The sequence below is a fragment of the Dendrobates tinctorius genome, unplaced genomic scaffold, assembly GCF_039654945.1.
Source record: "Dendrobates tinctorius isolate UK_male_01 unplaced genomic scaffold, ASM3965494v1 ptg000331l, whole genome shotgun sequence".
NCBI lineage: Eukaryota > Metazoa > Chordata > Amphibia > Anura > Dendrobatidae > Dendrobates > Dendrobates tinctorius.
Window position 1 is genome coordinate 3,200,192 of NW_027361997.1, and position 59,497 is coordinate 3,259,688.

The 59,497-nt window shown below is 44.9% G+C and overlaps 1 protein-coding gene across 6 annotated transcripts; it reads right to left on the minus strand.

The window, feature by feature from the left end:
- Positions 1–4,753: 4,753 nt before the first annotated feature.
- LOC141074243 (uncharacterized) lies at positions 4,754–55,180 on the minus strand. Of its 6 annotated transcripts, none has more exons than XM_073561852.1 (8): positions 54,888–55,180; positions 42,019–42,151; positions 17,098–17,271; positions 16,896–17,019; positions 16,581–16,720; positions 8,194–8,334; positions 6,718–6,838; positions 4,754–6,373 (listed from the first exon to the last, which is right to left on the minus strand). In XM_073561852.1, the coding sequence occupies exons 2-8, from the start codon at positions 42,085–42,087 to the stop codon at positions 5,280–5,282; spliced, it is 1,863 nt and encodes a 620-aa protein (XP_073417953.1). In that variant the 5' UTR covers positions 42,088–42,151; positions 54,888–55,180; the 3' UTR covers positions 4,754–5,279. The 6 variants fall into 6 exon arrangements, with proteins under 6 accessions (XP_073417953.1, XP_073417952.1, XP_073417954.1 ...); XM_073561851.1 differs by having other exon boundaries at positions 54,884–55,179; XM_073561853.1 differs by lacking the exon at positions 42,019–42,151.
- Between the last annotated feature and the right edge of the window lie 4,317 nt (positions 55,181–59,497).

Sequence of the window (59,497 nt, forward strand, 5' to 3'; positions counted from 1 at the left end):
GAGCGGGGGACTTGCTTTTTTGGTGGTTTGAGTAGAAGCTTTTGTAGGGAACATTTTGCATAACATTTGGGATCACATTTATCCGGCGCTCTACGCTGAACACTTACATCGGGGCTTACATCTAAATCTCCAAGTGACGCGATTCAGATGAGACTTAGGACTCCGTCTGGCCTCTGTTCAGCGATGTTCTACTTTTCACAGGTGCACAAAACTGTGGTCGACAGCACTTTTATGCACGCCTAAAAAGAGACACTGAGGGATCATAGGCAGCCATACGGCGTCCAGAGTGCCTCCATTTGCCTCATTAATTTTCTGCCGGGGTTCAGTCTGAATCACGCATTTCAGATACTTACACGGAAACTCCAATGTAAACGCTCAGCGCAGGCTGAAATAATTAACCCCTTATTGACCGAAGCTTTTTCGGTTTTGCGCTTATTGCTCCCCTTCGTCCCAGAGCCATAACTTTTTTTTCCATCAATATGGCCATGTGAGGGCTTGTTTTTTGCGGGACAAGTTGTACTTTTGAACAGTATCATTGGTTTTAGCTTGTTGTGTACCAGGAAACAAATTCCAAGTGCGGTGAAATTGCAAAAAAAGTGCAATCCCACGCTTGTTTTTTTGTTCGGATTTTTTGCATGGTTCACTAAATGCTAAAACTGACCTGCCATTATGTTTCTCCAGGTCATTTCGAGTTCATAGACACTAAACATGTCTAGGTTCTTTTTTATCTAAGTGGTGAGAAAAAACTTCCAAAGTTTTCTAAAAAAAAAATAAAAATATAATTTTGCCCCATTTTCTGATACCTGTAGCGTCTCCATTTTTCGTGATGTGGGGTTGGGTGAGGGCTTACTTTTTGTGCGCCGAGCTGACGTTTTTAAGGATACCATTTATGTGCAGATACAATCTTTTGATTGCCCAGTATTGCCTTTTAATGCAATTTTGTGGCGACCAAAAAAATGTAATACTGGCGTTTCGATTTTTTCCCACCACGCTGTTTAGCGATCGGGTTAATCCTTTTTTTTTCTTGATAGATCGGGCGATTCTAAACGTGGCGATACCAAATACGTGCATGTGTGATTTTTTTTTATTGTTTTATTTTGAATGGGGAGAAAGCGGGGGGTGATTTAAACTTATATTTTTTTCATATTTTTTAAAACTTTTTTTTTTTTTATAATTTTGTCATGCTTCAATAGCCTCAATGGGAGGCTAAAAGCATCCACTACTTGATCGGCTCTGTTAATGAACAGATCGCCTATATGTAGCAGAATTACAGCATTGCTATAAGCGCCGAACACTGCGTAGCGCTCATAGCGATGCCTCATCAACAGCCATAGAGGAGACCTCTGTGTTATGAATGAGTCACCGTAGGAGGCAAAAACAGAAATACTAGCTAAGTCCAGAAAACCAGAGAAGTTGGCAGCTATCGGATTGCAGACCCCTGAACCTATCAACAACAACTAGCAGTAGCCGTGGGGGGTTCCTACGGTGCCCTAGACCCCTCGATCACAGCCGGAGAACTACATAGCCTAAAGACAGAAAGGGAAATCTAAACTGCCCCAGAGCAAACCCCAAAGCAATAGGCAGCCCCCAACATATAATGACGGTGAAGCAAGATGAAAAAACACTCACACAGATAGAAAGATAGGCTGAGCAAATGATGGGGCCCAAGCTAACTAAATAGGACAGGATAGAAAAGCTGCTGTCAGCAATCCGCCCAAAACCCTATCAAAACAAGAGCCAACAGACTGATAGGGAGAAAAGCCTTGAAGACGCTAGGCTTCAAAAAGACTATATCAGTACTCAGGTATTTTCTGAAGACAGAGCAAAAAGGAATTCAGCTCACCCCAACAGGGAATGGCAGAAATCCAGAAAAACAAGGCAAAACAAAACCAAAACACAAATGCAAAAAGCAGAGCAGAAAACTTAGCTTTTGAGGAGCAGGAATCAGACTGGTCTCCTAGAATCCCTCAGAGAAATCACCCGCAAGGCAGAAGGGCGTCGGCTGCCTTATATCCAGTCAGCAATTCCAGTCACCCAGTCATCATCATCCTGCACATGTGCTTGGTAATCAGCCTCACTACCTTCCTTCACCAGAAGAGGGAGTTCATCAGACCTCAATGGTGAAGGGGAAAATGAACTCAACACCTCTGGTTGTGATGGCAATGCATCACTGACCCCCAATCACGTAAAAGGGGGTCGGTGATGCGCGTATTTCTGGCCCGGCGTCTGGAAGCGCTGGTTAAATCCCGCTGTCAGCGTTTGACTGGGAGATTTAACTAGTTAATAGGCGCGGATGGATCGCGATTCCACCTGTGCCTACTGCGGGTACATGTGTCAAAACTAAAGGAACAAGAAAGCGCAATAGGGTCTTATCCGGGTTAATGCTGGAGAAGTAGATTAGATTATACTCACCCTTTTTAGGAGAGGTTAAAGCATGTAGGATTAGTAATCTGCTTGCTGCACGTCCAAAGGTCAGCTCCGCGACCGCTTACACATCAGATTTTGGAATAAATTCTTGGACTTTTGTGCGCTACCAGATAAATTCACCAATCCAATAATTAAGAGAAAGATGAATCCATTTATTTCCCAACGCGTTTCGAAATGTGTACCATTTCTTCTTCAGGGGATGACATACAGATATGTCATCCCCTGAAGAAGAAATGGTACACATTTCGAAACGCGTTGGGAAATAAATGGATTAATCTTTCTCTTAAATATTGGATTGGTGAATTTATCTGGTAGCGCACAAAAGTCCAAGAATTTATTCCAAAATCTACTGCGGGTACATGTCAGCTGTTGAAAACAGCTGGCAAGTCCCGGCTTTGATGCGGGCTCACCGCTGGAGCCCACATCAAAGCAGGGGTTTCTACCATCGGACGTACTACTCTGCCCAATGGCAGTAAGGGGTTAAGCAGCTGGTGAAGAATTGGTTTTATTTTTTTCGCCGTTCCTTGTGCAGTATAAGCAATTAGACGACTATCCTTTTGGTCAGTGCGATTACAGCAATAACATATTTATAGCTTTTTATGTTTGGCTGTTGTCACACTAAAATATGTTTTATAGCAAACACTAGTTTTTGCATCCCCATATTTTGATAGCTATAATTTTTCCACATTTCCGCTGTCATGTGAGGTCTTGTTTTGCGGGACGAGTGGTCATTTTTATTGGTACCATTTTGGGGCACATGACTTTTTTTTTTTTTTTTATCAATTTCTAGTCCGATTTTTGGGAGGCAGAATGAATAAAAACCAGGAATTATTTTATTTTTTTCATGCCATTATGTGTGTGATAAAATTGATAAGGTAGCTTTGGGTCAGTACAATTACAGCGTTACCACATTTATAGTTTTTTTAATGTTTTGGCGCATCTGCACAATAAAAACTATTTTTTCCAAAAAAGAATCATGCCTGCATCACTTTATTCTGAGAGCTACAAACTTTTCATTTTTCCACTGACTGAGCTGTATGGTGGCTTGTATTTTTTGCGGGAAAAATGATGTTTTCAGATGCACTTTTTTTTTTTGTGTTTTTGATCGGGTTTTATTCCACTTTTTGTCTCGCAGTATTATGATAAAACAAAGTTTAAAAATAAAACAAAACTAAGTTTTTTGCCTCGTTTATTTTTTTTTTTTAATGGTGTTCACTGAAGGGGTTAACTAGTGGTATAGTTTTATAGGTCAGGTCATTCAGGACGCGGCGATACCAAATATGTGTATTTTTTAATAAATGTATTTATTGGATTAATACTTTATTCTTTTTTTCCTCTTATTTCCTGTTTTGTTTTTTTTTATATATTTTTTTGCAATTCATTTTTTTTTTTACATTTTTATTATATTGTCCCCGGAAGGGACATGAACTGTATAGTGACAGACATCTGATCTAATACTCTGCAATGGTTCACACTTGCGTTTGGCTGGTCTGCGTACTTCTACACTTAAGCTCCGCATCCACATACAACGCATGTCCCTGCGTACCCAATGTTAAAGATGGGTATACAAAGGACGACGCAGGAGGCATGTGGAAGTAGGCGGAGCTTAAGGGAGAAAGTACGCAGCCATATGCAGACCAGCCAAACGCAGGTGTGAACCCAGCCTTAGAGCAGTGTCTGACATGTAACGATGAGATGTGTCAGCCTGTCCTCGCAGCATGAGCTGACAGGCCACCATCCCTGGGTGATAATGAGATCAGAGAGGGAGCTCCCCCCATCTGCGATGACCCCCGATGTTGCTGTCTCTATTGCTAGCACCAAATTGCATTGGTGAGTCACGTTCGAGATAGGAGGACAATCACGGAATGCTGAAATTTTTTTCTCAGTTCAATCTGAGCTGAGAAAAAAAATTGCAGCTGAGCAGCAAATCATAGAACAACATTAGTCAGAGTGCAATCCAATTTATCGGCTTGCACTAATCCATTTTACTTGCAAATGAGTATGAGCCCTAATACCAAAGATGTGCTGGACCTTGTTCATATTGTGTATTGCATGGGGGAGGATGAGGTGTGTGACTGCACCCTTATCCCTCCAGCTTTCCCTGCCAAGTTTTAATCAGCGTTCAGCCTTGAACCCATCTCTTCCCCAGTTAATTTGAGGCCTGTCTGGGCACATGGATAGGTTCATCACTAAAGTTTGGGACTATGTATATTACATGTTAGCTTATTATTGGATGAGTTTTACACTTTTTGATCAAAATAGTTAACCTGTAGCTCATCATTTTAATGTATCTACTAATAGTGGAATTGACGTATTCACAAATCACAGTGTGCTATAATATCATGTATTTATATATAAACACACAGTCAATGGATAGTAAAAAGGAATCTCTTTCTTCTTTGGTGCTGTATTCTTGGTGCTTAGAGGAAAACCAATAGAATTTTTTTTATTAGGGATGAGCATTATAGTTATTTCTAAGAAAGGGTTCTTTAAAAATACTGAGATTAAGCTCAATACATGACGACATTCTTGCCAGTCCCAGTGTCTAAAATTGACATTGGTAACATTTCATATCCCTTTCTCTTTTGATCCTATACTATATTATACTGTAAAAAAAATGATTCTATTATACAAGCTGTCATCCAACGCCTTCTCAATCAGCTGCCTGTAATAGGAAAGTAACCATGCTCACCATGGGAATAATCTACATACAGAGTTATACATTCATGACCATTCCATACACAATAAAGTGATATTGGTTGTTGAGAGTTTTCACACTATATCAAAGAACATGGGTTATAAAATCTAGTGCAAATTAACAGTGGACATGGTCATGATCGTAGCGCTGCCCACTATTTATGTTTTACTGATTTTGTTTTAAAGTGCGTCTTTTGATGCCTGAGCATGTATTTCGAGGAGATAAACAGTTTCCCACATTCTGGACAGGAGTATGGCTTCTCTCCTGTGTGGATCATCTTATGTTCAGTTAGACTTGCGCTGTGTAAAAAACCTTTTCCACATTCAGTACAATGAAATGGTTTCTCGCCAGCATGAGATTTTTGATGTCGCAAAAGATTATAGAGAAAGCGATAAGACTTGTTACATTCTTCACACTCGAATGTCTCTCCTGTGTGAATCATCACATGCTCTCGGAGTTGGAAACGTCGTTTAAAACATTTTCCACATTCTGGACACCCATACGGTTTCTCCCCTGTGTGAATTCGGAGATGTTTCTCAAAATGTGACTGGTAGACAAAGGATTTTCCACACTCAGGACATAGCAGTGTTTGTCCTGTATGAAATCTTTGATGAGCAACGAGGTGCGATTTATACCTAAAGGTCTTGTCACACTCCGTGCATGGGAAGGGTCTTTCACCAGTGTGAACTCTGTAATGGGCCTGAAGGTTTCCAGTATTAAAAAAGCATTTGCCACATTCTGAACACTGGTAAGGTTTCTCTCCTGTGTGGACTTTCATATGACTCTCTTGTCTGTTCTTGGAAGGGAAAACTTTATCACATTCTGAACATGGGAAGTTTTTTGGAAACGCATGCATCCTGAGATGAGCATCAAGATTTCCCTTTACAGAAAAACTACAACCACACTCAGGCAGTTTCCTTGCACACTTTTTTCTGCCCACACTTCTCTGGTCTAAAAGACATTTTTCACAGAACTTTTTGCTCCCAATAGAATCAGTATCTGTCTCAATCTGCCCAACATCACTTCTCTTAAATTCATTTCCACATTCACTGCACAGTCCTGGGGTCTGCTCCTTATGCTTATTTTTGTGTTTTCCAATATTTGATGGTTTCTGAAAACATTTTATGGATTTAACAGCATGGTGTGGTGGAGGGCCTGTCAGGACACAGGAGCTCTCCAAGGAATCTTTGCCATGTTTGTGAAATTCAAGTGGGCTTTCTTCAGTGGAATCTAGAGAAGATGGTTTATCTATGGGTAGGAAACAAAATAGGTAAGAGTAAGTAAAAAAAGATGCCAATTTACCCCATTATATAAAGTTAAAAATGGCACCAGCCTTTCCTAAACATTAGCCATTATTTTTGTCAGCCTTCCATAATTCATAGCATAAAATGTTTTTCAATGTTTTCTACCATTTGTCCCCGGAAGGTTTTTTATTAACCAGTGGTGGCTCGACTTCATCTATGCATCACGTCACACAGATAACGTTGCACCAGCTGTGACTAATCAAATGCTGAGCAGGGGACGCTATAAAGAAACCAAATCCACATTTATAAAATGATATGATGCATTAATGTACTACAGCATTTACTTACCATAAGACTGAAGTATTTCAGTGTCCATCATGATGTCTTTGTACAGATCCTTGTGTTCTTCTACATACTCCCATTCATCCACGGAGAAGTGTACAGTTATGCCTTCATATCTAATCGAAGCCTGACAAACAATGACAGTCATCATCAAGACACATTATCCCTTATCAGTAGTGTAGCTTCCGGGGGGCAGATGGTTCAGTTGCTCCCCGGGCTCAGAGGGGCACAACACCTAGAGCTACCGGCACTTTAAACTGTATCGGCATGCACAGACATGGTCTTCATGCACTACTGCTCCATGGAGTTGTAAACCGCAGGTCGATTTAAGCCCGAGGTCTACACAAACGCAGGGAGATGCACAAATGAGGCGCAGCAGCAGCATGATGACATGACCGTATTGGTCTGTCCACACCTTCGCCCTGTGATGCCTTGGGATCCATGGTTAGGTAAGATTTATTTTTTGTTGTAATGGTGCTCATGGGGTGACTACTGAGGGCCATCCATACAGTGTGTGTGTGTGTGTGTTTGTTTGTGTGTGTGTGTGTGGGGGGGGGGACTACAGGGGACCATAAAACAGTGTAGAAAAACTACTGGGAGGCCATCATACTACTACTGGGGGCCATAACACAATGGTGGGCTACTGAGGGCATTCATACAGTGGGGGACCATGCTCTGTATAGGGAGCTGTTTGCCCAACATGCTGTGTATTTGGGAGCTGTGAGGGGCATCATGCTGTGTAGAGGGGATCCATATGGGGGCACTTGGGATGTTATTAAATGTTGAGTGGGCACTTAGGAAGCATAATTGTTATGGGGCACTCAAGCTATTGTGATAGTCAAATGGGTACACAGGGGGCATTGTTACTTTCTAGGACCAAAATGTGGGCACTGTTTTCTAGAGCATTTGCATCGGGCATTAATATTTTCTAAGGTGCAATTTTACCACCTAACCGGCACAAAGGAGGCATTTTTCTTTGTAAGAGGCACAGTGATGGGCATTAAGTGGGACACTAAGATGATGAATAATTGTGACACATGACAGCAAATCAGCATTGAGGAGACAGCAGGATGAGGGGTTTGTGCAGGTTGGGAATAGTTGGGGACTATGATGGAAATGTAAGTAATCTCTGCTGACAATGGAAATGCAATGCAGTCATCTTTGTAGATGAGTTATTGCTGGAGAAATCGTGATATCAGCCTGGAAAAAACATCACCAGAAAGTCATCATCAATAACTGTACTGTAACCTCTTATGTGTTCTGCAGCACTGGTATCTACCACTATACAATGGTAGTATCAGTGTTAATCTTTGTAATCTGCTGAGGTTCCCTATATCTAGGAGTAGGCATCGCCACCGTAGTTGTACACACGGTTATCTGGTTACACCCACTCAGATATTTTGCACCCCCTGAGCTGAACCTCTAACTACACTTCTATCTCGTGTTACTATATAATGTCCCAGTATTCCCAGCGGCGCTCACCTCTCCAGTCAGCAGCTCAATGATCTTATTGGTGAGATCTAAGATTTCTCCATCATTCTTCTTCTCATGTATCAATCCTGACACGTTGTCTGTAACATCGAGTGTGGCGACATTTCCATGAGTCCATATAACTATATATTTCTGTACAATGTAATAAGATACTTCGTTTTACTTTGATGCAAAATAAACTGCTATTGGTTCATAATAATCTGTCACATAAAAAACAAAAGAACTAAAAAAAACTTTGTTGCATCCATTATATAACAGGTGTAGGTGTCAGTGCTGCTTGCACTGCTGGTACTACAATTGACAAATGTAAGAGAAACATGGAATAAGATTTACATTACCCCCATAATGACTTCTATTGCACTACCTTGTTATGGAGATACTTCAGAAGAAGACTACAGCTCTGTGTGCAGGAAATCCCGATGCCTCGGTTGTCCATAACAGCCTAAGGCACCAGCCACTGATCGGAGACCAAGAAAGAAGTTCTCTGATCATGGGACCTCGTAGGAGTCAAAACTCATTATATTGTACTGTGTCTACTGCAGGAGAAGATAGAATTAGACTTACCGGTAATTAGGTTTCTAGAAAGCTTCCACAACAGCATAGGTTGTCTCCACGCCCTAATGGTGGACAGGAAGTACGAGAGGTTAAAAGGTCCCTCCCACCTCCCTCTCACCAGTGACTTATAACTGATTACCATAGCACCGGTTACCTTAAGATTCTCAGAATTTGTCCAAGAATGCAGGGAGGGAAAATAGTGGTGTCGTGGAAGGTTTCTAGAAACCGAATTACCGGTAAGTCTAATTCTATTTTCTCTAGCAACCTTCCACGACAGCATAGGAGGCATAACCTATACTGCACTAGGGGGGGGACAACGGCCTGAAGAACTTTTTGGCCAAAGACTAAATCCCTGTTGGACATAAGGTCCAACCTGTAGTGTTTAGTAAAAGTATGTAAGGAGGACCAGGTCGCTGCCTTACAAATCTGCTCTGAAGATGCGCCTGCCCTCTCAGCCCATGAAGTAGAGGTAGATCGTGTTGAATGCGCTTTGATCCCTCTAGGGGGAGTGATGTTTTGCGCCAGGTATGCTTCAGAGATAGCCTTTTTAATCCAATTGGCAATGGTGTTTTTTGCCACCTTCTTTCCTCTGTTTGGACCTGAGGTATGGATGAATAGGTTGTGGTCGATTCTATAAGGCTTGGTACACTCTAAGTAGTGGAAAATTATTCGCCTTACGTCCAGCGTATGAAACACCTCTTCTTTAGGGTTTGCTGGGTTTTGACAAAATGAGGGGAGAATTATATTCTGTGATCTATGAAAGTCCGACACAACCTTTGGTAGAAAAGACGGATCAAGGGAGAGAACTATGGAGTCATCTATGACTGTTAGGTAGGGTTCTCTGATTGAGAGAGCCTGTAGCTCTCCTATTCGCCTTGCTGAGGTTATTGCTATAAGGAAGGCCACCTTACAGGAGAGCAGGTGAGAAGTACAGGATGGCAGGGGCTGAAAGGGTGACTGAGTGAGTCCCGTAAGAACCACGTTCAAGTCCCATGGTGGAACCGCAACTAGCTTTTTTGGATGTAGCCTAGTGGCTGATGTAATGAATCTTCTTATCCACCTGTGGTTGGCCAAGTCACAGTCAAACATGGAGCTTAGTCCTGATATCTGTACTTTGTGTGCTAGGCTTTAGACCTAGCTCAAGCCCCCTCTGTAGGAAATCCATGATACGGGAAATGTTAAGGTTTCCTGGGTCAGGCAAATCTGGCAGACACCATGAGGAAAACTTTTTCCATATTTTGTTATATATAGCAATGGTGACCGGCTTCCGGGATTTCTGGAGGGTGTTTATTACTGCCTCTCATAGACCCCCTTGGGCCTCAAGATCTGGGTCTCAGTAACCAGGCCGCTAACCTCATTCCCCAGAGGTTTGGGTGATGTTGCGGGCCCTGTAAGAGAAGGTCGTTTTCCAGGGGTAGGAGGACTGGCCCCTCTACCTGTAGCTTTGTAATTAGAGAATACCAGCTCCTTTTTGGCCATAGTAGAGCTACTAGGATGGTCTGGGTTCGATCCTCCCGGATCTTCCTCAGGGTTGCGGCAAGGATTGGAACTGGCGGGAAGGCATATGCCAAACGAAACCTCCACTTGTGGGCGAAGGCATCTACCCCCAGGGATCTGTCCCTGGGGTTCAGGGAAAAATAGTTTCTCACCCGAGCATTTTCTCTTGAGGCCAGTAGATCCACCTCCGGGAGGCCCCACCTGTTGATCAGCTTCTGAAAGTTTTTTTCGTTTAGGCTCCACTCGCCAGGCTGGATGCATTTTTGGCTCAGGAAATCTGCCTGAAGATTGGAGGTACCCTTTAGGTGGATTGCTGTTAGAGACTGGAGGTGTCTTTCGGCCCAGCAAAATATTCGGCCCAACAGGCCCTCTAGACTGCTGGATCTTGAACCACCTTGGTGTCTGAGATGGGCCACTGTTGTTACATTGTCTGAGTAGACTCTGATATGATGGCCCTGAACTAGGTGTCTTACCGCCAGGAGAGCTTCCTCCACAGCCTTCAGTTCCCTGAAGTTTGATGACTTTGTACTCACTGTCTGGCTCCACAACCCCTGGAATGGTTGTTGGGACACTACGGCTCCCCAGCCTTTTTTGCTGGCATCCGATGTTACCGTGACCAAGGGGATTTGGGACCAGTTGATTCCCCTGCACAGATTTTTGTGGTCCATCCACCCATATGCTAGCAAAGCTTTCACTCTTCCTGGGGTCTGGACTCTTGTTCAGGCAGGTGTGATCTCTGTTCCAGTTTCCCAAGATATGGGACTGGAGTAATTTGGAGTGAGCCGAGGTCATTGACCCTAATATGGACATAGCTGACCTGAGGGTCGGGGACCTCTGTTTCCTGAAGCTTGAGATTCTTGAAATTATGGACCTCTGATGTTCCTCCGGGAGGAAGGACATTTGTTTCCTTGAATCTAGGAGGATTCCCAAGAATTTTATCTGCTGGGAGGGTTGGATCTGCGACTTTTTTATATTCGGGATCCACCCCAGCGATTGGAGAATACCCAGAGTTTGGGTCACCTGGTTTACCAGAGTCTGGTATGAGGCTCCTATTATCAGCAGGTCGTCCAGGTAGGGTACAATGCATATACCTTGGCTTCTGATGTGGGACACAGCTTCCGCCATAATTTTGGTAAATACTCGAGGGGCAGAGGATATTCCAAAGGGAAGTATGTTGCACTGATAGTGCCGGATGTCTGGACCCTGGCGGATCGCAAACCTTAGGTACTTCCTGTGAGAAGGATGTATAGGAATGTGAATATAGGCATCCTTCAGATCTATGGTTGCCATGAAGTAAGACGGCCCTATCAGAGGAATGGCGGTCTTTACCGACTCCATCTTGAATCTGCGATATGTCGGTTGAGGCCCTTGAGATTTATTATTATTCTTGCCTCTCCTGTGGGTTTCTTCACTAGGAACAGCCTGGAATAATTCCCCCTTCCTTGTTCCTCCACAGGGACCTGAGAAATGGCGTTTGATTGTAGAAGGAGTTGGATGCCGGATTTTAGTGCTGTAGTCTCCCGAGGTTGTAGGGAGGTAACTCTTATACCCTGCGGGGGGAGGATTCGAATTCTAGTAGTAGGCCTTCTTTGATCACACTGAGGACCCAGGGGCTGTTGGAAATCAACTGCCAAGAGTGAAAGAACCTCGAAAGCCTTCCCCCCACCGGGGTCGAGTCATTGCTTTTCTTGTGGCTGTTGCTGCTGCTTCTGGGGGACCAGGATATTCCTGCCTCTCCCCTTAGCATAACTCCATCTTCCCGACTTTCCCTTCCCTCTCGGCTGGGATCACTGATTCTGGAATCCTCTGCTCAGGAAGTACTTTCTTTTTGTCTGTGGCCTTTTCAAGAATTTCATCTAAGGCCGGGCAGAAGACATGTTCACCCTTGAAGGGCAAAGAGCAGAGCTTCAACTTGGAGGTAACATCCCCGCTCCACGTTTTAAGCTAGAGGGCACGTCTGGCAGAATTGGACTGTACCATAGCCCTGGCAGAGATGCGGATCATCTCCATCGATGCATCCACCAAGAAGCCTGTAGCTCTTTGTAGTATAGGAACGGAGTTCAGGAGGTCACCTCTTGAGGTTCCCTGAGAAATATGACTTTCTAGTTCCTCTATCCATTGGAAGAGAGACCTAGACACGCATGTGGATGCAATCCCTGACTTTAAGGAAAAAGCAGAGGTTTCCCAGGCTTTCCTTAGGAGGCTCTCTGCTTTACGGTCCATCAGGTCTCTAAGCTGGGACGCGTCATCAAAAGGAAGGACCGTTTTCTTCACCACCCTCGCCACCTGGATATCAACTTTCGGGATGTCCCATTTAAACTCCTCTCCCTCCAGGGGGAATCTATGCCCGAGTTCCGAAGGGGCTGAGTAGCGCTTCTCTGGGTACTCCCATTCCTGGGAGATCATATCTACTATGCTCCTATGTACTGGGAAACCTGTTCGCTTTGGTCCCTCGAATCCCCCGAACATGCGGTCTTATGCTGACTGAGTAACAGGCTCATCCTCTAGGCCCATGGTGGCCCGTACTGTGCCAACCAGCTCCTCCACATATTCCGTGGAAAGGAGGTATTTCCTCGATTCGGCTAAATTAGAGGTTCCCGGTTGTTCCCAATTTTCGGAGCCTGAATTATATGATTTTTCTGATTCAGACTGAGTCTTCCATCTGAATTTTCTGTTTTTTTGGGGGGTGGTGAGCCCACAATCGGAGGGAGTGGAGGTGGTGGAGGGGGAGACGGTGCAGCCAGGGAAGTCTGAACCTGGTGAGTAACCAGGCTGCGGATTTCGTCAATTAGTGACGGGTGTTCAGCCCTGACCACCCTGTCTATGCAAGCTTGACACAATTTTTTCGCCCAATTTGAGGGGAGTTTTGCACTGCATATGGCACATTTGGCCGACTTGCTGGTGGTATTGGTGCTTTTGTGGGCAGACTTTTCTCCCTATAAGAAAAGGGGGAGAAGTATTTTGAGGACCTCTATCTCAAGATTGCACCACTAGGACCCACCCCAGTTACACTTACTGTGGCTGGGGCAGTGCTGGGCTCTGCAGACGCAGGGCAAGAAGAACCGTCCATACTGACAGGGGATTTGCCTTACCTGTCGGCGTCTTCCGGCGGGTTAATAAAGGGTTAACCCCGCCCTCAGCGCAGTATTTTCATTTTCCCCCTCCTCCTCCCTGGGTCCCGGGGCAGGCACAGCGAGTGCTGGCGAGCTCCGCACGCTGGCAGCTGAATGGGGGCCGCCATGACAGGAAGTTGTCATACATACCCTGAAGTGACCGCGTGTGACGTCACTTCCGGGTCACCGCACGGCGTGCAACAGGAGGAGGAGAGACCGGAGAGCTGCGGGAGGCCTCAGGTCGGGGATCACTGGCCCACTTTACTCCTCATAGGGGAGCGCGAGTGGGCCAGGAAGGTCCCGTGTTCTTATGAAGACGGGAGCAGTACGGAGGAGGGGAGGCAGCGCCGCCGACCACCACTGCCCGGCTTAAGAATTACAGGTACGCTGCAGCAGCCGGCCACACAGCATACCGCACCTCTCCATGCCCCATGGGGGACAGGAAAGACTCTGGTGAGAGGGAGGTGGGAGGGACCTTTTAACCTCTCGTACTTCCTGTCCCCCCCATTAGGGCGTGGAGACAACCTCCTATGCTGTTGTGGAAGGTTGCTAGAGAAAACCCTTTTCTTATTTCCTCTATGTAAAAATTAGAAATCGATATGTATAAAAAATGAACACCACCCGTTCAGGACTTTGTGTTTCTTTTGGTTTTCTGATGGTACAGAGATAAATAACAGTGTATGTATGACAACCTATGTATTGTATTACTGTCAGTGTGATGACTGATTATCCATAGTCTCTCATGTTGTAAAACCTCTTGGTATGTAGTAAAAAAAAAAAAAGACACAAAAACAACCCACACAATAAAAACAGAATAATAATTATCAGTAAATTATTTTACCCCAAAATAATGCCAGTAAAATGTTTAACCTGTTCTGAAAAAAAAAAAAAAAAAAAAAAAAGTAACAGACGGAAAAATAAAGTTATGTCTCTTTTAATGAAACGTGTTTTTACTGTGCAAAAAGTACCAAAATAAAAATAAAAATCTCCACTTATTCAATATCACCATATTCTTACTGATCAGTGGAATAAAAATAACATGTTATTTAAATTAAACCATACACAGCAGAACTAAAAATAGAGTAATTGCTTTTTTTTTTCCATCCTTCCAACGAGGAAAGACTTAAAGCGAACCTGTCATGTTAAAAGACAAAATATATGGGGTTAATCTGCAGGTGAATAGTGTACGGACATCGTGGAGTGGCGGCACTAAAAGCCCCACTGCCAGGGGGAAACATTTTCCCAGGCAGCCTCTGGCTCTGTCATAGGGGTGGGCCAGTGATGCTTTAGTCAACGATCAGTGCATATGGAGCGGCGGTTGTAACCATGCCCTGGCACTGACTGACAGCTGGCTCAGCATTAATGCAATACAGAGCCATGGGTACGGTAACAGCTGTAGATCTCTAGGAACAGAGCAGTGACTGAATTCGCTCCGGTGCCACCACTATGACAAAGTCTGAGGCTGAAGGGGGGAATAAAGAGAATTTCCTCACAACAGTCGTAGCAGGGTTTCCGTCAGTATATTAACCAAATATCTGCAGGTAAATAACTTTTTTTTACATGATGTGTATTTAAAGAAAACCTAAGAATCACTAAAATAATAATAATTTATATAGCGCCAACATGTTCCGCAGCACTTTACAGTTAAACAGTTATAAAACAGTCATAAGTAACAACGTTAACAAGAGTATAATGATTAAAGCAAAATAAAACAACCCTACTCGTGAGAGCTTACAATCTAGAATGAGGTGAGAGATACAAAGTACAGGTGTGTATTTACAATGGTGTATTTACAATGATGGTCCAGACATCTTGAGGGGGTGGGGAGTAGATGGAGATAGTGAATGGGCTACACACGCACACCTTCACATAAAATGACTTGGATTAGGGAACGTGATGGGCTGCTCTGAACAAATGTGTTTTGAGGGAGCACCTAAAACTGTGCAAGTTATCGCTGGTCCTAATTTCTTGGGGTAGAGCATTCTAGAGGATTGGTGCAACTCGGGAGAAGTCTTGGGAGTCGGGAGTGGGAGATACGGATTAGTGCAGAGGTTAGTGAAAAGTCGTTTGCAGAGCACAACGATCGGCTAGGCCGATACACAGAAATGAGGGGGGAGATTTAAGGGGGTGCCGCACTGTGGAGAGCTTTATGGGTGAGAACAAGTACTTTGAATTGGATCCTATAATGAATGGGCAATCAGTGTAACGACTGGCGAAGAGCGGATGCGTCCAAGTACCGATTAGCCAGGTGAATAACCCTGGCTGCTGTATTAAGTATGGACTGCAGAGAGAAAAGTCGAGTAATGGGGAGGCCAATTAATAGAGCATTACTGTAGTCCAGGCGGGAGTGGATCAGGGCAACAGTGAGGGTTTTTGTTGCTTCCATGGTGAGAAAAGGTCAGATTCTATAGATGTTCTTTAGGTGTAAGCGGCAAGAGAGGGCAAGAGATTGTATATGGGAGGTGAAGGAGAGACTGGTGTCAAATATAACACTCAGACAGCGCACCTGCTTCCGGGGTGTTATGGTGCCATCCACGGAGAGAGAAATGTCAGATTTAGAGAGGTAAGTAGATGGCTGGAGCATAAGAAGTTCAGCTTTAGAAAGGGTGAGTTTCAGATAGAAAGCGAACGTGATGTTGGAGACTGCGGACAGTCACTGGCGTTCTGTAGTACATCAGGGGTAAGGACAGGGAATGACGTGTATAGTTGTGTGTCATCAGCATAAAGATGGTACTGAAAGCCAAATCTGCTGATGGTCTGTAAAATTGGGGCCATGTAGAGAGAAGAGAAGGGGGCCAAGGACTGAGCCCTGAGGTACACCAACAGTGAGAGGAAGAGGAGATGAAGTTATATGTAACCCAAAAATGCTGCCAGAAAAAAGTATTTCTCGGCATCCTGAAATGTGATAATGAAAAATGAGTTGGCCCTTCAGTTTCAAAACATGCGATTCTGAGCTAAATGACTGTCTAGAGTGATGTGTCGTGTTGATATGACCCAAAGTACCAGCAGGGAGCCGGCAATGGACCCAGGAAGAATGAGAACATGCTGGGTTTGTCGTTTTGGTTATTTTACAGTTTGGAGCACACTTTCGTGGAAGTGTGAAAGTGGACAACCATTTAGGGACTAAATATTTGAAGAAGGCTGAAAGAAACAAAAAATATTATTCGGTCTTTATTGAATGAATAGGAGGTGAAAATCTTCCACATTCCTCACCTCTTTAGTCAGTAGGTCTACGAGTTCCTTAATGAGATGCAATATCTTCTCAGCCACATGATTTTTGTCATGGTCTGTCGTCTTTAAGTCACGTACTTTCTCCAGTGATGCGCTATGCAATATTTTATCATTATTATCACCTTAAAGCAAGAAAAGAAAATATCAGCATCTATTGATGAACAAAGGTCTCAACGTTTCTCCTAAGTAGCCGAGGGTACACTGGATTATAAAGCCATTTATATCTGAAGATACAATTGGCTTGTATAGGCAGCTTTTTGGCTAGGCTTTTAGCTAATCCCAAAATAAGGTTCTCACCTATAGATTTAGGAAGAATGGTATTCTCCATCAGGACATCATTGTAGAGGATCTTGTGCTCTTCTACATAATTCCACTCCTTCCTGGAGAAAAAGACTGTGGTGTCTTCATATCTTATAGGAATCTAACATGCGCAATGATACAAGTCATTATCTATTCACTTCTAAAAGTTGTCATTCGTTTACGTGCCACCAACACTCACCTCCCCGGTGACAAGCTCAATAATCTTTCTTGTGAGATCTAGGATCTTCTCATCATTCTTCATCTCTCGTATCAATGATGCAGTAGGTTTATCAGAACTTCTCACTCCATCTGGAACTGTGAAGCAGCTAGCACTTCTTAATGAATCTCCAAAAGTCTTCAAGAGAACATAGCCCTAATATGGAAAAGAAAGTAGAAATGTTAAAAAGAAAACAAATGAAATAAGATGCATACAGGGTTGTTCAACTGTTTATGGTATCAGAGTATTATCATATTTTTTGCACTATAAGGCGTACCCCAAATTTTCAGAAGGAAAATAGGGAAAAAAAATTAATGTGTCAAATGGGGGTCCGTCTTACAGTCTGAATTCAGCTTACTGGCAGCTCTGGTGGAGCGGGGTCACAGGGGGTGTTCGGTGATCCGGCAATATGACTCCCATCCCAGGCTGGTGCGGCAGGTTTGGTGGTGGTGCTCTGTGGTGCAGGAGGCTCCGCAGGCATCTTGTGAAAGCCTAGAGGCCCCGCACATTCATGTCTGCGATGCGGTGGCCTCCGGGAAAATGGCCGCTGGGGGCGGCGGCGCATGCCCATATTGAGATCTCATTGCCAAGATCTCAATCTGAGCATGCGCCGTCCCTGGCGCCAATTTTCCTGGAGGCCACCACATCGCAGCAGATTGAGATCCCGGCAACGAGATCTCGGGAGACAAGATCTCATTGCCGAGATCTCAATCTGAGCATGCGCTGCCCCCGCAGCAATGGATGTGCGGGGGCCTCCAGGCTTTCATAAAATGACGGCGGAGCCCCCTGCAACCAGTCTTATAGTCGCATATTCAAGGTTTCATACTTGGTCTAATATTTTATTATCTCACATGCAATGTTCTGAGGTTTTGGGAAAACTTTGTAATGGGTGGTACACTGTGAAAGGCATGATAAATAAGTGTTAACATAACATTAGTGATAAGCGAGGAATGCCTGTTTGTTAGGGAATCTCCACATGTATTCAGGCTGGCCAGCAGCCACAAATCATGCAGCTGCATTGACAGAAACTAAATCTCCGAGCACTACAAAATACTCGGAGACCACCCGAGCATGCTCGTGAAAACCCAAGCAACGAGTATACTCGCTCATCACTACATAACATATTTACAGAAGGGGCAGGGAAATAAAATTGTTTTGCTTAAAACAAGTGTGTATTCCTTTCTCTGAGTGCTGGTAATTTGAAGGGCCTAGCTATCAATTTGGACCTAACTGGTGTTTCTGTAATCTGATTTTAGGTTAGAACAAAAACAGCTGCAACAGTTTTAGCGGCCTAACATGAGGCCGCGGTAAGCAGCCTATTCGGAAGAAGTATGTAGGAGTTTCCTAAGAGATTGAAAATTTAAATTCCAGCTAACAGAAAGGTAAGAAGCTTTTATTTTACACCAGTCAGATTCTCCTGGTATCTCTGATTAAGGTTGTAAACACTGTTCAAAAACTGACATCACCAGCACGGGATTAGTACTTGCTTGGTTTGAGGCAACGGGCATATATGTGCTTGTTTATCTAATATATAAAGCTCAATGTGTATGTATGTGTGTGTGTATGTATGTATGTATGTATGTATGTATGTCTGTCCGGGATTGGCATCTGCACCGTCGCAGCTACAGCCACAAAATTTTGCACAGTCACACGTCTGGACCCCGAGAGCGTCATAGGCTATGTTGTGAGGCAAAATTTTAACCCCGCGTGTTCCAATTCACCAAACAATTTTGCCCCTATCTATATAATGGGGAAAAAGTGAAAGGAAAAGTGTTGGAGGCAAATTGACAGCTGCCAGATGTGAACAAGGGGGACAAAAAAGAATGAGAGGGATGTCGCCAAAGAGTATATACCGTACAGTTGCTAAGGTGGGACCCTGACATGGGATACTCACCACACACGGGGATATGAGCACACACACAAAATGCGCCACACACTAGCACGTGCTTCAACACATATACCACCCTCAGCACACATTTCACCACACATACACCAACCTCGCCACATAAAAGTCGCCACTCAAAACTCGCCACACTGTCCCAGAGCTGTTTAAAAGATGAAAAATGAGGTGTGATTGGTTGCTATCAGCAACAGTTTTCTTTGTAGACAGTTATGGTAACTGAGGCCTATTATTCTTATCATTTCTATGGTGTTATCGTCCTTCTGTAAAGCTGGAAATAACACAATTTATTACTGTGCCAACACAGACCACCCTCTGACACAGACTGCAGGGGGAGCCCAGTATCACACAGGAGAGGATTAGATACACATCTCAGCAGTCAGTATCACACAGGAGAGGATTAGATACACAGCTCAGCAGTCAGTATCACAAAGGATAGGATTAGATACACAGCTCAGCAGTCAGTATCACACAGAATAGGATTAGATACACAGCTCAGCACACAGTATCACACAGAATAGGATTAGATACACGGCTCAGCACACAGTATCACAGAATAGGATTAGATACACGGCTCAGCAGACAGTATCACACAGGATAGGATTAGATACACGGCTCAGCAGTCAGTATCACACAGGATAGGATTAGATACACAGCTCAGCAGTCAGTATCACACAGAATAGGATTAGATACACGGCTCAGCAGACAGTATCACATAGGATAGGATTAGATACACGGCTCAGCAGTCAGTATAACACAGGATAGGATTAGATACACAGCTCAGCAGTCAGTATCACACAGGATAGGATTAGATGCACGGTTTTTATGTGCAATATAATCATTATAATTTGTTATAACTAACCACAATTGGTTACTATGCCCAGACAACGCCGAGCTCTTCAGCTAGTTTAATAACATTTGGATTTTTTTTTTTAGAAAAACTGTCTTCACTCTTGATCTATGTGCCAGTGACTAGTGACATGATCTTTGTAATACAACATTTTAATAACATTTAGTAAAGGTTATCAGCCCAATAAATAAGAACTAGCTCTAGCTCCATGATGAAGACTGTATAGGCGAAACTGGTTGGGGGAGCCGTGTGTGTTTTTAGTTCTTTAGGATTACCTGTTAGGATTGAAATGAATCAGACATACCTATAGAAAACTCTCAAAAACTGAGCTTGATTTGAGTTGGTACACATGCAGAACAGAAACGCATGTTCACATTGGCCACAAAACTTAAAACCTACAAGAGAAAAAGTGAGCAAAAACCCTGCTGTGACTAAGTAAATAAAAAGCAAAAAAGTACATTTAAATAACAAGAGTTTTTAGTAATTGTTTTTTAATCAAAAAATAGGATAAAAGTAATAGTAAAAAACCTGTTATTTAAATGCATTTTTGCTTTTCATTTACTTAGTTACAGCAGGGTTTTCGCTCACTTTTTCTCTTGTAGGTTTTATACCTTATAGCGTAGCTCCAGAAATTGATGGGCTGCAGCCATGATATAGCAAAGGAGATGCTTGCATAGCAGAAGAGGTTAACTATCTGTAGCCGACTATTGCAATGCTGGGAAACCTCTTTAGTCACTGATATAATACAGACTTACTATAGTGGTTTTAGTAAAGACCACTTTTAAATAATTATCAATAAAAGTTTTTAATGCATCCCTTATATTACCCCTTGGGTAATCGGTGGCCTTGAAATTTACATACACTAAGGGTTGCTCACACTTTGGTTTATTATAAATAATGTTATGTCCGTTATGTGAATGCTATATATGTGTTTTCAACTATGCAAGCTTATATCGAGAGAGAGAGAGAGAGAGAGAGAGAGAGAGAGAGAGAGAGAGAAAAAAAAAAAAAAAAAAAAAGGGGGTTCTAAGCCTTTGCCTCCTATATATTCAGACATAGCTTGGGGAAGGCATTTATGCAGGGGGCATTTTTGCACAGCTAATCAAAGTATGAGGCAGATATAACAAGGCAGTTAGACAGGGCAGGAGACAGGCAAGACATTTATATACATCTACTCCCTGTACATTTGGATTACAACGAATATATACCATATGCATTTGTTTAATTTATATCCTGGCCTCTGCATTCACACACATCCACCTCCCTGGCATTAACTCTCTAGACTCCATCCATATTGGCCCCTCACTCCTTTCCTCTCCTATGTATAGCACTCACGCTCTTTTCACATTGCTAAATTGCATAGATCCATTCAGTCCCACCAGTCAACATCAGAGATGCTCTCACAAATCACTTAACCATCTGCTCACTCTTTCTATCCTCCTTCTCCTAGTCGCAGGAGACATTGCTCCCAATCCTGGTCCCCCATGCTATAGAAAGTCAAACCCCCCAACTGCTACACTCAGAAACCCCTCTAATCTTATTAATATTCCCTGCATGCCATCTGTCTCTCTTAATTGTGCCCTTTGAAATTCTCGTTCAGTGTGTAACAAACTCTCCTTCATCCATGACTTCTTCCTTTTCGATTCTCCTAACCTTCTGGCTCTTACTGAAACCTGGATCCAGCAGTCAGACACTACCGCTGCTGCTCTTTCATTTGGTGGACTACACTTCTCTCATACCCCAAGATCAGACAATAGAGCAGGTGGAGGCATTGGTCTGCTCCTATCACCAAAATGTACCTTTCAGGTTATCCCTCAACTACCCTCACTTGTCTTCCCTTCTTTTGAGGTCCATGCCGTCAGACTCTACACCCCTTTCTCCATGTGAGTGGCGGTGGTGTATCGTCCTCCCAGCCACTCCCATCAGTTCCTGGATCATTTTGCCACTTGGCTTCCACATTTTCTCTCCTGTGACATCCATACCCTCATCATGGGCGATTTCAACATCCCCATTGCTCTTCCCCTCTTCCCATCTGCTACTCACCTTTTATCTCTAAACTCCTCGTTCGGCCTTTCGCAGCTTACTAATTCTCCAACGCATGAAGACGGAAACTCCCTCGACATGCTTCAATGCAGAATCAGGACATGAGAGGGCGTAGATAGTGGCCAATGAAGACTGCAAGTTCTTCATAAGTTTCTGGGTGTTAATGGCCTGTATGTTTCTATAAGTATGGGCAGTGGGGGTGTCCTGAGCGACCTGGCAGTTCTTGATAAAGAATGAAAGAAGGTTGTGGTTAGAGATCGGGAGAGGGGAGTTTGCAAAATCATCCACTGCACAAAGCCGAGTCATTCTTTATCAAGAACTGCCAGGTCGCTTAGGTCACCCCCACTGCCCATACTTATAGAAACATACAGGCCATTAACACCCAGAAACTTATGAAGAACTTGCAGTCTTCATTGGCCCCTATCTACGCCCTCTCATGTCCTGATTCTGCACTGAAGCATTACAATGAAACACTTCAAAGTGCCCTGGATGAATTTGCACCTCCTATAAATAGAACACCAAAACACAGACGGCAAGAACCCTGGCACACCCTGCAAACACGTTTCCTGCAGCGGTGCTCCAGGTGCGCCGAACGTCTGTGGAGAAAATCCAACCTACACTAAGATTTCATCAATTATAAGTTTATGCTTAGAACATACAACACTGCCCTTCACCTCTCAAAACAAACCTATTTCAACACCCTCATCACCTCACTGTCCAATAACCCGAAACATCTCTGACACTTTTCATTCTCTACTCAACCCAAGAGTACAGGCCCTAACCACGGAGCTTCGAGCTGACGATCTAGCCAATTACTTCAAAGAAAAAATTGACCAGATCCGACAGGAATTTATCTCCCAATCACCTCATACCATGCACTGTCCACCCTCCCCCACTGCATCTAGCTCACTCTCTGATTTTGAACCAGTCACAGAAAAAGAAGTAAGCAGGCTCCTTGCATCTTCTTGCCCAACCACTTGTACCAGTGACCCATTTCCGTCACATCTCCTCCAGTCCCTTTCCCCTGCTGTCACCCCTCACCTAACTAAAATATTTAACCTCTCTCTTCTGGTATCTTTCCCTCCTCATTTAAGCATGCCATCATACATCCACTACTTAAAAAAACCATCCCTCGACCAAAACTGTGCCGCTAACTATAGACCTGTCTCTAATCTTCCCTTCATGTCTAAACTCCTGGAACGCCTGGTCCACTCCCGTCTTATCAGGTATATCATTAATAACGCTCTTCTCGACCCTCTCCAGTCCGGTTTCCGCTGTTTACACTCTACTGAAACTGCCCTCACTAAAGTCTCTAATGATCTACTAAACAGCTAGATCAAACGGTCATTACTCCATGCTAATTCTCTTGGATCTCTCTGCAGTATTCGACACTGTGGATCATCAGCTCCTCCTCACTATGCTCCGTTTCATTGGCCTCAAGGACAGCATTCTCTCCTGGTTCTCCTATCTCTCTGACCGCTCCTTTACTGTATCTTTTGCTGGTTCCTCCTCCTCTCATCTTCCCCTTACTGTTGGGGTTCCTCAAGGATCAGTCCTAGGCCTCCTCCTCTTCTCTTTGGACACTGCCCCTATTGGTCAAACAATCAGTAGATTTGGTTTTCAGTACCATATCTATGCTGACACCACCCAATTATACGCTTCTTCTCCTGACATCACGCCTGCCTTTCTAGAAAACACCAGCGATTGTCTAAACGCTGTGTCTAACATCATGTCCTCACTATATCTGAAACTGAACCTGTCAAAGACTGAACTCCTTGTGTTTCCTCCCGCTACTAATGTACCTATACCCGACATTGCCATTTCAGTGTGTGGTTCCACTATTACTCCCCAGCAACCAACATGCCCGCTGTCTTGGGGTCATACTTGACTCCGAGCTTTCCTTTGCCCCCCACATCCGATAACTGGCTCGCTCTTGCTATCTGCACCTCAAAAACATTTCTAGAATTCGACCTTTTCTTACTTTTGACTCCGCAAAAACTCATTCATTCTCGTCTCGACTATTGTAACTCTCTTCTAATCGGTCTCCCTCTTACCAAACCCTCCCCTCTCCAATCTGTCTTGAATGCTGCAGCCAGGATCATATTCCTCACCAATCGTTACACCGATGCCTCTACCTTGTGCCAGTCATTACACTGGCTACCCATCCACTCCAGAATTCAGTATAAACTTATTACCCTCACCCATAAAGCCCTCCATGGCTCAGCACCACCCTACATCTCCTCCCTTGTTTCAATATACCACCCTACCTGCTCCCTCCTTTCTGCTGATGACCTGAGGTTAGCATCCTCAATCAGAACCTCCCACTCCCGTCTCCAAGACTTTACACGTGCTGCGCCAATTCTTTGGAATGCACTTCCCAGGTCAATACGATTAGTCCCCAATCCCCACAATTTTAAGCGCGCCCTGAAAACGCATTTATTCAGACTGGCCAACCGCCTCAACACATTAACCTAATCTATCCCTGTGTGGCACAGCCAAAAGTTTTACCATAACCAGGTTCCCCACATCATGTTCTCACATGCTTTATGCACCCATTAGCCCTCTGTGTGTATACTGTCACACACTTAACATTATGGCTGGTCCATACAATCAGGGCAATTGTTACCACCCACCTTTCGTGTCTACCTTTTTCCTCATAGATTGTAAGCTTGCGAGAAGGGCCCTTATTCCTCTTGGTATCTGTTATGATCTATTGATCTATGTGATTATTGTTATGCTGTAATATCTATCATCTGTACAAGCCCTCTCTGAAATGTAAAGTGCTGCGGAATGTTGGCGCAATAGAAATAAAATTTATTATTTTTTTAAATCAGATATTTTTTATTTGAACATTTTCCAAAAAAACAGGTATAACAACCCAGGGGAACGTAGTCCCCTTACCCCACCCCTCTGCCCCCTGAATTGAATTGTCCCCCATCTTAACAAAAATAAACATATTATATAGCGTCAATGTCACGTCTCCTTGAAAAACAATAATTAGAAATACAAGAGAGGCTCCAAATGTGCTACATATAGACAAGACTTCTCTTTAATTCAGCAAAGGTACACTCAAATAAGACCTAATCGGAATCTCTGTAACTCTCTGGATGCAAGGCCCAAGCTGTCTATCCATAATGCCCAAATCTTTTCAAATTTTCCGATACAGCCTCTCTTCAAGTAAATTGCTTTTTCCATGTTAATCACCCAGTTCACCTTACTAAAATATTCCAGAATGGAGGGCGCCTGATCATCCAACCAGTGCTGTGCTATCAACTTTCTAAACATATATAGCATTCTAGCCACCGCTATTTTGCCATACTCATCTGTCGTTAGATCTTCAACATACCCCAATACACATACCATAGGTGAGCAGTCCAAACCCCCCGAATAAACTTTGTTAATGATATCAACTACTTCTTCCCATAGATGATCCAACTTGGGGCAAGACCACATCATATGAATAAGATCCGCACACTGAGTCTTACATCTATTGCACATAGGGTTGTCTCTGAGTCCAATATCATGCAAGAATTTTGGAGTTCTGTATTTTTGGTGTAACAGTAGTATCTGTGAATAACGATGGGATTCACTCAGGGACAAGTCCGGTACCCTCTCCAAAATTTCAACCACTGATCGTCTTCAATAGGACCTATTGCCCCCTCCCATTTTCCCTTGGACTTCGACGGAAACTTTGAAAGCATCAAATCCAATACCATACAATAGATTATCGAAATCAGACCCCCTGACCCTTCAACCCTGGCTATTCTATCTATAACCCTATTTTGTGGGATTCCCTGCTCCAGCTGCCGACCCTCTGCTCGCCATGCGTGTCGTAGTTGTAAATATCTATAAAACTCCTGCTTGGGTAGATCAAACTCCCCCTGTAGCTGTACAAATTCCTTCAGCTCCCCGTTCTCTAATATCTGAGCAAATCCTCAAATTCCCCTTCTCTCCCACATACTGAATCCTTGTAATTTATGTAAATTTGGGAGCCATGGAGTAGTCCAAATCAAAGTAAATCGCGAAATACCTTGTATATTCTGCAGAAGTCTTACCTTCCACAATTTATGCAACAGCAATAGTGTTGGTGTTTTCTCCCCCCTTATTGCAAATAATCGTGCCTCCAGAGCTCCATATAGGTCCCCTAATTCCAGGAATTGCTGTAATAATATTATTTGTATCCCCCCACCTTCCGGATCATTCCACCCTCTAATATGCTGCAATTGAGCCGCTATAAAATATGCCCAGGGATTTGGCGCTGCCAGCCCCCCCTCCCCTTTTCCTCTCTGCAGTTCTTCCAATTTAATTCGTGGTGGTTTTTTCCCCCAGATCAATTCCCTGAACAAACTGTTAATTTTGCAGAAGTACCTTTGTGGTATCCACACTGGGGAGTTATGTAAAATATACAGTAATTGTGGCATCCAAATCATCTTAAGTAAATTCGTTCGTCCTACCACTGACAGCGGTAATTTTACCCATATGTTTAACTTCGATTGAAACTTTTCTAGGACTGGAATAAGATTTAATTTCTCATACTCTCCCACCTTCCCTGTTACTTTAATACCAAGATACCTAAACTCCGAGACCAGTCGCAGACCTGATGCTATATAAATGTGTTCATTATCTTTGTTCCCATCAACTGACAGCAGCGTCGACTTATTCCAGTTGATCGTCAGTCCCGAGTAGCTACCAAAATCACCAATAACGTCCATCGCCACCTTTAAGGATGACGAGGCCTCTGCCAGAAATAGTAATGTGTCGTCCGCGTACAAGGCTATTTTCTCCTCATTCTGTCCCCTCCTGAACCCCTGTATGTCCGTGTGGGCTCTAATGAGTATGGCAAGAGGCTCTATGGCCAAAGCGAACAGCAGTGGGGACAGAGGGCACCCCTGCCTCGTGCCTCGATGTAACGCAAAGGGAGCTGACAAACCGCCATTCACTCTCATTCTAGCCAACGGCGTGTCATATAACATCTTAACCCATGAGATAAAGTTTATGCCCAGTCCAAATGTATTCATAACTTCCCACAAATACTCCCATTCTATTGAGTCGAAAGCCTTGGCCGCATCCATTGAACATATGACCCTATCGCCCGGATTATCCACTGGTAGCTGCAGATTAAGGAACAATCGTCTGATATTTGTTGCAGTAGACCTCGCAGACATAAATCCCGATTGGTCCCTGTGTATTACCCTTGTTATTACCTTACTAAGTCTAGAAGCAAGAACCTTTGCAATAATTTTAATGTCAGTGGTCAGCAGTGAAATCGGCCGGTAAGAATCTGGCAGCAGGGGATCTTTTCCCGGTTTCGGAATTACAACTATCACCGCCTCCTTCAGAGACCTTGGTAATGTTCCCTCCTCAGAAGCTCTCTCAAGAGTAGTCAACAGCTGTGGTAGCAAGACACCCCCAAATTTCTTATAGACCCCCAGGGGCAGACCGTCCAAACCCGGTGATTTATTATTGGCCATTGACTGCACCGCCAATTGTAATTCCTCCAAAGTAATAGGTCCATTTAGGTAGGCCCGATCTACCTCCAAAAGAGTAGGGATTGGTATTGTATCTACGTATGCTTTAATCTGCTCCTTAGTACAGGTCAGTTTAGTGTTATATAAATCTTTATAGAAATCTGCGAAGACTGACAGGATTTCAGATTGTACCTGTTGTATCTTTAATAGCGCCAACAAATGCCGTTTTCCTCTGCACCTTTGCTCTAAGAGCCAGCAAGTGTCCTGCTTTCTCCCCTTCTTCAAAAAAACGTTGTCTAGCAAATAATCTCTTATTGTTGGCCTTTTCCAGAGCGTGGGTATTATAAGCCGTCTGTGCCCCCTTCCATTCCCGCAGGTCCTCCTCCGCTCCCGTCAGGACAAACTGCCTTTCTGTAGTACTCACTCTATCCCTAAGGAAAACCCCAAACTGATCAGCTTTATTTTTGGCTCTGTTTATAGCTTGTATTAGATTTCCCCTTAGGCAGGCCTTCATAGAATCCCAAACAACACTTTGCGTAACTGATCCCTCATTCTCCTCAAAGAACCTATTCAGGGAGATCCCAATTGACTCCCAAGTCAATAACCTGAAGCCAGAAAGCATTCATAGACCACATAGTGACATTTAACGGAAGTCTAACGGAGCAATTAATAGTAATTACTAGCGGGGAATGGTCAGATAAAAGTCTAGGTAAGTACTCCACTTTTTCTACTGCCACAAGGATGCTTTCCGTGCCCAGGGCCATATCAATTCGCGATAATGTGTTATGTGTTTTAGAATAACAAGAAAACTGCCTTTCCCTGGGGTTCTTATGACGCCATACGTCCAATAACGACATTTCTTGTATAAGTACCCCAAACTTCGACTCATGAGAACCCGCCGTCGCCGCCCCTGGTCTAAGTTTGTCCCAATATGGGTGTATAATGTTATTAAAATCCCCTACACATATTACTGGCACATTCGGTATCTTATCCACAAATGCTGCTATCATCTCCAGCACTTTAGTATTAAAGGGTGGTGGAATATACACTCCAATCAGTATCACTTCCTTAGCCATTAGTTTACAGTGAAGTGCCATCATTCTGCCCTCCCCGTCCACCCGAGATGTTATCAGTTCAAATGATATAGAGTTATGAACTAGAACACTTACTCCTCTAGCATAACTGGAGAAAGCAGAATGAAAGCTAGATCCTACCCATGCCCTATTTATCAGTCCCGTTTTCCCTTTTTCTAAATGCGTCTCCTGCAAGCAATCGCCGGGGACCGTGTGCGAGCAAACTCCATCACTGCGGCTCTTTTAGTGGCGTCTCCCAGACCCCTCACATTCCAGGATAGTACATGAACTTTGTTATACATCTTACTGTAAGGCAAATGGTGTAATTGAATACCTCCTCACTCCGTCCTCCCATAAAACATAGCTGCTTCTGAACCGTAGTGACATATAAATATATGGAAACCCACCTACTCACCACAAATTGCAATATGAAAATAAAGTTATCATTGTCTAACACATTAACACCTGGATCAAATAATAGGAGACGTGCGAACCCCTCCCACCCCAAGAAAAGAGAACAGAAATGGTTCAATGGGCACTTGGCCCCCCACACAGAATTGAAGACACAGATGAATGACCTGATTGGACTCAACTCACGCCTAAACAGCGAAGATTCCCAGCAGCTGTTCGGCCACCGACAAATTTAACATCGGACAAGCGGGAAAAGTTCCCCCACATCATCTGGCCTGAAGACTTCCCAGTAAGGAACCAGTTGGCGAAGACTACTGCAAAGAAGCTACTCTCAAAAATAGTGTGCAGATATGGGGTTTCCAGAAGCAATAGCAAGTGATCAGGGACCCGCATACACAGCAAACCTTACACAAGGGATCTGATCAGCAGTAGGGTCAGACGTAGACCTACACACTACTCACCATCCCACACCATAGACTAGGTGGGACACTTAAGAGTAGCATGCTAAAAAATTTGCCCAAGAGACAGACAAACCCTGGCATTAGACATTCCCGTAGGCTCAGAGAAAGCTGTCACCAATATGAGACTTTATTTGGGTAAAAAACCCAGTTTAGGGGTATTCTTTACTTAGCAGTTGACTATGCAATATGATACTTTGTCTGCATGTGTAATTGAATTTATCAAGAATTTTGCTAATGTCCATTCTTGAGTTTTTCTCCCTCATTGCCAGGTCCAGATTCGGTGCCTGGTATGCACGTCCTGAAGTCAGGAGACTGCTGAGTGTTGGTGAAAAAAACGTCTGTAAAGATAAGCACTCGATCCCAGATCCGATGGCCCTTCTCCAAGTGCTGACGCCACCGACCTGGAGGGAAACCCCACCTGGATCCACGCATCGCATTGCAGGGAAAAGGCCTTCATACCAGATGATACACCTGAGCTGGAATGATGCTGTGGATGACCTCCCTGACTGAATAAATTACCTACCTGACGGAGAATACACATACACTGACTGCATAGACTGCTAACTAAGAGACTTTGATTACATTGCACCACACCCCCTTTAGGGACAGATCTCCTGACCGCCCATTTGCGAAAGTCTGTACAGAGGAGGATGTATGCACTAGGCATATGTCAGTCCACTGGCAGCATAAAAGTGTTGCAGCGCTTTGGGCCAGGAGCAGGGTTTTAGGGCAAGTGATATCTAAGGGGGGATTGTTATGGAAATATATATGTATTTCATATAGATCTCACTTGCCTGCTATAGGCTATATACTCCATATACTGCTATATACTCATGTACTCATATATTCTTATATGCACACAGACACATATTCACAGTTTGAACCTTGTAACTAGTTGGTGGAAATGACCTACTGCCCCCCCCCCCATGAGAGAGCCTGGGGAGCAGATGGTATCTTATGATAGCATTGTCTTGTGATATTTGTCCCAGACATAGAAAGAGGAAGTTTAGGCCAGATGTGCCAGCCGATATCAGAACATTGCTGACATTGTAAGACAAAGAGCAGTATATCATCTGACGCGCAAGTCACCTTAGGTCGACGCCCATATATGTTTATGCATTAAAACTGACCAATTAGCTAAGAAGTAAAGCCTTTATGTTAATGAGTAAACCACTCCTTTCTGTACAACTGATAAAACCAAGTATATTCAATAAACTTCCAGAGTTTTGCTGGGAGGTATTGCTGCCAACCAAGTCTGGCGTCTTTCCTTCCTTGAGCGCTCAATAAGACTCTGTCTAATTAGGAGAGGCCACAGTATGCACAGGGGTAAATCTACCCAAATCAAAAGTAAATCCATCCACAACAAAAGCAATAAACCCCACAAGAAACAGCAATATAGAAATCCTTCTGCAAATATCATACGGACAAGGGCACCAGTCCATCCTTCAGCTGTACAGGAAGCGACCACGAAAAAAGGAGAAAAAAAAAAAGAAGGATGCAACAAGAGCAGTCTACCGCGCCGATCTTCACCCTTTGTTTTAACCGGATACAATGCACAGTATTAATGTTCCACTGGGCCATGGATAGACATCTTTATAAAGAAACCAAAAACATACTACCGGCAAATACCGATGGCGAATACTTTTATATGAAATCCATTTCTTTTATGAACTCCGGCGAATCCTTTGCTCATTTTGCTCAATCCAACGAAGCGCATCTTTCGGATGTTCGAAGAACGAGGTTTCTCCCAGTGCTGCCACTCTCAACTTTGCTGGGTAAATCATGGAGTACGGGATTTGGAGATTCCACAGTTGTCTCTTTACATCGCCAAATTGGACTCTGCGCTTGGAGACTTCGATGGAATAATCCGGGAAAAAGGAGACATCGCAGCCATTGTAGGTAATTTTCCCTTTAGTACGTGCTGCTTTCAAAATGGCGTCTCTGTCTCTGTAATGCAGCAGCTTTATCAGTACCGGCCGTGGGGGAGCTCCAGGTGGTAATTGTCTGGTGGGGACCCTATGTGCTCCCTCCACTGCAAAGAGCGGGGTCAGTCCATCCAATGCAAATAATTCACGCAGCCAGTTCTCGAAAAACTCTGAGGGGTTATTGCTCTCAGTTTTTTCAGGGACCCCAAAAACTCGGACATTATTCTGTCTGAGCCTATTCTCCAAGTCATCTGCTTTAGCTTGCAAAGCTAAGATTTGTTGGTCATGTCTGCGGGTGTCTCGTGTTACCTGGGGGAAAGAATCATCCATGTACCAGAGTCTACCCTCCGCTGCTGACACCCTGTCACTCACTTTTTGCATATTCTGACGCATAAATGATAGTTCCTCCTTAATCTGTCCCATCTGAGTTCCCAGAGATGTGAGAGTAGAGCCATATTGTGTCACAGCCATAAATACGTCCCTCAATGTAGGTTCTGTGTTGCCAGGAATAACAACTTTGCCGTCTGAATGAGGTATCTCTTTAAGTACCATGGCTCCCTCTGCTGGCGCTTCTGTGCAAGTATTCAGTTCCATATTATCTCTCCACCATCTTCTCCACCATCAGCAAGCACCGAGAATCTGCTGCCCCCCCCCCCCCGCCCTCCGATCTCACTAGGGCCTTACTTGGAGTTCTGGCAAAGCCTGCCAACTTCTCTGCACTGAGAGCTGCCTGCCTCTCCGACCTGGTGTTTGCAACCTGCATGACGGCACCATCTTGGATTCCTTTACCAGCTCCCACCGCTGCCTCCTTTTGCTTCTTATGCATGCCCCCAGCCATCTCTGCAGCACCCAGTGATCCCCGCATGTTCCACACTCTTTGCCCAGTCGGTACTGGCGAAAATTCAGCAGTTGTGAGGCCCAGTGGATATAAATACAGGGTGAGTCGTCCGGAGCTCTTACACCTTGCCACCGCTCACATGTCCAGCCAGGCCACGCCCCTAAAATTTATTATTATTGTGTGTTTAGTTCTTAAAGTGCTCAAATCCCTGTCTGTGAATTTCTCAACAGTGGTTAAGCCAGGGCCCACATACCAAAATCAGCAATTAATCCTCATTACACAGCACATGCAATTGTTTAATGGAAACAATATTCACTAGTCCCATGTAATACAATACTTTATATGTGCATAGAGACATGATGGGGTGTTGTCATGAAGCTCCCTAAGGTCAAAGTATAAAGGTGTTTGGGTACTATACCCTGTCAAGTCCCTAATCAGACACACAACCTGGTACCCACAGTCTACAGCTGACCCTTTTTGTTAGACGGCCCTGGATTGTCACTGTGTGGTTCCCGACACGTTTCTTCAAGTGATTCATCAGGGAATAAGACACCATCATCAGGAAAATTAAAGCAAAGCACCCCTCAGAAGAGATCTAACAGGCAGTGGCACCAGATTAATGGGCCTTTACCCATCTATAGCTACATAATCAATTATAGCGCCTGAGGACTTGCCCATCCATTTCAACTTTGCGCGTCATGCTTGTCAGATTGGCGGATTCCTGTTTCCTGGAATGCATGCCATAAACTAAAAGCAAAAGAACATTCCACCATTGGCATCCAGTAAGGTACACCCCTCATGGTTCTGGGTACTAGGCTGCACGCCATTTCCGAGATTCTTCTGGCACCGCCAGATAAACAGGGTAGATATTGACTCTTGTTTACATCTGCACTTTATTGATATAACATGATGTCTACCCAGCCTAATAGATATTGTAATTCTCCTTGTTATCAGTGAGGTGACAATATATTACCTATTTTAGGCTCCAAGTGATTTGCTGAACAAATAACACTATGTGCATGTACTTACTTGCCAATATATAGTCTGTGCCCCACCCACTGGTTCGGTCTGTGTTTTTTAATTTTCAATACTGATTGTTTAAATATTCTAATAAACACAATACTTTTTATAATTTATTTTTATGGTCTTTCTGTGCACCATTTCTCTATATGATGCGCTCTTCATTAGATTTTGGCACAAAAAAAAAAAAAAAAAAAAAAAAAAAAAAAAACAGCAAAACCCGATGCCTGCATTTTTTTTTTTCACCATCCATTACTTTCAAAGTGTGAAAAATGCTAAAAAGTAGTGATGTGCTCTATTCTGTGAAACCCAAGGTTTTGCACAAAACCCATGAGATAGCTGGACTGTAAAACGCAGCAGAAATTTGCATACAAATTTACGCATACGCGTGAACACAGCCTAACACTCCCTTGTATTGAATTAAGAAAAAAGGCCCCTAGGTTTCCCTGACACTTACAGAATGGATCATAATTTGAGGGCTGTTACAGAGCGTGTGACCCGAGTTGTTCCAAACCCACACACCTTACTGTCACCGATCCCAGCGACTTACAAGTGTTTTATCTCGGTTCCCCTACACCCTGACGCTCAGTATCGTTTTGCCTTCACACATGAAGGGACACAGTACTCCTGGATGGTCCTCCCATAAGGCGAAATTAACTCACCTGCCATTTATTCTACGGCAATGGCAGGAAGTTTAGCACATGTTCCGAATGCAGATTTTGAGTTTTCTTGTAGATGGCTCCAGACACCACCAGGATGGGAGATTCCACACTGGATATGCGGTAGTATCCTCACGAGGTAATCCGAGCTGAACCACTCCCTCCTCACATATCAGGGCAGAGTTGCAATAACTCGCTGAGGTGTGTCGAGCTGCTGGTGCTGCAGGTAAAACTGCTAACACTTAGGGTGTGTGCACACGCTGCGGAATCCGCTGCGGATTAATCCGCACGGATTTTGCAAAAACCGCAGATAATCCGCAGGTCCAAAGACCTGCGGATTATCTGCGGTTTTGCCTGCGGTTTGGTCCTGCGGATTCACTATCTCAACAATGGTGGAGATAGGAACCCGCAGCGGTTTCCGCAGAAAGAATTGACATGCAATTCTTTCTGCGGATTCAAAACCGCAGCAAATCCGCGAGGTTTTTTCCGCAGCGTCGGCACAGCGTTTTTTTTTTTCCCATTCAAATGAATGGTACTGTATACCGCAGCTAAAACTGCTGCGTGTCCGCAGCGGCCAAAACTGCTGCGGAAACGCAGCGGAATCCGCAGCGTGTGCACACAGCCTTATACAGATCTGAATTATGGATGGGGAATAGCCCATGATTATGGCCCTATGTGGAGAAGCAGAGCCTTCCTTACATCAGCCGGTAAACCCATAGAACACGCAGAACTGGTGAAACAGTTAATGGAGTATCTGGTGTTACCAGTCTAGTTTGGCATTATTAAGGTGAAAGCACACACAAAAGGTGGCTCCCTGGAGGTAGAGAGCAACAGAAGGGCGGATGAGGCTGCAAAAGTAATATCGAGGTGGCCTAGGAAACTGGATGGAGACAGGGAGTCAGAAAGTCCAAGCCACAGTGAGTTTAGAGGTTCTAATATCCCTCCAACATCAGGTTGCCCAAACAGAGAAGAACACTGGGGAAAAATGGGAGCCAAGCTGAACACAAATGGACTATGGGAAAATAAGAGTAAGTTGTATTTGCCAAGGTTCCGATTCCCAATTTTGGCATAAGTAATGCATGGTCCCACTCGTGCCTCAAAAAGTCACATGTGTACCATGGTAAATGCCTTTTGGATTGCTGGTTTAAGTTACTTAGCCTCCAAACAAGTACAATCCTGCTTTATCTGTGCACAACACAACCCAGGTAAAAAAGTATAGAAAGCAACACCAAGGCCTCCTTACCCATTTCAGAGACGGCATATTGACTATGTACTACAACCCAGGGTAAGAGTGTGTGATTATGTCCTGGTATGTGTAGATCTCTTTTCTGGAAGGCCTGAAGCCTATCTGGCAAAAAGCGCGAACGCTAGCACGACTGCAGACACACTAATGAAGGAATTAGTCTGCAGATATATGTTGTCCCAGAAGCCATAGAAAGTGATAGGGGTACATACTTCACTGGACAAATTCACTTTCGTATTCTCCCAGAAGGGAGTACTCTTGGTTTGTGGACTTCGTGCTTACAAGTGAGCCCAGATGCAAGAGGGGTTTGCACACTTGTCAGACTAACACCAGCCACTTTCATAGCTCCTCATAGTAGAGTAGATCTAGCAGAAGTCCCAATTGACACCTTGTATAAACGGGAGCAGAAAATATACCCCGGCCAAATGGTAAGCTTTATGTAGTAGTAGAAATGGTGAAAACAAATAAAGTATTCAGGGCTATTTTCATATACCCCTTCATAATACAAATGTGGAACAGGCTAGTAGAGGCCACTGACTATGATCACATTTTTCCAGGATCTTGAGGTTCTTAATACCACTAATGTAATACAGAGAAAATTAATTGAAGTCTCTAACCAGCATACTATATAGTGTTAGACTATCTGACAGCAAAAGAGGGAGAATGTGTCAAATATGTGATCCTGCCTATTGCCATTATATTGACCCTGCAGGCAATTTCCAGGTCAGAGAAGATATACATAAAATATCTGAACTTAGGGATAGATGGTTACAAGAACACGACAAAGACAGGATACAGATTCCCAACATACAGCAGGATTACGATTCCCTGGACCAGACCAGCGAGTGAAACAGCTAACACGATGACGTCATTTCATTGCATCAGCTGTGTACTGCAGAGAGTCAGCACACCAGAGGCAGGGAGAGAAGCAGAGTGCCTGGGAATGGGACTGAGGTGAGTATGTGGTGTTTTTTCACGCGTATGGGATGTTTGGGTGGGCCCCATGCCGCACCCAGGGGAAGGCTGGTGTGGAGCCCATGCCGCATATACAGAAGGTGCTGTACGCTGGTTCAAACGATATATAGAGGGATGTCAGCATACTTAATTCTGCTCAAGTGATACAATATTACCCACCCCAGCCCTGGACATTCACATGTTCCTCTTCCAATGTGGTGTATTAGTTCTGTGCACTGTGTCCTATTGGGGGTCTCTATGTGAGAGAAACAGGACAGAAACTGAAAGCAAGAATGAGGTCTCATCGCCACGCGACTACACATAAAAAAACATTTACCAGCGGCCAAACATTTCTGTGGTCCAGGACACAACAAACAATATGAAAGTTGTCATATTAAAAGTCAACTTTAAAATCACCAAAGCATTGAAAGGTTTGGGAATACAAATTTATAGTCATTGGAGCCCGTGAATGAGGGGAGGCCTAGTGCCAGCACTGGCACCGGGTCTCCCACTGCATAGTACATTCAATTGTCTCATGATCCACTGCCGAGCAGTGCAGAAGGTCAGAGGATCGGACACAGAGACTGGAGCAGAGGGGGAACGGGGAAAGTTTTTATTTATTTTTAGTGTATGGCAGACTATCTGATGCCATTAACGGTAATCTGTCACCCTTTTTTGAGATATCATTCAATTGTGTGTCACATAAGGATTCTCTTAGTACTTTTGCTTCCCCCTGACCCCGCACCTTTCATGCATAAATACCTTTTTTATATCGGTTCAGATGTATGTAAACTGCCACGGTCCGGTCCGCTGGGCGGGGCTTATTCAACTGCTCCCCCCGTCTTGCTCTACGCATTTCTTCTTGTGTAGAGCAAGACAGGGAGGGGGGAGCAGTTGAATAAGCCCCGCCCAGCGGACCAGACAGCGGCAGTTTACATACATCTGAACCGATATAAACAAGGTATTTATGCATGAAAGGTGCGGGGTCAGGGGGAAGCAAAAGTACTAAGAGAATCCTTATGTGACACACAATTGAATGATATCATTATAGGATATCTGAAAAAAGGGGTGACAGATTCCCTTTGACAGGGTAGGGAGGACTAAGGCTGGAGTCACACATAGCGACTCACCAGCGATCCTGACAACGATATTAATGTGTCAGGATCGCTGGTGAATCGCTATGTGATCGCTGGTGAGCTGTCACACAGACAGCTTCACCAGCGATCAGTACAGCGACACCGAGCGCCAGGCGTCGCTGTGCACGCTAGTAACCAGCGCACTGATGCAGGAAGCTGGTAACTAACGCACACATCGGGTATCTAAGGGACGTGCGTCCCTAGATACCCGATGTGTACGTTAGTTACAAGCTCCCTGCATCAGCGCGCTGGTAACTAACGTACACATCGGGTATCTAAGGGACGCACGTCCCTTGGATACCCGATACGTACGTTACCAGCAGATCGCTGGTCTCCCGCCTGTCACACGCAGCGATGAGTGGTGGCCAGCGGGAGACCAGCGACCAAAAAAAAAAGTCCTGGCTTTTCCTGCAGCAATCAGCGATACCGGCAGGGGGGCCGGTCGCTTATCGCTGTCACACACAGCGATCTCGCTGGTGAGATCGCTGTTGTGTCACAAAAATTGTGACTCAACAGATCGCTATGTGTGACGGGGCCTCAAGACTATGAGGCGCCCATAATACTGTATGGAGGACTATGCAACGCCTATAATACTCTACAGTATGGAGGACCATGCGGCGCCTATAGTACTGCATAGAGAATTATGTGGTGCCCACAATACTGTACATAGGACTATATTTGCGGAAAATGACTTTTGTAAAGAGGACAGTGCTGAGGAAAGCTTCTACTGGTGGGGTACTTTTATCGATATCCCGTTTACCTCTAATACTACAGGTACTGAAACCTATGAACCCTAAATCACCTGAATCCACTCTGCTGTATGGGATTGTAGAATTTACAATAGACATCACTCATGTAATGTAAGTGAAATCTTTGTCACTGTACTATACCTATATTTCTCTGCCAAAGCTGTGCCTCAAATATTGTGGTATCTGTTAAAAGGGCCCAAAGACTCTTTTGCCCGGGGCCCACGAAAACCTGGAGCTGGCCCTGCCTCAGGCAGGTTGGGGTCACTTGACCACAAGATTATATAAAGCACTTGGCATACAACCCAGTGATCATTGCTTTATCAATCTAATCAGCAGGCCCGAAAGGTATTATACTTACTCTTAAACAAAAGGCCGAGAAGCAATTTGCAAACACATGTTTTAGGGTCCTTGCCCCTCATAAGTGCAAAGAAAACTGGTTAGAGTGGGTGAGAGGCCTCTAACAGGCAGTCTAAGGAATAAAGTTTCTTCTTGTGGCAACAGCCAAGTTGGCGTACGGAGACTTACAGGTCATGTAATGCTCCCCATGGAATTTAAACACACAAATACTGTATGTAGCTACATGTCTGCATCTCTCTCCCTGGTAAAAGCACATAGCTTATATGACTACATAACATCTCTTAAAGAGAACCTGTCATCAGAATTTTATATCCCAAACTAATGCAATGTATAAAAAGGTGCTTTAATGCTGATAAAATCTTTACTTTCTTGTAGAAATCAATTTTGCTGTTTGAGAAATTCATAGTTGAAATTGTATGCTAATGAGCTGTAACTAGAGTGGGCGGGTCCTGCAGTTAATACATTCCTGCACCTCTACCTATTTCCTGCCGGCCTCCTGCCTCTGACTGACAGGTCACTGTAACATGAGTGACCTTGAGACAGGAGGCCGGCAGCAGGCAAACGTGGTTTCCAAACTATGAATCAAAGTTTGCGAGAGCAAGTAGTTTCTGAGAATTTGATGACCCCCATAAAGTTATTGTTTAATACAAAATCAAGGCCCAAATGGGAATCAGAATTAGGGTTGATCAAATGGCTTCGTATAAGTGCTTATCTGAATAGCTATCGTGCTTCCCGAATAGCTGCATCGGTAACCCGGATACCTGGAGCGCTCCCGATAATCAGCTGTTCGGCTCTGCAGCTGCATGTGTCGCGGCTGTGTGACAGTATCAACACATGTATGGAGAGCCTATTTGTTGTGACTGTCACACAGCCGCAACACAGCAGCTGCAGCGCCGAACAGCTGATTATCGGGAGCGCTCCAGGTATCCGGGTTACCGAGGCAGCTATTCGGGAAGCACGATAGCTATTTGGATAAGCTCTTATCCGAAGCCATTCGATCAACCCTAATCAGAACCTTTTACCAAACGTACTGTACATCTCATTATTTGGGAAATATTAATATATCTCTTCCAAGCTTGCACTCAGGATTCAAGCATACACTAAGTAGTTCCACCTATACCAACCATCCAAAGCACATTATAAAGTTCTGTTCCAATGATACAACTCTCCTTGAAACTTTCTCAAATGTATCCCAAAGTATCTGGGAAATATCGATTGTTAAAGAGAAGTTAGGTGAGTTTTTTGTGTTAATGTGTATTTTTTTTCTTTTTAAAACATCTTTGTGCAACATTTTGTTCCCATGTCACGATCTTTCATGAAAGATCATAAGTAATCTTGCCATTTTAACAGTGGCCACTGTGGTTTTTTTTTTACACTCATACTTCCTGCCCTTTCTGGAAGCGTTTTCAACAAGGCTCTTCAACAGCAGAGGCAGATCTATAATGAGAGGCAACACCTCTATATATAGCTGATAAGAGACTCCACTAACTACAATAGGGGATGTCACCATGCTTCCCCTCCCTTCTCAATGACACTTGTTACAGGGTTACACATTCATTAGATTCTTCAATACAAAACATAGGGGGGTCTACTCATGGTGGTTTATAGACATGTATTATTTCCTGATACAACAGGAAATGAAGAGTCTGAAAAAATTGAAAATTGGAAATTTTTCGCCAAAATTTACATATCTTCACAAATAAACACATATATCAACCTAAATTTACTACTAAACGTACAATGTGTCATGAAGAAACAACATTCCAGAGTTACTACATCAAATGACACTGGTCAGATTTGAAGAAAAAAAGAAAAAAAAAAAAAGATGGCCTAGTTATTAAGATTAAAGTTGACTCGGTCACTAGGGGAATATATAGCTGATAACAGGGAATCCATCATTCACAATAGGGGATGACACCATGCTCCCCCTCACTTCACAATGACCCTTGTACATGCTCATTAGATGCTTCAATACAAAAGATAAGAGTCAGAGTCTGTTTATAGTGGTTAATGTACATGTATTATTTCCTGAAACAGGAAATTAAAGGGAGTATATTCCCATCTCCAATACCCTATTCTCACTATGTAGTAGGTGTAATGATAATATTAGCAAATATCGCTAATTAGAAATGTAGTATAGTTTTTCTGACTTGCTATGTCACCTTCTTCATGTGCAGGCATTGCAGGACCTTAAGTATCCATGGTTATGACCATTAGCAACTAGCTAACTGTCACTATACCAGTGGTTGTAACCATGGATACCTAAGGTCCCCTGCAATGTCTGCACATGAGGAAAGAGAGCGAATCAGAAAAACTATACTACATTTCTATTTGGAGGTATTTGCTAATATTACTACAACTACTACATATTGGGATAGAAACTTGGAGATGGGAATACCCCCTTTAATAGTCAAAAAAGGCCCCAATATTTCCTAAATTAAGATTGTAATGAATATAATTTTATGATTGTTTCCTTTTACCTAAATAATGTTTTCAAAGTTTAATAATAAGAAAGTTTATCAAAAGATATTGAAAACGCAAGTGGCCATGTAAATCCAGACATTGGGGGGGGGTTGTCTGCAGTTCAAAACCTGCGACAATTCACGTCTGCATCAAACCCTCCAAAAATCCAGCAGAGAACACAGACATTATTTCTGGCTGATCACTTCCACTGTTAACTGGTGAATGGGTAATGACTGCCGCACTCTTCATTCTGTATGGGGCTGCCAAAACAGGAGAGAGCTGCACTCTGTAGCCCCAAAAGGTATGAATGCAGTGCAGATCAAGCATGTGATCTGAAGCTACAGTCTAATAGGAGAAAAGTTTCCTAACATTGAGGCAAGGGTCACACAACCCTAGGTCGCTTAAACTAATGATGCTCGGATCAAACTCTGATCAGCGTGTCAGCATAATGTGATCAGATTCTCTCCTAAATCTCTCTATGTCCTCCATTCTGCGACTCCATGGAAATTCGAGTGCAGTCCGATTTCCACGTACCATAGACTTGAATGAGCGAGTCTAGATTATGCGATTTTTTTTTCTCATACTGAATCTGTATGATAAAAAAAAACATTGTTTAGCTCTGCCTCATTACATATCATTGGTCCAAGTGCTATATATATATATATATATATATATATATATATATATATATTAAATTCAAAATCAGATTGCGCTCATCCACTTAATACGATAGTGTGAACGAGCCCTCAGAATCTGTCTGGTAGAAATAAAAGGGGCGAGGCGGCTTATCAATTTGGATACAGAAATTTCTTTATACATACCCTCAGTTTAAATTGTAACATAAAACAAAATTAGATGAAACATTATTAGTGTCCCTTTAAATGGAATCTGTCAGCGGGTTTTCGCTATAGAATCTATGAGTAACAAAGTGTAGGAGCACAGACCCTGATTCGAACCATGTGTCACTTGCTGGGCTGCTTGATGCATTTTTACTAGAATCCCTGCTTTCTCTGTTGCAGACGTATCAGAGGTCAGAATGCAGAGCTGTGTATGGCCCCGCCCACATCACTGATTGGCAGCTCTGTGTACACTGTACATTATGAGCAAACTGCCAATCAGTAGTGGGGGCGGAGTTATACAGATTCCATGGTCTGGCAGGCAGTGATAATTTCCTGCAGATAAAACACTGTTTGTATTAAAACTACAGCACACAGCCTAGCAAGTGACACATCCCTGTAATTAGGGTCTCAACATCTACATTATGCTGCTCTTGGATTAAATAGCAAAACCCTGCTGACAGATTCCCATTAATTCTCCCCACTCCTCAACTTTTCTATTTCCTACAAGACTTACCTCTCCAGTCAGCAGCTGTCTTAGCTTGATGACAAACATTAAAACCCTGCTACTCCTGTCCCAGGCCATTGTATTACAGTTGGCCAATGAAACAGAGAATTTCCTCTCTTCAGTTTAGTGCTTGGAGTTCCACCTAAAAGAAAAATATATTAAACTCTTCCCAAAGCACACAAATGCTTGTGAATTGTACTTCTGAGTGACACCATTCGCTTTAACTTATAAGATACTAAAAACATGGGAAAAAAAAAAAAAAGCAGAAGCAGGATAGGCGCAGGGCACTCATGACCATATAGGGCAGGAAGGAGTTAATTTTAGTGATTGGTCGTGAACAACCTATCTGACACAAACGGCCGGCTCCCTGCTGGGGATGACGGGAGCCAGCAACCCCGAGAGACACAATAAATTTTTGAATGGCTTTCACTGTGTGTAAAATGATGTTCTTTGCCAGCCCAAACTCTGCCCACCAAAACCAAACTCCACCAACCCATTGAATTCATTGATTGTCTTCAAGTAAGTAGTGTTTAAGTTGCAAGTAGGCGGGGTTTCATCTTAGTTAACTTCATCTTAAATGTGGGTTCATCTATGGCTGTATATATCACATAGGAAACAGACACTGCTGGCTGTGTATATCACATAGGAAAAACAGAGAGCCGACGTTGGGGAAGGGTAGCCACCTAAGGCCCACCAATCCCTTGGGCCCCCAGTGTCTACAGCAGAAGCTTCACTGATAATAGCATTATCAGTGAAGCTTCCAATGTAGAGACAGGTTATTGACCTGAAGTGACATCATGATCACGAGACTGTGATGACACCACAGGCCATGCACGCTGGGACCGTCAGGACCTTTGGTGAGGGCCCGACACTGAAAAAGGAGCGTGCAGTGAAGGACAAGAGTAAAGGCCAATGAACTTCCCCGATCAGAATGATAGAAGTGCTCATTGGCTAGTGCTCGTTCTCCTGCACGGCACCTCTGAGGGGGGCTGTATATATCACATAGGAAACGCAGACTGTGCTAGCTGAATATATAATAGGGGACACAGACTCACTGGCTCCACATATCACCCAGGGGACACAGACTCACTGGCTCCACATATCACCCATCGGACACAGACTCACTGGCTCCACATATCACCCATCGGACACAGACTCACTGGCTCCACATATCACCCATCGGACACAGACTCACTGGCTCCACATATCACCCAGGGGACACAGACTCACTGGCTCCACATATCACCCAGGGGACACAGACTCACTGGCTCCACATATCACCCAGGGGACACAGACTCACTGGCTCCACATATCACCCAGGGGACACAGACTCACTGGCTCCACATATCACCCAGGGGACACAGACTCACTGGCTCCACATATCACCCAGGGGACACAGACTCACTGGCTCCACATATCACCCAGGGGACACAGACTCACTGGCTCCACATATCACCCAGGGGACACAGACTCACTGGCTCCACATATCACCCAGGGGACACAGACTCACTGGCTCCACATATCACCCAGGGGACACAGACTCACTGGCTCCACATATCACCCAGGGGACACAGACTCACTGGCTCCACATATCACCCAGGGGACACAGACTCACTGGCTCCACATATCACCCAGGGGACACAGACTCACTGGCTCCACATATCACCCAGGGGACACAGACTCACTGGCTCCACATATCACCCAGGGGACACAGACTCACTGGCTCCACATATCACCCAGGGGACACAGACTCACTGGCTCCACATATCACCCAGGGGACACAGACTCACTGGCTCCACATATCACCCATCGGACACAGACTCACTGGCTCCACATATCACCCATCGGACACAGACTCACTGGCTCCACATATCACCCAGGGAACACAGACTCACTGGCTCCACATATCACCCATCGGACACAGACTCACTGGCTCCACATATCACCCATCGGACACAGACTCACTGGCTCCACATATCACCCATCGGACACAGACTCACTGGCTCCACATATCACCCATCGGACACAGACTCACTGGCTCCACATATCACCCATCGGACACAGACTCACTGGCTCCACATATCACCCATCGGACACAGACTCACTGGCTCCACATATCACCCATCGGACACAGACTCACTGGCTCCACATATCACCCAGGGGACACAGACTCACTGGCTCCACATATCACCCAGGGGACACAGACTCACTGGCTCCACATATCACCCAGGGGACACAGACTCACTGGCTCCACATATCACCCAGGGGACACAGACTCACTGGCTCCACATATCACCCAGGGGACACAGACTCACTGGCTCCACATATCACCCAGGGGACACAGACTCACTGGCTCCACATATCACCCAGGGGACACAGACTCACTGGCTCCACATATCACCCAGGGGACAAAGTCACTGGCTCCAGATATAACCCAGGGGACACAGACTCACTGGCTCTACATATCACCCAGGGGACACAGACTCACTGGCTCTACATATCACCCAGGGGACACAGACTCACTGGCTCTACATATCACCCAGGGGACACAGACTCACTGGCTCCACATATCACCCATCGGACACAGACTCACTGGCTCCACATATCACCCATCGGACACAGACTCACTGGCTCCACATATCACCCATCGGACACAGACTCACTGGCTCCACATATCACCCATCGGACACAGACTCACTGGCTCCACATATCACCCATCGGACACAGACTCACTGGCTCCACATATCACCCAGGGGACACAGACTCACTGGCTCTACATATCACCCAGGGGACACAGACTCACTGGCTCCACATATCACCCAGGGGACAAAGTCACTGGCTCTACATATCACCCAGGGGACACAGACTCACTGGCTCTACATATCACCCAGGGGACACAGACTCACTGGCTCTACATATCACCCAGGGGACACAGACTCACTGGCTCCACATATCACCCAGGGGACACAGACTCACTGGCTCCACATATCACCCAGGGGACACAGACTCACTGGCTCCACATATCACCCAGGGGACACAGACTCACTGGCTCCACATATCACCCAGGGGACACAGACTCACTGGCTCCACATATCACCCAGGGGACACAGACTCACTGGCTCTACATATCACCCAGGGGACACAGACTCACTGGCTCTACACATCACCCAGGGGACACAGACTCACTGGCTCTACACATCACCCAGGGGACACAGACTCACTGGCTCTACATATCACCCAGGGGACACAGACTCACTGGCTCTAAATATCACCCAGGGGACACAGACTCACTGGCTCTACATATCACCCAGGTGACACAGACTCACTGGCTCTACATATCACCCAGGTGACACACACTTTTCTTACTGTATATATAAAACAGGAAATGCAAACTCTGCTGGTTGTATATATCACATAAGATACACAGACTGCTGGTCATAAATATTACAAAGGATAGACAGACTGCTGGCTAAACATATCACATAGGAGACGTAGACTTTACTGGCTGAATATATTACATAGACGGCAAAGACTGAGGGCTTATCACCGACAGACTACTGGCTGTAAATATCACGAGAGACTGCGAGCTGTATTTATCACATAGGCGACAGACACTCCTGCCTGTATATCACATAGGAGACAGACTCTGCTGGTTGTATATATTACATACTGTAGGAGATGCAGAGTGTTGGCTGTATATATCATTTAGGAGACACACTGCTGTCTCCATCACATATGGGACACACTGCTGGCTGTATAAATCACATAGGGGACAGACTGCTGGCTGTGTATATCACATATAGTACTGTGTATATACTATATACACAGACCCTATCTGTACATACAGTATAGTGCCATGTATGAAGAAAGAATACAATAGACCGTTTTAGTCAGTTTATAATCACGAGCCACGGCCAACGCTTCTTCCGGCACAATACTCCGAGGCAGAAGATTCAAATGGAGACCCAGAGCGCTCAGCGGTGAATGGATCCTCTCGCTGATGTACTTTTTGTACGCTCAGCTGTGATAGAATCATCTCTCGAGTCCGAGATCCTTCTCCCAGTAAGGTCCTGCTCATATTGTACATGACAGCCTCTTTAGGCTATGCACAGGTCAAACTGGGGGAAATTAAAATCACAGACAATGCTTCCTTTCTGCCGCATGCTACGTTCAGCAGAGAAAAACTCCTGGTTTTTGTAGACTCCATAAATTTACAGAAGAATGGCAACAGGACTGTTGAGTTGGTAATCTAAATCTCGGACTCTCTCATTACTGTACATAAAGGGCAGGACAGATTCATCTCAACTAAAAGCAGAGATCCTTATATCAGGAATAGAACAGACATTTTATACCAACTGCACAGCCTTGGTTGGCAACCCAGGTATGATCCAGAGCAGTTTCTGGTTGCATTAGGAGCCAGGCAAAATGACAGGGATATGCTTGGATACAGAAGCAACATAGCTCCCAACGTCCCTCATTTGAGGGCACAGTCTTGTTCTCCTGGCACATCAGGGCTTTGTTCTGACTTCCTCTCACTTTCTTCGCAGGCTCCATAGCTTCTCCTTCTCTTCTATGTCATACATAAATTTAAATAAACTGTTCTCTTCCCCGATCTCCCCAAGACTCAATCTCATGACATCTATGTTCGCAGGCAGCAGCTCTAGCTATGAGCCACAGCCCATATTGATGAAAATTGGAGAATTTGGTGATCTTGAGCTGTACTGCAGGCAGTCAGCCTAGAAGCAGATGATACTAGTATTCTAGAGGTGAAGAAAAAGTCTGATTTTTTTTTTTATAAATACTTAAAAAATAACAAAATTCCAAAAAGATTATTTTCTCTTTTTTTGCGAATCTCCCTGGGACTTGAACCAACAACCTCTAATTGCAAACAACTAAAAGCTTTGAGCTACAGGCTCCAGAGATGTCAGTCATACAAGTGCATCTCACTAAATTAGAATATCATCAAAAAGTTAATTTCAGTTCATCAATACAAAAAGTGGAACTCCTATATTCTATAGTCATTACAGAGTGATCTATTTCAAGTATTTATTTCTGTTAATGTTGATGATTATGGCTTACAGCCAATGAAAACCCAAAAGTCATTATCTCAGTAAATTAGAATACTTTATAACGCCAGCTTGAAAAATGATTTTAAAATCTGAAATGCTGGCCTACTGATATGTATGTTCAGTAAATGCACTCAAAACTTGGTCGGGGCTCCTTTTGCATCAGTTACTGCATCAATGCAGCGTGGCATGGAGGCGATCAGCCTGTGGCACTGCTGAGGTGTTATGGAAGCCCAAGTTGCATAGTTAGCATATCAGCAAACAATGGCCAAGCCTCATTGTTTTACAAAGATAACAGAAGATAAACTGTAAGGGTCCCGTTTCACATAGTGACGCGCCAGCGATCCTGACAACAATACGACCTGGTAAGGATCGCTGGTGCGTCGCTACATGGTCGCTAGCAAGCTGCCAAACAGGCAGATCTCTTCAACGACGCTCCAGCAATCCCGGCAATGATACGACCTGGTAAGGATCGCTGGTGCGACGCTACATGGTTGCTAGCAAGCTGCCAAACAGGCAGATCTCTTCAACGACGCTCCAGCAATCCCGGCAATGATACGACCTGGTAAGGATCGCTGGTGCGTTGTCACATAGCAGCTATTCTGAACGATTCCAGCCTGCGTCCCTGAGTTCTGCGTCGCCAACGATGAAAAAATGGCCCAGGACATTCGAGCACGATAAGCAATATCCAGCAGGGGGGGGGGGGTTGCGGTTTGCCGCTGCGTGTCACATATAGCGAGATCACTGTTGCATCACAAAATCGGTGACGCATCAGCGATCCCGCTATGTGAGACGAGGCCTTAAGGGACAACATCAATGGCCAATATTCATCCCACAAGAAGAGTTAACAGTTTATGATTCTGGGCCTACACAATTTACGTCTGGCATAATTTAGAAAAAAAAAAAATGTTGAGTTGTCAACATTTGACAGCTGGTGTGTGACAAAGGTGGCAGAAACCCCCTTCCAGAGAACTCAGACAGGATATACAGACTAAACATACATGCCAGAGTAACAGCTCCAGCTCCAAAAGGAACATTACTGCGGGAAATAGAAGACAGCAAGCTACACAACCCTGTATACACAACTTTTAGGTGAAAGAGAAAACGGAGCAGTCTGGAAAGAGAAAACGCCTTTGCAAAAGCAGAAGTGCTGTATTTAGCAAAAGCAGAAATACTGCACTTAGGATTCAAATTATAATATGGGTAGCAATCAGTCCTGTTAGACTATACGCCCAAGGCACTGGTGGCTGAAAAAGAAAGAAAGAAGCATGTGAAAAATGGAAAGACCCTCCCTTAAATTGTCACGGTTGTTGACCCCAGGAGGGAGACTAGATGAGAAGGAATGGAAAGATGGGTTAATAAACAAAAAAAGGACTCCTTAGGGATCATAAAGCCCTAAAATGAAGCTGAGACAAGACAGCAATGGCAGTGAAAAGGCAGATGTGGCGAGAGAAATGTGATGCTGATACTGGGTGTTATAGTTTTCAGCCACCTCCTGAGAAAATGGCAATTGCTGCGGTAGCCACACCTCCAGACCGCCCCCTTATTCCCCCAGAAGGTTGGACATACGGAGTCTGTCACACGCAAAATACAGATTGGTGCAAAGACTGTGCGGCGTGCCACGCCTTCACTGGTCACCCACCTTTATATGCCCAATCATAAATGTGGATGGTACAGCAGCCATCTTAACTTAGGGCACTTCCACCCCAGTGGTCAACTTGGCTCCAATAGTTTCTGGGATTTGCACGAAAATGAGGCCAAAAGACCAAAACTCCCACAAGTCAGAAAATGTACAGGCAGCAACAACATCAATACTCCACACAGAGGACTGCACCCCATTAGCCCTTAGATGGTTAGGGAAGTCGGGGAGAAGCGATAAAGGTAGCACACAGCTGCGACAACACCATGTCTCTCGCACCCAGGCGGACAGCTGAACCATCGTGAACTAGCAGCAGATACCACAGGCCTTGTGTTCGGCCCGGAGTGTATGTTACTTGGTAACCACAGGAAGAGGCTATCCTTGTAAATATAGCTTACCGGATCCAGATAAATATCCTATGTCATATTATCGTAAGAGGAGTCAAATACACAAGACACATGCAGCTTCATGGTCAAATCTATATGGGTTAACACAAATCACGGCAGGAGATGCTTTGTGGCCAATAATGAAACCCATGTTGCATTCCATGTACGGAACTCCCCGCCACATGCAGACATATGAATCTGTGGAATACTTCAAATGGGCCAAAGATCGACCTCGCCAACCATGCCATCTCGATACAGCATATCACTCAAGAGTTGGAAGAATTGGTAGAAAAATACTGCCAACTCTTGAACATGATGTTCACGGACCTGGGGTTCTCCGAACATAAAAAGGCGCACCACCAGATCTGTATCCAAGCCTTCACTCAAGGGCTCAGAGAACAAATATGGAAAAAAAAGCAAGCAACTATACCCAAGTACTGATCCCTATCCAAGGATGTCTTATACCTGGTGACAAAGAGGGTGGATGCCGGTCAGGTGGCATCTAAAACCCCGAAGGGCTCTTGGTTTCGCAAGAAAGGATGATTAACAAAAAACCTTGCTTCAGTAGTCACAATTGTGGGAAGCCAGACAAGAAACTGTTGCTCAGCCCCTTAGATAAGGGAACCTGTACAACAACTACACCCAATTCAAGAACCCTAGGCCCCTAACCCACAAAAGGACAGACACGCCAGATACATCACCAGAGCAACTCATACTCTTACACTCCACATGGCAGTGGAGTAGACCAACCCCCACAATTCAAGTGCAGGTTGAGGGAAATGTCTCAGTTTCCTGATACCGATGCAGCCAGAAGCATAATCAGAAATATCGACCTACCAGACCCAGACCGTCTCTCAGATGAAGTGGTGTCATGCGTAGGGACGGATGGGACAACCCGCTACACCCCTCTGACAAAACCATTGCACACTGGCTTACAGCCCACTCAGAACATGTTGTTCCAGTTGGTTGTCTCCACAACCTGCTCAGTCAACCTACTGGGATCAGACCTACTGGCAAATATCAAGGACAATATCCAATTCCAGGAGGATGGGACCGCGACTCTCACTACCCCACTGTCCCAGGAACATTCTGCTGAGATATATGGCCTTTTCTCACTCTAGGATGTACCTGGTAACTGTCCTAATGATGAGTCCCAGATTGTTTATGGGCAAAAGGACCAGAAGAAATACAGTGCCTTGCGGAAGTATTCGGCCCCCTGGGACTTTTCAACCTTTCCCACATATCATGCTTCAAACATAAAGATAGCAAATGTAAATTTTTGGTGAAAAATCAACAAGTGGGACACAATTGTGAAGTTGAACGAAATTTATTGGTTATTTAAAATTTTTGTGGAAAGTCAAAAACTGAAAAGTGGGGCATGCAATAATATTCGGCCCCTTTAACTTAATACTTTGTTGCGCCACCTTTTGCTGCGACTACAGCTGCAAATCGCTTGGGGTATGTCTCTATCAGTTTTGTACATCGAGAGACTGAAATTCTTGCCCATTCTTCCTTGGCAAACAGCTCGAGCTCAGTGAGGTTTGATGGAGATCGTTTGTGAACAGCAGTTTTCAGCTCTTTCCACAGATTCTCGATTGGATTCAGGTCTGGACTGTGACTTGGCCATTCTAACACCTGGATATGTTTATTTGTGAACCATTCCATTGTAGATGTTGCTTTATGTTTGGGATCATTGTCTTGTTGGAAGACAAATCTCCATCCCAGTCTCAGGTCTTTTGTAGACTCCCAACAGGTTTTCTTCAAGAATGGTCCTGTATTTGGCTCCATCCATCTTCCCATCAATTTTAACCATCTTCCATGTCCCTGCTGAAGAAAAGCAGGCCCAAACCATGATGCTGCCATCACCATGTTTGACAGTGGGGATGGTGTGTTCAGGGTCATGAGCTGTGTTGCCTTTATGCCAAACATATAGTTTGGCATTGTTGCCAAAAAGTTTGATTTTGGTTTCATCTGACCAGAGCACCTTCTTCCACATGTTTGGTTGTGTCTCCAAGGTGGCTTGTTGCAAACTTTAAACACTTTTTATGGATATCTTTGAGAAATGGCTTTCTTCTTGCCACTCTTCCATAAAGGCCAGATTTGTGCAGTGTATGACTGATTGTTGTCCTATGGACAGACTGTCCCACCTCAGCTGTAGATCTCTGCAGTTCATCCAGAGTGATCATGGGCCTCTTGGCTGCATCTCTGATCAGTCTTCTCCTTGTTTGAGATGAAAGTTTAGAGGGACGGCCGGGTCTTGGTAGATCTGCAGTGGTATGATACTCCTTCCATTTCAATATGATCGCTTGCACAGTGCTCCTTGGGATGTTTAAAGTTTTGGAAGTCATTTTGTATCGAAATCCGGCTTTAAACTTCTCCACAACAGTATCACGGACCTGGCTGTTGTGTTCCTTGGTCTTCATGATGCTCTCTGTGCATCAAACAGAACCCTGAGACTATCAGAGTAGGTGCATTTATACGGAGACTTGATTACACACAGGTGGATTATATTTATCATCATTAGTCATTTAGGACAACATTGGATCATTCAGAGATCTATAATGAACTTCTGGAGTGAGTTTGCTGCACTGAAAGTAAAGGGGCCGAATAATATTGCACGCCCCACTTTTCGGTTTTTGACTTCCCACAAAAATTTAAAATAACCAATAAATTTTGTTCAACTTCACAATTGTGTTCCACTTGTTGTTGATTCTTCACCAAAAATTTACATTTGGTATCTTTATGTTTGAAGCATGATATGTGGGAAAAGGTTGAAAAGTTCCAAGCGGCCGAATACTTTCGCAAGGCACTGTAGGCAGATTACAGATACCCTCAGTGGAGGTGAGGTTCAGGGAAGGAGCAGCCCTTCCAAGCAGACTCTATCGCTCAAGCTGAAAGCTTACATTGCCAATGGGGCCATAATACCCATGAAGTTCCCATTCTAGAAAAAGTTGCTGAAAGGATCTCTTCCAAAATTTAGAATGGATCTAAGAGCAGTCAACAAAGCAACCATCTTGAAAACCCCAATCATACCAAACCCACACACACTACTTAAACAGACTAAGGCTGTGTGCACACGTTGCGTTTTCCCGCTGCGGAAACGCCACGAAAACGCAAAAAACCCGCATCCCATGCAATTCTATGGGATTCCGCAATGCTGTGCTAATGCTGCCGATTTTTCCGCTGCGGAATCGCATAGCAGACAAATCTGTAGCATGCCCACTCTTTTTGCGGAATCGCGGCGATTCCGCACCCATAGGAAGGAATTGATTCGCTTACTTTCTGCATGTGACTGTGCCAACCATGCACAACGTAAGCGGATCATGTGCGGATGGTACCCAGGGTCTGGAGGAGAGGAGACTGTCCTCCAGGCCCTGGGTATCATAATCCTGAAAAAAAAAAAAAAAAAAAAAAAAAATGAATAAAAATAAAAAATACTAGGCCCCCGATCTCCTTCCCGCCTCTCACCACACTCCCGGCATCGTCCGGTCCCAGTAATGCTTTGCGCGAAGGACCTGAGATGACGTCACGCTTGCGAGAGCTCAACGTCATCGCAGTCATTCGCGCAAAGCATTACTGGGACCGGACGATGCAGGGAGCGCCGCAGAGCAGATCGGGGGGCGTCGGAAGGTGAGAATAACAATATTTTTTATTTTTTGTATTATTTTAACATCCTACCTATCACATTCCAAGCGATGCTAATCGCTTGGAATGCAAAGCGAAAAACGCTTGCAAAACGCTTGTTTTCCGTGGGAAAAAACGCATGCGAATTCGCATTCGTTTTACCTGCGGCGGGAATGCAGAAATGTTGCGGAACATTCCGCAGCATTTCTGCAACGTGGGTACATAGCCTAAAATGTCAAATTGTGGATTGCCAATAAATCTGTCATACGTTTATACAATTCTGAGTGCCAAGATTATTGCTACTACGGAATTTCAGTCCAAGTCCGTCCCTGTGTTTAACGATAACTTAACTCTTAGCTTTGTTTTTATTTTCAGTATTGAACTTACATTTTCATATCAATGTTGTTAAAACCCAATAAAAATATTTATAGTAAAAAAAAAAAAGAAAAAAAAAGTTGGGAGGTATGGGAACAGCTTGCCACTCTATCAGGTGCTCAGGGTACCACTCCATCTATAACAGGGCACAGGGTGGTGGTCATGGGCGCGTGTCCTTTCTTTGACACCCCAGTCCGCTACTGAAATAGGGGACCTTTAGGCCCCTGAGGTTTTACTTGGTGGTGTGTTACCCTTGCTTCCGCTTTGGAATTCTACCATTCCTGGATGGTCACGCCACGCTCGGCATCAGCCCCCTGAAACTTCACAGCAAGGAGACCAGACCAGTTCCATATAACATAGTCCTTTTTACTAACAGTTAAGCTTGCTCCCAAGGAGTTACCGGAGAGAACATCGTCAAGTAACTTTACACAAAATGGTGGTCCCTTTCTTATGGCTAGGAAGTGTTATAGCTGTAGAGATCAGCACTTTCACAGTACTGCAGTTTAAGCCACAGTCCTCCATCTTCCAACCCGCTACCGGGAACCGAGTAACAATACGCCTCTTGCTGTACCTCATTCAAAGTACCCCCTGCCTCGCTGACGCCAGCGTTTCAGACCGGGCTGACACAAGTGCGCTCCCCCAGTGTCCCTTAAAGGTCTCTCTGAAGCGCTCGGCTGAGTATCTCCCAGACTTGCCTGCTACAGGTGCCTTGTCTCCATTTGATCCTTTTCTCTTCGAGTAGGTGCACACGATCAGTAATCGCTACGGGTTGGACGTTGTGTACTTGTGCAGCGTCCAGATGTTACAGCATAGTGGATGGGATCTCAAGAAATCCCATGCTCACTACGTGTGCACGGACGCCTGCAGCAACAGACATGTTGGGTGTCTTTCCACATCGCAACGTCTCTATTTATCTTGTGGAAATTACAGGAAATTTATCTTACCGGAAATTACATCAATAGAATGTATTGGACGTGGTGATTCCGCATGTTCAGAGATCACATGCGGATTTACCTGTGTTCAATATATGGCATAGCTTTGGACGCAGCGAACATGCTCTGCGTCCACAGCGCTGCCACTTCCGGTTCGTGGGCACTTACCCTTCTACTTCTTCCCAAACCATTAGGTAAAGAACACTCGGCCCATAAGGCCTGGATCACACTTCCGTTTTTTCAAATCCGTCACTATCCGTCGTTTTCCGTTTAAAAAACGGATCCGCCATTTTTTTGGGGATCCGTTTTTTTGTCCCATAGACTTCCATTACCGGCTACCGTGGATCCGTCAAAAAAACGGAAACGGATCCGTTTTTCCACACTTTGGCAGATGCAAAAAAACGGATGTGTGAAACAGGCCTAAGGTGTCCTGTACTCTCGCCTTACTCACACACACCACCTGCTGCTCTCTTCTCTACCGAACACTCGTATGTCAGCCATATCTCATAATCCAATATCCCTTCCCACCTAACTCGGAAGCGCCCTATAACGCTCCTGCCCTCCCAACTAGGAAGTGCCCTAAAGCATTAACTACTTCCATGCTGACTGTACCTAGCTTCCTGGAACACGGCGCCCCCACTGCGCTGTGCCCAATAGTGTCCTAACCTATGAACCCTATGCCTCACCTAGGCTTATTTCCTCAGTCTAGCAAAATACACCTACGGAGCATGAGTCATCACACAAGTACACTGAGCATGAGTCATCCACATCCATAACTAAGGTGCTTTACCAGGAAGGGATGCAGCAGGGCACTGACATAAGGGGGCACCTGCCTCCCCTAGCCCTCCTTACCTACTTCTGAGGAGAGCACCCAGGAAGTCTGCGGAGCCATGCAGTGGGAGAGCGGAGCACGAGAGGGCCATGAGAGAGAGGCTCAGTGCAGGAGGAAACTTTCCAGGGCACAGGAAGGCGGAAGTGTGCAGGGCTGGATAGACGCACGGCTCCTCCAAGCAGAGGGAGCAGGCGTCCTGAGGTGGTGGTAGGAGGAGGCAGTACAGCTGACACACACATCCGGGCTGGTGGACTGCACGGCTCTGCTTCTCTAGGGGCCGGGTCTTCAGAATGCTCCAGCTGTAAGCAGCGGCGTGACTGAGGTTCCAGCACCATCTGCTGGTCTATTTGAGAAAGTCAGCGTTGCCACCTGCTGGTGGACTTGAGTAGCGCACTGGTGTTTCTTCATTTTCTTTAGGGTATGTTTCCACGGGCCAGATTACATCGGGATTGAACGCTGCATCCTGCCGCAGCATTTAATCCACAGCGTCCAGATGTTCCAGCATAGTGGAGGGAATTTTATGAGATCCCGTCTCCACTATGCGTGCGAACACGCATTCGGCAGCCCTGCATTTCTGGACATGCGGCACGTCTTTCTACTGTAGACTGCAGCATGTCTGTTTACCTTACTCTGACTCCGTAATGTAAATAACCCAGTCTATATATAGGGTGCGGTGATGAGCACATCCGGAATCACTGCGCGTACAGAGGGGGGCAGCGCTTTGGGCGGAGCGGGGTTTCCGCTCCGTCCAAAGCGCCGACAATACGGCCTGTGGAGACGTACCCATAGGGTGTGTTTCCACACTCCGGATTACATTTCCACGCTCCGGATTACATCAGGATTAGCTGCGTATTGAATGCTGCATACAGCCGCAGCGTTTTATTGCAGACTCCAGATGTTACAGCATAGTGGAGGGGATTTTAAGAAATCCCGTCTCCACTATGCGTGCTAACACGCGGGTGACACACCTACGAATCCGGACACGCGGCACATCTTTATAGACCGCGGCATGTCTATTTATCTTGCGGGGACGCTCCGTCTCCACAAGATAAATTACACAGTCTATGGATACGTTGCAGTGATTCCGCATGTGTTCCGTGACCACTTGCGGAATCACCACGCGTACAACAGGGGGCGGCACTTTGGGCGGAGTGGGCTTTCCGGACCATGGAAACATACCCTAACTGGTTCCATAGTTGCGCAGCCAGAAGAGATTTTGTGGCAGGCTCTAGGATGGTCAGGAGAGCACTAGGACAGTCAGGAGAAGCCTAGGGCAGTAAGGAGAGATATACAAGTCAGGAGAAGCCTAGGGCGGTCAGGAAAGCACTAGGACGGTCATGAGACCACTAGGGCGGTCAGGAGAGCACTAGGATGGTCAGGAGAGCACTAGGACGGTGAGGAAAGCTCTAGGACAGGCAGGAGAAGCCTAGGGTGGTCAGGAGAGTACTAGGATGGTCAGGATAGCACAAGGGCAGGTAGAAGAGCACTAGGATGGTCAGGAGATCCCTAGGGCGGTAAGGAGAGCACTAGGACAGTCAGGAGAACACTAGGATGATCAGAAGGCAATAGGGTGATCAAGAGAGCACTAGGACAATCAGGAGGCAATAGGGCAGTCAGGTGAGCACTAGGATGGTCAGAAGAGCACTAGGACGGTCAGGATAGCAATAGGATGGTCACAGGAGCAATAGGGTGGTCAGAAGAGCACTAGGACAGTCATGAGAGCACAGGCCATAAAGTTGAGCAAATATGTCCGGAATCAGTCGCAGAATCTGAATTTCCCATATTCGTGCCATATTGGTACCCTATTCATGCCAAATTTATGTTTGATGATCATTCCGAACACATTTGTTCATTTCTACTCCCAATGACTCCAATGATGTTCAACGGTGTTCGGCGAGCATTACAAAAACAATATTTGCCGCTGATCATAATCGGAACCAAATTTTGAAAAATTCACTCAACTCTACTAGGGCGGTCAGGAGAGAACCAAGGACGGTCAGGAAAGCACTAGGATGGTTAGGAGAGCACTAGGGCAGGTAGGAAAGCAATAGGATGGTCAGGAGAGCCCTATGGCGTCAGGAGAGCACTAGTGCAGTCAGGAGAGCACTAGGACGTTCAGGAGTGCCCTAGGGAGGTCAGGTGAGCTCTAGGACATCAGGAGAGCACTAGGGCAGTTAGTAGATCACTAGGATGGTCAGGAAAGCACAAGGGCGGTTAGAAGAGCACTAGGACGGTCAGGAGAGCACTTGGACAGTCAATAGAGCACAATGATTGTCAGGGGAGCCCTAGGGCAGTCAGGAGAGCACTAGGACAGTCAGGAGGGCCCTAGGGCAGTCAGGAGAGCACTAGGGCAATTAAGAGATCACTATGGCAGTCAGGAGAACACTAGGACAGTCAGAAGAGCACTAGGACGGTCAGGAGGGCCCTAGGGCAGTCAGGAGAGCACTAGGGCAATTAAGAGATCACTACGGCGGTCAGGGGAACACTAGGACGGTCAGAAGAGCACTAGGATGGTCAGGAGAGCCCTACCATGGTTTCCTGTTAAAAATAGTTACCTACAGGCCAGCTATTTAAAACTGGTTTATCCGTCACACAGATCACATATAAGTTCGCTCAAAATTCTGCCATTTCTGGCCTCCACTTAAATTTTATTGTAGTGTGTTAGCGAAGTTATTGACACCAGTTTGCTGTTAAAAATAGCTACTTATAGGCCAACTATTTAAAACTGTGGTTTGTCCATCACACGGATCACATATAGGCATGCACAAAATTCTGCCATTTCTGGCCTCCATTTAAATTTTGTTGCAGTGTGTTAGCAAAGTTATTGACACCAGTTTGCTGTTAAAAATAGTTACCTTCAGGCCAGCTATTTAAAACTATGTTTTGTCCATCACACGGATCACATATAAGTGTGCTCCAAATTCAGCCATTTCTAGTGAACGTGGAAAATATTGTCCTCCATTTAAAATGGGCGAGGTGCGTGGCAAGGGTCAGAGAACTGGATATGATGGTACATGCAGAAGCCATGGGCAAGCTGAAATTGTGCCAGAACACCCACATATCCTCGCCCGACCTTCCTGTCCCAATTACTAGGGGACTGCAGCACACCACTATTGAACGCAGAGCAGTGTCAAAAGGTTATTGGTTGGATAGCGGATAGTGCTTCCAGTCACTTTGCCACCACCCTCTCTTCCACACGGAAGTCTCAGTAGCCGTGAGTCTAGACGGTATATTCCTCACTCTGATTCTTCTTCCTCCCACCATGCCGAGTGCCCGGAGACAACTGATCCTACACTTGGACACTCCGAAGAGCTGTTCACTTTTCCATTTGTAGATTTGGGCCTGTCGCCTAGTCCACTTGAAGCGGGGCAAGAGGAGATTGCATGTAGCAATGCTCAAATATTTGAGCAGCCACGGTCACAAGAAGGCGACGGTGGGAAATTGTCACAAGAGGTGGACAATGATGAGACACAATTGCCAGAAAATCAGGAGGACTAGGGTGTGGAAGTGGAAGACGAGGTGGTGGATGATATAGTAACTGACCCAACCTGGCAGCAAGACATGCAGAGCGAGGACAGCAGCACACAGGAGGAGGGAGGCGTAGCACCCCAACAGGGAGGAAGAAGCAGTGTGGTGGCCGCATACAGAAGGCGGGCAACCGTTCCCCGTAACACCAACACAATGGAAGTTGCCAGTACAACTGTTAGGTCTTCCTGAGTCTAGTTTTTTTTTCTAATTTTTGAGATATCATATAATGATATCATTCAATTGTGTTGTATAAAAAGGTGTGGGGTGCACCAAACAATCAATGGGTTCTATATATGAGGGTGCAAAAGCCTTGCATGGAGAGAACCATGAAATGTAAGAGAAAAAAAGACCAAGCAAAGAATGGCCTGCACACAAGAAGAAATGCGTAGAGCAAGACAGGGAGGGGGGGAGCAGTTGAATAAGCCCCGCCCAGCGGACCGGACAGCCGCAGTTTACATACATCTGAACCGATATAAAAAAGGTATTTATGCATGAAAGGTGCGGGGTCAGGGGGAAGCAAAAGTACTAAGAGAATCCTTATGTGACAAACAATTGAATATCATTATATGATATCTCAAAAACGGGGTGACAGATTCCCTTTAAAGACTACTGATAACCCCAAAAAGGCCATTTTCACCACCTGCCAGGCCAGCGTCAGCAGAGGTAGCAAAACTACCAGCCTGACCACCACCAGCATGATCAGGCACATGGCAGCAAAGCACCTGACTTTGTGGGCCGAACCCCAGGGTCCAGGAATAGTGTTTGTGGGTGACACCGTTGCTTCTACTGCTGTTGTGCATGCAAGCCAATCCCCTGTCCATGGTGCATCAAAGATGCCTCCTGCCCTACACCTGTCAATGCACACATTCAACTAGCGCCATCAGCAAGCACTTTGTCCCAGCGCAGCGTTCAGTTGTCCATACACCAGTCCTTGGAACGCAAGCGCAAATACCCAGCCAATGCCTCACAGGCCACACTACTAAATACCCACATTTTGCGATTGCTTGCACTCGAAATGTTGCCTTTTAGGCTCGTGGAGATGGACACTTTGCGCAACCTGATGGCGGTGGCCATCCCTCGGTACTTGGTCCCCAGCTGCCACTATT

Coding starts and splice junctions, on each gene's coding strand:
- LOC141074243 (XM_073561852.1), bottom strand. CDS start 42,087: ATGGCCTGGGACAGGAGTAGCAGGGTTTTAATGTTTGTCATCAAGCTA. Junction 6,839..8,193: donor TTGAGCTGCTGACTGGAGAG/GTGAGCGCCGCT, acceptor ATTGTTTGTCAG/GCTTCGATTAGATATGAAGG. Junction 6,374..6,717: donor TGAAATACTTCAGTCTTATG/GTAAGTAAATGC, acceptor TCCTACCCATAG/ATAAACCATCTTCTCTAGAT.